General features: G+C 39.1%; 1 protein-coding gene, 2 non-coding genes and 1 pseudogene across 3 annotated transcripts; 2 read left to right on the top strand and 2 right to left on the bottom strand.

The window, feature by feature from the left end:
* Positions 1-6,781: 6,781 nt before the first annotated feature.
* On the bottom strand, positions 6,782-7,506 carry LOC148544383 (uncharacterized; annotated as a pseudogene).
* Positions 7,507-26,495: 18,989 nt separating this feature from the next.
* Positions 26,496-26,602, top strand: LOC148544382 (small nucleolar RNA R71). The gene has a single exon (XR_015901343.1). It is a non-coding gene; the product is annotated as a small nucleolar RNA R71 (small nucleolar RNA).
* A 4,800-nt stretch (positions 26,603-31,402) lies between these two features.
* On the top strand, positions 31,403-38,999 carry LOC148544381 (uncharacterized). Its single transcript, XM_088498928.1, has 2 exons — positions 31,403-31,423; positions 37,773-38,999. The coding sequence occupies exons 1-2, from the start codon at positions 31,403-31,405 to the stop codon at positions 38,997-38,999; spliced, it is 1,248 nt and encodes a 415-aa protein (XP_088355054.1).
* Positions 39,000-44,864: 5,865 nt separating this feature from the next.
* LOC148544380 (small nucleolar RNA R71) lies at positions 44,865-44,971 on the bottom strand. Its single transcript, XR_015900574.1, has one exon. It is a non-coding gene; the product is annotated as a small nucleolar RNA R71 (small nucleolar RNA).
* Positions 44,972-72,089: the final 27,118 nt, after the last annotated feature.

Genomic DNA, 72,089 nt, shown 5'->3' with positions numbered 1-72,089 from the left:
TCTTAAGCTCTGCTTTAAATCCACATGAAGAGAAAGCACTACTTCAAGTGCTAAGGACACACAAGACAGCTCTTGGGTGGTCCATAAGTGATCTTAAGGGCATCAGCCAGGTAAGATGCATGCACAAGATCCTATTGGAGGATGATGCTAAGCCAGTGGTTCAACCACAGAGGCGGCTAAATCCAGCCATGAAGGAGGTGGTGCAGAAAGAGGTCACCAAGTTACTGGAGGCTGGGATTATTTATCCTATTTCTGATAGCCCCTGGATGAGCCCTGTCCAAGTTGTCCCCAAGAAGGGAGGCATGACAGTGGTTCATAATGAAAAGAATGAACTGGTTCCTACAAGAACAGTTACAGGGTGGCGTATGTGTATTGACTACAGAAGGCTCAATACAGCCACCAAGAAGGATCACTTTCCTTTACCATTCGTTGACCAGATGCTAGGGAGACTAGCAGATCATGAATATTACTGCTTTTTGGATGGCTATTTAGTTACAACCAAATTGTAGTAGATCCTCAGGACCAAGAGAAAACAGCATTCACATGTCCTTCTGGAGTATCTGCCTACAGAAGGATGCCTTTTGGTCTGTGCAATGCACTTGCAACCTTTCAGAGGTGCATGCTCTTTATCTTCTCTGATATGGTAGAGAAATTTCTGGAAGACTTCATGAATGACTTCTCAGTATTTGGAGACTCATTCAGCTCCTGTCTTGACCATTTAGCACTTGTTCTGAAAAGGTGCTAAAAGACCAACCTAGTTTTAAACTGGAAAAAATGTCACTTTATGGTGACTGAAGGAATTGTTCTTGGGAATAAAATTTCAAACAAGGGAATAGAGGTGGATCAAGCTAAGGTAGAGGTGATTGAAAAATTACCACCACCCACCAATATTAAAGCAATCAGAAGCTTTCTGGGGCATGCAGGATTCTACAGGAGGTTTATAAAGGATTTTTCAAAAATCACAAAACCTCTGAGTAATCTGCTAGATGTTGACACACCATTTGTCTTTGACACAGGGTGTTTACAAGCCTTTGAGACTCTGAAGGCTAAGTTGGTCACAGCACCTGTCATTTCTGCACCAGACTGGACATTACCATTCGAATTAATGTGTGATGCCAGTGACCATGCTATTGGTGCAGTATTGGGACAGAGGCATGACAAGCTTCTGCACGTCATTTACTATGCTAGCCGTGTTTTAAATGATGCGCAGAAAAATTACACAACCACAGAAAAGGAATTGCTTGCAGTGGTTTATGCCATTGACAAGTTTAGATCTTACTTAGTAGGATCAAAAGTGATTGTGTACACTGACCATGTTGCTCTTAAATATCTCCTCACGAAGTAGGATTCAAAACCCAGACTCATAAGATGGGTGTTACTTCTGCAAGAGTTTGATATAGAAATAAGAGACAGAAAAGGGACACAGAATCAAGTAGCTGATCACCTATCCCGGATAGAACCAGTTGCAGAAGCGTCCCTCCCTCCTACTGAGATCTCTGAAACCTTTCTGGATGAGCAATTGTTTGCTATTCAGGAAGCTCCGTGATTTACAGACATTGCAAACTATAAGGCTCTGATTATCTGTGAGGCTCCATGAGAGCTCACTGTCAAGCTATTGATATTAAAGAAGCGCTTGTTGAGAGGCAACCCAATGTTATTTAATTATATCTATTTATTTTCCATTTTTATTTTATGTTTTCTTTAGGATGATGATCATGTGGAGTCACAAAAATCAAAGCAAAATAAAAAACAACATTAAAAACAGCTCACCATGGAGGAAGAGCTTATTGGCGTTTAAACGCCAGTAAGAAGCATCAGACTGGCATTTAACGCCAGAAAGAAGCATCAAGCTGGCGTTAAACGCCGGAAACAAGCTATAGTCTGGCGTTTAACGCTAGAAACAAGCACCAACTTGGCGTTAAACGCCAATAAAGGGAGAAAAGCTGGCGTTAAACGTCAGAAACAAGTAGCAACCTGGCGTTTAACGGCAGGATTGCATTCTATGGGCATTTTGCACGCCTAAATGGACTAGGGATGATAAGTCCTTGACCCCTCAGGATTTGTGGACCCCACAGGATCCCCACCTACCCCACCTTTCTCTCTCTCTCTCCCACATTTTCATAACACTCTTTCCCAAATACCCTTCACCAATCACCCCCTACCCCTATATAAACCCCTCACCACTCCTTCATTTTCACACATTACAACCACTACTTCTACCCCTTGGCCGAACCACATCTCCTTCCATCTTCTCTATTTTCTTCTTCTTCTACTACTTTCTTTCTTCTTTTGCTCGAGGATGAGCAAACCTTTTAAGTTTGGTATGGTAAAATCATTTCTTTTTGTTTTTCCATAACCATTAATGGCACCAAAGGCCGGAGAAACCTCTAGAAAGAGGAAAGGGAAGACAATTGCTTCCACATCCGAGTCATAGGAGATGGAGAGATTCATCTCACAAGCCCATCACTAAGAAAAAGATGGAGCAAACAAGAGAGCCCACTCATGGACCTCAACAAGAGCATGAGGAAATTCCTCATCATGAAATCCTTGAGATGCCTCAAGGGATTCACTTTCCTCCACAAAACTATTGGGAGCAAATTAATACCTCCCTAGGAGAATTGAGTTCCAACATGGGACAACTAAGGGTGGAGCAGCAAGAGCATTCTATCCTCCTCCATGAAATTCGAGAAGATCAAAGAGCTATGAGGGAGGAGCAACAAAGGCAAGGAAGAGACAGTGAGGAGCTAAAGCACTCCATATGATCTTCAAGAGGAAGAACTAGCCGCCATCACTAAGGTTGACCCGTTCTTTATTTTTCTGTTTTTTATTTACTATGCTCTATGTTTATTCATGTTTGTGTCTTTATTACATGATCATTAGTGTTCAAGTGTCTATGTCTTAAAGCTATGAATGTCCTATGAATCCATCACCTTTCTTAAATGAAAAATGCTTTAATTACAAAAGAACAAGAAGTACATGAATTTCGAATTCATCCTTGAGATTAGTTTAATTATTTTGATGTGGTGACAATACTTTCTACTTTCTGAATGAATGCTTGAACAGTGCATATGTCTTTTGAATTTGTTGTTTATGAATGTTAAAATTGTTGGCTCTTGAAAAAATAACAAAAAAGGAGAAATATTATTGATAATCTGAAAAATCATAAAATTGATTCTTGAAGCAAGAAAAAGCAGTGAAGAACAAAGCTTGCGAAAAAATAAAATAAAATAAAAGAAAGAAAAAGGAAAAGCAAGCAGAAAAAGCCAATAGCTCTTTAAACCAAAAGGCAAGAGCAAAAAGCCAGTAACCCTTTAAACCAAAAGGAAAAGGGGTAATAAAAAGGATCCAAGGCTTTGAGCATTAATGGATAGGAGAGCCCAAAGGAATAAAATCCCGGCCTAAGCGGCTAAACCAAGCTGTCCCTAACCATGTGCTTGTGGCTTGAAGGTGTCAAGTGAAAAGCTTGAGACTGAGCGGTTAAAGTCGTGATCCAAAGAAAAAAGAGTGTGCTTAAGAACCCTGGACACCTCTAATTGGGGACTCTAGCAAAGCTGAGTCACAATCTGAAAAGGTTCACCCAGTTATGTGTCTGTGGCATTTATGTATCCGGTGGTAATACTGGAAAACAAAGTGCTTAGGGCCACGGCCAAGACTCATAAAGTAGCTGTGTTCAAGAATCAACATACTGAACTAGGAGAATCAATAACACTATCTGAATTCTGAGTTCCTATAGATGCCAACCATTCTGAACTTCAAAGGATAAAGTGAGATGCCAAAACTGTTCAGAGGCAAAAAGCTACTAGTCCCGCTCATCTAATTGGAGCTAAGTTTCATTGATATTTTGGAATTTATAGTATATTCTCTTCTTTTTATCCTATTTGATTTTCAGTTGCTTGGGAACAAGCAACAATTTAAGTTTGGTGTTATGATGAGCGGATAATTTATACGCTTTTTGGCATTGTTTTTAGGTAGTTTTTAGTATGATTTAGTTAGTTTTTTCTATGTTTTTATTAGTTTTTATGCAAAATTCATATTTCTAGACTATACTATGAGTTTGTGTGTTTTTCTGTGATTTCAGGTATTTTCTGGCTAAAATTGAGGGACCTGAGCAAAAATCTGATTCAGAGGCTGAAAAAGGACTGCAGATGCTGTTGTATTCTGACCTCCTTGCACTCGAAATGGATTTTCTGGAGCTACAGAAACCCAATTGGCGCACTCTTAATTACGTTGGAAAGTAGATATCCAGGGCTTTCCATCAATATATAATAGTTCATACTTTGCCCGATTTTTAATGATGCAAACTGGCATTTAAACGTCAACTTCCTACCCTATTCTGAAGTTAAACGCCAGAAACAGGTTACAAACCTGAGTTAAACACCACAAACAGGCTGCAACCTGGCGTTTAACTCCAAGAGAAGCCTCTACACGTCTAAATCTCGATGCTCAGCCCAAGCACACACTAAGTGGGCCTCGGAAGTGGATTTCTGCACTATCTGTACTTAGTTACTTATTTTCTGTAACCCTAGCTACTAGTTTAGTATAAAAACAACTTTTAGAGACTTACTATGGACCTCATGACATTTCACATCTGAATTTTGTATTTCCTACGGCATGAGTCTCTAAACCCCATGGTTGGGGGTGAGGAGCTCTGCCGTGTCTCGATGGATTAATGCAATTACTACTATTTTCCATTCAATCACGCTTGTTTCTATTCTAAGATATTCACTCATACTTCAACATGATGAATGTGATGATCCGTGACACTTATCACCATTCTCAACCTATGAACGCGTTCTTGACAACCACCTCTGTTCTACCCTAGATTGAGTGTATATCTCTTTTGTTCCTGGTTCACGTGTTTGATTGCATCTCCTGACAATAGAGCATTCTAATCCGTGAGATCAGAGTCTTCGTGGTATAAGCTGGAATCAATTGGCAGCATTCTTGAGGTCCGGAAAGTCTAAACCTTGTCTGTGGTATTTTGAGTAGGATCCGGGATGGGATGACTGTGACGAGCTTCAAACTCGCGAGTGTTGGGCGTAGTGACAGACGCAAAAGGATCAATGGATCCTATTCCAACATGAGTGAGAACAGACAGATGATTAGCCGTGCGGTGACAGCGCATTTGGACCGTTTTCACTGAGAGGACGGATGGTAGCCATTGACAACGGTGATCCACCAACATATAGCTTGCCATGGAAGGAGCCTTGCGTGCGTGAAAAAGAAAATAATAGGAAAGCAGAGATTCAGAAGACAGAGTATCTCTAAAACCTCAACCTGTTCTCCATTACTGCATAACAAGTATTATTTAATCCATGTTCTTTTACTCATTCCAATTAAATCTGAGAATTATTATTGATATCCTGACTAAGAGTTACAAGATAACCATAGCTTGCTTCAAGTCGACAATCTCTATGGGATCGACCCTTACTCACGTAAGGTATTACTTGGACGACCCAGTGTCCTTGCTAGTTAGTGGTACGAGTTGTGAAAAGTGTGATTTACAATTTCGTGCACCAGCTACCAAGGTCATGGCATGCCTGTAATCTAAGAAGGTACTATAGTTAGAAAAGGAGGTCTTAGGTCAAGGTGCACTCTTTTTTTTTGAAAAGGTTTTTTAATGAGGCGCCAGGCTGAGATCTAAGAAACTGCCCGGCCTCTAAGGGTAAGCACTCATATGTACATATTTATATTTATATTTTTATCTCATTATTATTTGAATAAAAGTCACCAATTCCCTAAAAAGTTTCCTACCAAGACGTATTAATCTAAGCTTGAAAAATGCAAAGTTCATCGTCCGATTACAAAGAGGTCGGCAAGGTGAAGCGATAGGAGCAACTTAATGCAAGAAGTTATAAAAAGTAGACCATAAAAAGCGACCTAACGAGGTCTGACTAAAAATGGACTACTAAAAATAACTTAAGAAGGCCCGACAGAGAAGTTGGACCAATGAAAGGATCACTAAAAAGGGACGAAGACACCTCTCAAACGCCAAAGAAAGGTTAAAAAACCAAAGGCCAAAAGTGCTTCGCTGAAAGGTACAAGTCTTGTGAAAAAGACATTACTTAAAAAGCGAAAGCACAAGTCAAAACAGCGCTAAAAAGTCATCCAAACAAACTATAAAGAAAAGGTTCCTCAGCAGGAACACTACCTAAAAAGTTGTTGGAATATGACTAAAAAGCCAGGGTAAGGAGGTCGCACGGGTCGACGTCAAAGGGGCACAGGTACGACCTCAAGAAAAGAGAAAGCCAAAAATGTTGAGAAACACCTTAAGGCTAAAAAGTGCTTAAAAGGGATGCAACTCCACTCAAAAGAAAGCACGACCTCAGAATAGGGCTATAGAAAGGACATCTGAAACTAAAAAGGTTCTATTTAAGGAACACTAAAAAGTTGTCGGACGAATCGCTAAAAAGCTCACTCACGAAGCCACAAAGATAATATGGCCCGACTTGATACAAGGTCGACCAGCACCAAATCAAAGCAGGGCATGATCCCTAAAGACAAGGGTAGAAAACTCACTCAAAAGAGGTCAGACTGGGAAATACTTAAATAAAAATTCGAAGGGTTGCAAAAAGTAAAACCCCAAACATTTAGCAAAATGCATTTATCATAATAAAACATTAAAGACTCAAAAAGGCCACCTAAAATTCGAAGTGTTTTGTTTTGCAAAATAAAGTTGCTGGGAAGCAACCAAACGTCAAAGAAGTCAACCACAGGAAGATTTACAAAAAACAAGTTTAAAGTCCACAAGTCAGACTGTAACAGATACAACTTATAAAAGTTATAGGGGATCCAATTTCGCCCCAGTAGCAACATCCTTGGCAGGGGGAGGAAGAGGAATGGTCGAGATCGGGGTAGCATTGACAACCCCATCCGACCCATCCAGAAACTGCACATCTAGTTCGGGCTCTGGAGGGACGACCCCTGAAGGGACGGAAGAAGCTGAAGCTGCCAAGGCTTTCCCTAGTGGCATAAGAGGAGGACCCTCATCCTCATCATCAGGGACAGACATGATCTTGCCATCCACCACCACGTTATCCATACTAAACAAAGAGAGATCAGCCTCGGGAACAATAACTTGGACTTGAGCCTTCAGGATCTCAAACATATCAGCCATACTATTTACCATATGTCCCTGAAACTCGGCATAATCATCTTGGGCCAATTGAAGCCTCTCCTTAGCTTCCAGCAGCTCGCTGTAGGTCCGGGTATAGCTCTCCTTATACTTTTTCGCAGCCTCATCAGCTAAGTTAGCAGCTGCCTCCGCCCTAGTAGCCCGTTCCTTTTCTTTCTCCATATCAAGCTCCAACTTGGCAACCCGGGCGTCCAGCTCATCCTTCAGACCCTTTACCCTATCAAATTCAGCTCGGGCATCCTCCAGAAAGGCCTTCGTAGCACAGACATGGGACTCCTTAACAACTTGAGATAAGTCGCGCCGAGATTGGCCATCCGAATGCTATTGCTCATTATGAAATCAAGGTGATGAAGGATCGAGATGTCGTCCATAGGGACTTTACCATGTGGAGCAATCAATTCTGTAGTAAAGGAAATGCCATCAAACTCTTTATCATTCAAGTCATAGGTTCCAATAGTTTTTTGCTTCTTGAGAGCGGGACCGGTAGTAGGAGGAGAGGAAGTAGGGCCAGAAGTCGCCTAAGTTAGATCAGATGGAACTACCCGAACTCTAGGGGTCGGGATGAGATTTCTCGAGCCCTGAGAGTCAGAAGTCAGCTTCTTTGGGGACATTTGAGAAGACCCTTCCCCTGAGGTCTTCGCTAACATGTTTTGGGCAGCGGTCGCCTTTTTTGCCCTCCGGAAGGCCTTCATGGAATCTGAAGATTTCACCATTTCTAAAAAGGAAGTCAAGAAAACAGTTACAATCACAGATGAAGACAAAATCCCAAATCAATACAAAAGTAAACTTTGCACAAAAGAAGAGCTTGGGAACTACCTAGCTCGGCACTGAGGAGGGAAGGATCTCCTAGAAATCTCTTTGTGTCTAGATAAGGAGGCTCCCCCCAGTGTTCCTCTAAAACATTCACAAAAGCTTGTTCCACCTCATCTAAACTCTCCCAAGGATATTTAAGGACTACAGGATCTTTTTGCCACCATAAAGGAAAGGTGGGCTCATTATTTTCATCTAAAAAGAAAGGTCGAGCATCCTGAACAGCTTGGACCTTAAAGTAGTAGTTCTTAAAATCCCAGAAAGACTCATCAAACATCGAAAATACTTTCTTCCCCTGGGTAGCCCAGAAAGAAATCCAAGAAGCTTTCTTCTTGGCTACCCCGGGTTTTGTCAGAACAAAGAGATAAAGGAAAAGTTGAATGGTAGGTCGGACACTCAATTCTTGGCACAATAACTGAAAGATCTTTATAAAGGCCCATGAGTTTGGATGAAGCTGAGAAGGGGCCACAATACAGTTCCACAACAGTTCGGTCTCAAAAGTAGTAAAAGGAATAGTAATATTCAACAAGGAAAAGAAGTAATCATAAGCGTAGAAAAAGGGACGCTCGTCCCGACCTAAGGGAGGGAACCTAACCCTCTCCTTAGAGTCAGGCGACACCAGTTCATAATTCTTCTCATCCTCCCTATTACTACAAATCCTATGAAATCGCCTAAGTTTCTCACAGTACTCAGAGTCAGCTACGGTAACACACATCAGGACTATAGAGTCCAGCCAATCGGCCATACCAGCGGAGACTTTGATGGACATCTCAACAATATTCTTACGGGAAGACATACAGCAAACTATACCTACAGCAAATAAAATAGCAAGGGGGCACTACCAAAAACAACTCGGACTGAATTAGAAGAACAATTAACCAACAATTGGTACGACAAAAAAAGGGCACTCCAGGATCCACGAAGACAAGAAATCATCAGCAAAAACCCAAGGGCACCTTTTGGAGGCAACAGAACAAGAATACAGAAAGTATTGACCAAAAACATACAGCCACAGACTTCCTAAACAAAGAGTAAAACTCCTACGCTTCCCCTAAGCAAGACAGCAGAAGTAAAGCAATGACTACAACTTTGATCAAAACAAGGATACTCAATCTTCCAGAAAAGTGAAGTAATCTTGAGGAAAAGCAATAAAGATAAAAAATTTATGCGAAAAGACAAGCATGCAACAAAGAAAGCATATATAAAGATGACTATTACAAGACACAAGAAGAGAAGAGGAATACCAACCTCCGATGAAGGGGGAGTGACCGCAATGAATACACGAACAGAAACACAAGCAACCCACACCAACAAAACGCTGTGAAGAGAAAAGTAGGGAGCTTGGAAGCAGGAAGATGGAGGAGCAAGAGGCAAAAAAGAAGGAAACTGAAAAACCTCTTCTTTGATTTCAAAATAGAAGTTTTAAGGGGGAAAAAGAAACAGCAAAATAAAAGCCTAATCAATAGGCATTAAATACACGTGCATATTCCCAAGAAAGTAACCCCTTCGAAGAAACAAATACGGCAATAAAGGAGCGAGAGAAAAGAAACGCTTTACATTTTAACTCGTAAACAGATGGGACCAAAATGCTTGAGCACGACTTCCCCAAAGAAATCGAAGCTAAAAAAGCACGACCTCGTGAAAGGTCCGAACTCAAGCAGAGGCACTGTTCATACCCTGGGGCAAGCTACATGATCCGGATTAGATGAAGAAAGCGACTGACCTCTTGTAAAGGTTGGTCGTCACCGACTTCTTTCTAAAAAGAGGTCGGCCAAATTGTCATAAAGGCCCAAACAGGCCCAAACAGAAGGACGCAGCCCACTCTAAAGGCGGCTGGCCTAAAAGATAGGTGACCTCACCCTAAAGATAAGATAAGATAACTAACTTATCTCAAAGAAAGGTCACTCCCTACTACTATAAATACACTGGAGCACCCAGGTATAACTCATCATCTGATTCTACACAAAAAACCTGCTTAAAGCCCGTGCTAACTTAAGCATCGGAGTCTCTTGCAGGTACCACCACCCTCCGGTGATCAAAGATCTGCAACATCTCAAGACTCAGCAAGTCGGACACGACAGCTCCGGCCACAACAGCAGATCTCTGTCGAGATCGACCTTGAGTTTCAGATAACCCTCGGAACAAGCAGGTTGTTATGACAGCTAGTATTAGTCCACTATATCATTATATATTTATATATTTGTATTTCTCTGCTTTGTACATTAACACTTTACACAATAATAACAAATACTTTACAATCTCTATTCACATAAAAAATTTCTCTCTATAGTTTATCTCGTAATTGGATCTCCTAGTTGTAGAAAATCATGTTGAAAATTCGATGTTGTAGATGTTCATACCATAACATGAAAAGGTGTGTGATGGATATCAGTGGCTAAGAAAAAAGGGGGTTAAATCTTGGTCTCTTTTGATTTTTTCCTTCAAATTATGATTCTATTAAGACACATTGAGTAGAAAAATAGGAGATGCTTTGGATTTGTCTCTTGACGCAGTAGGAGCCAAAACAGAGTTTCAAACAAGGTATATAATAGTGAATTATAGCTGGATAGAAGAATCGGGAGATACTTTTGTTTTGTCTCCTAAAGTGTAAAACCAGAAACAGATAAGAGAGGAAGAAGTAATACAGCCATATATCCTGGTTCGGCTACTCAGTGCAATACAACCTATATCCAGTCTCCATCACAATAATGATGAAATTTTACTATCTTTCAACAGAATTACATTCACCAATTTTCCCTAGGATTCTAACCAATCCTATTTGGAACAAATCCAGTTTCTAACCCAATCCAGACTTGACTAGGAACTCACCCTAGCTTTCAATTGCAAACTGCTAACCTAACTTGCAAGGAAATCTCCCCAAGATCATGACAACAAAACAAAAAACTTATAAAGGATTTCTGAAATAAACATAGCCTTTTCTCCAAGTCTAACTGTCTTGCCTTTTTTCACTCAATGGCTTTTTCATACAAACATCACCTTTTACTATTGAAAACAAAGACAGACTAGACTCAAAAAATAAGATATTCAATGAGAACCATGACGAAGAAGAATGAATAGTTTAGTGAGCTATAGGAACCCAAACGTTGTGCTCTCACTCCTTGCTCCAATCTTTGGTCGTTCACCCCTTTAATAGAGGAGTAAATCTTTCATGGTTTGAAACTTACTTCAACACTTATTTGACTTCTTCTCCCAAAAATCAGAAGCAACAGCAGCGTGACAGAGGAGCGATAGGGTAGTAGTAGTGACCGAATCATACATGCATCTATACCTTCTATCCTCTCTTCCATCCTTTTTATCTTGCTTGTTGAATATGAACCCTTCATTCTTGCTTTGTCTCCAAGTCAGATTCTTGAACGTTGATTCACAACAGAGCTCCATGATCTTCAATATTTTCAACTTTCTACTTCTGTACTTGCAAAGAGAGGATTTCTTCATTGAGCTTCAATAAAGCACAAATCTGGAAACTCCTTTTTGTGATTTGCCTTCGGATGTGATCTTTCATTTTTCCCTAGTCTCTTTGACTTACTCTTCTTTTCTTGGATATATAAACTTGCTTTTTGTTCTTCGATTTTTCCCTAGCTCAGAGTTTCCCTTTTTCTTTCTCTTCTTCTAAGAAATCACATGGGGTTGGAAGAGAAAGAAGAGAGAGAAGATTGTTCAGATGTAAATGAAATTGAATTACTTAGTTAGCAACTAAGTGAATAGTTGGACTTGGATGTGGACCACCAATTTGGGCTTGTTTATAATCTTAGACGAATTGCTTTTTTTCTTCCCTGTTTTGGTTAGATTGCTTGCTTTGGTTTCTGATGGGAAAGATTTGTGATGGTAGTTGGTGCGGAATTTATAACCACAAACTAACCGCAAGTGCACTGGGTCGTACCAAGTAATACCTCAGGTGAGTAAGGGTCGATCCCACGAAGATTGTGGACTAAGCAACAATGGTTGATTAATTTACTTAGTTAGGCAAGCAGAAAATGGTGTTGAGAGTTTAATTGCATTAAACAGTAATTCAGATAATCAAAAAGCAAGCAGTAAACAAGTTGTGAATAATATATGGAGAAACAGTTAAGGCTTCAGAGATATCTATTTTTCAGATTGACTTTTCTTACTAACTATTTTAATCATGCAAGATTTAATTCATGGAAAACTATATCTGACTAAACCCTAATTCCTTAGACCTTTTTAGTCTCCTCTAACTCTCATCAACCACCAATTCCTTGGTCACTTAGTTCCAATTAGAGGGTGAAGTTCAATTCTAGTTATATGCCACAAAAAAACCTAATTACCCAAATATAAGAGGATTATATGTCACGTATCCCATTAAGTCCAGATAATTAGAAACTTAGGAGAATATGTTTTCAAGCTGTTGTTCAAGTAAAGAGCTTTTCCAAGTTATACAGGAACTCAATTAGAATATGGGTCATACTTCCATTCCACCCAAATTCAAAAGATAAAGAACGATCTTGAATTATAAATCAATACATGAATTAAAATAGAAAAGTAGTATTATCAATCCATACAATAGACAGAGCTCCTAACCTTAACAGTGGAGGTTTAGTTGCTCATGGTGTAGAGAGAAAACTAGGATTCGTAAAAACTGTCAACTGCGGAATGAGCTAGAAGAAGAGAAGAGAGTTTGAAGGGCTGATTCTTTTCCCTTTTATATCTAATCTTTATTAATGTAAAATATATTTTCTAAAAACTAAAATAATATCTTTTCCTAATTTTAATAATAAAAGTTGAATCAAAATTTGCAAAGCTCAATGTGTAATGCATCCTGGGACGAGTGGGGACCATTGGGCCATTAAGGTCCACGCTAAACTTGGAAATTCCCAAGTTCAACATGGAGGAGGTAGAGCAAATTCCCTTGGCGTTCTTTCAGTCCATGCCGAACTTGAATTAACCCAAGTTCAGCATGGAGGAGGCAGCATACATTCTTCACTCTCTCTATTCTCTAGCCTTGACTTAAACTCCTTGAAATTCGTCCAAAATGCTACTTGAAATAAACAAAATTGCACACAACTCAAAGTAGCATAGATAGTGGCTAAAATATATTAAATTTTGATTAAACTTAGCAATTCAAGTGCAAATTCACACGAAAAAGACAGAGAAGATGCTCACACTTTGACCAAGATATTCTCTACTAATCCATATGCAGGCTTTATAGACTTGTCTGCCATCTGTAATGTTATCCTTGTGGATTGTGCCTCTTGGATTTACAACTTATTCATCACAGACAAGGGCATTAAATTGATGCTTTCTCCCAGATCACATAACGCTTTCTCAAAGCTTGTGCTCCCAATGGTGCATGGAATTTGAAAGCTCCCTGGATCTGGCATTGATGAGCGGATATTTTATACGCTTTTTGGGGTTAATTTCATATAGTTTTGAGTATGTTCTCGTCAGTTTTTAGTCTATTTTCATTAGTTTTTAGGAAAAATTCATATTTCTGGACTTTACTATGAGTTGTGTGTTTTTCTGTAATTTCAGGTATTTTTCTGGCTGAAATTGAAGGAGCTGAGCAAAAATCTGATTCAGGCTGAAAAAGGATTGCTGATGCTGTTGGATTCTGACCTCCCTGCACTCAAAGTGGATTTTCCGGAGCTACAGAACTCGAAATGGCATGCTTCCAATTGCGTTGGAAAGTAGACATCTAGGGCTTTCCAGAAATATATAATAGTCCATACTTTGCACAAGGATAGACGACGTAAACTGGGGTTCAACGACAGTTCTCTGCCCAATTCTGGCGTCCAGCGCCAGAAAAGGATCAAAAACTGGAGTTGAACGCCCAAACTGGCACAAAAACTGGCGTTCAACTCCACAAATGGCCTCTGCACGTGAATTGCTTAAGTCTCAGCCCCAGCACACACCAAGTGGGCCCCAGAAGTGGATCTCTGCATCATCCATCATAGTCCACTCATATTTTGTAACCCTAGGCTACTAGTTTAGTATTTAAACAACTTTTAGAGACTTATTTTGTATCTCATGACATTTCAGATCAAAACTTTGTATTCTCTGACGGCATGAGTCTCTAAACCCCATTGTTGGGGGTGAGGAGCTCTGCTGTGTCTCGATGAATTAATGCAAGTATTTCTGTTTTCCATTCAACACGCTTGTTCCTATCTAAGATGTTCATTCGCGCTTAACTGTGATGGAGGTGATGAGCTGTGACACTCATCACCTTCCTCAAATCATGAACGTGTGCCTGACAACCACCTCCGTTCTATATACGATTGAATGAGTATCTCTTAGATTCCTTAATCAGAATCTCCATGGTATAAGCTAGAACTGATGGCAGCATTCATGAGAATCCAAAAAGTCTAAACCTTGTCTGTGGTATTCCGAGTAGGATTCAAGGATTGAATGACTGTGACAAGCTTCAAACTCCTGAAGGCTGGGCGTTAGTGACAGACGCAAAAGGATAGTAAATCCTATTCCAACCGGATCGAGAACCAACCGGTGATTAGTCGTATTGTGACAGAGCACGTGAGCGTAGTTTTCACTGGAAGGATGGAAGGTAGCCATTGACAACGGTGATCCACCAACACACAGCTTGCCATAGGAGGACGTGCGTGCGTGAATCAGAAGACAGAGGAAAGCAGAGATTCAGAAGACAAAGCATCTCCAAAACTCCAACATATTCTCCATCGCTGTACAACAAGTAACCTTTAATTTATGCTCTCTTGGTTATTCACAATTCAACTGATAAACATAATCGACTTCCTGACTAAGATTTACAAGATAACCATAGATTGCTTCAAACCAACAATCTCCGTGGGATTCGACCCTTACTCACGTAAGGTATTACTTGGACGACCCAGTGCACTTGCTGGTTAGTGGTACGAGTTGTGAAAAGTGTGATTCACAATTCGTGCACCAAGTTTTTGGCGCCGTTGCCGGGGAATTGTTCGTGTTTGAACAACTGACGGCTTATTTTGTTGCTTAGATTAGGAAAAATTTTCTCTTTTTGGTTTAGAGTCTTTTATTATTTATCCCTTGTTAAAACACTTTAAATTTATAGCTCAGTTAATTAGAACGTGGTGTTCATGTTCATGGTAATTGGCTATCATATTTTTTAAAACCTTTTTCAAAAATAATTTTTCTGTTAAATCCTGTGCCAAACTTTAAGTTTGGTGTTTTCAAAAATAATCTTTCTTAAAATTTTCGAAAATTCCATAACTCATTTGGCTAGAGCGTTAATCTGTGTTCTTGGTAATTGGGTTAGAATCTTTTATACTCTTTTCAAAACCTTCTTTTTCATAAATAATATTTTCTCTATTAAATTGTGTGCCAAACTTTAAGTTTGGTGTTTTCTCGTTGATTTCCCTTTGGTTTTCGAAAATTTTGGTTGGGTTTTCTAAAAATTTTAAGTTTGGTGTTCTTTCTTCATGTTCTTGTGTTCTTGTGAGTCTTCAAAGTGTTCTTGAGTTTTCCTCGTGTCTTGATCTTAAAATTTTTAAGTTTGGTGTTCCTTGGTGTTTTCCCTCCAAAATTTTCAAAAAACAAGGAGCATTAGATCTAAAAATTTTAAATCTTGTACTATCTTATTGTTTTTCTCTCTCCTCACTAAATTCAAAAATATCTTTTCAAAATATCTCTTCTAACTTCCTAACTTCTTATCTTCTCAAAATTTGTTTCAACTAACTAACTAACTTTTTGTTTGTTTCTTAACTTTTTCAAAACTATCTAACTAACTCCCTCTCTCTAATTTTCGAAAATATCTTCCCTCTTTTTCAAAAATTTCTTTTTTTTTTAACTAATTATTTTTAATTTTTTTTACGAAAAAAAAATTTTAATTTCAAAATTCAAATTCTTTTTAGTTATTTTATTTTATTTAAGTATTTACTTCTTATAAAATAAAATAAATAAAAAGATAAATCAGTCCAAGTTATATCCATATATCCATCATGGACATAAGTGGAAATGAACAGTCCAGGAGGACTCTGGGGTCATATTCTAACCCCTCTACTGCTTCATATGGGAGTAGCATATGCATACCCTCCATTGGAGTTAGTAGCTTTGAGTTGAATCCTCAGCTCATTATCATGGTGCAGCAAAGTTGCCAGTATTCCGGTCTTCCACAGGAAGAACCTACAGAGTTTCTGGCACAATTTTTACAAATTGCTGACACAGTACATGATAAGGAAATAGATCAGGATGTCTACAGACTATTACTGTTTCCATTTGCTGTAAAAGATCAAGCTAAGAGGTGGTTAAATAACCAACCTAAGGCCAGCATAAGAACATGGAAACAGCTGACAGAAAAATTCCTGAATCAGTATTTTCCCCCAAAAAGGATGACACAGCTAAGGCTGGACATCCAAGGCTTTAAACAAGGAGATAATGAATCCCTTTATGATGCCTGGGAGAGATACAGAGAGATGCAACGAAAATGCCCCTCTGAAATGTTTTCAGAGTGGGTTCAGTTAGACATCTTCTACTATGGGTTTACAGAAGGAGCTCAGATGTCTCTAGATTACTCAGCTGGTGGATCTATCCATATGAGAAAGACAATCGAAGAGGCTCAAGAGCTCATTGATACAGTTGCCAGGAATCAGCATCTGTATCTAAGCAGCAACCCTTCCATGAATGAAGAGGTTAAAACAGTAACTGCTGAATTCAGTACTGTAAAACAAGCTGCTGAATTCAATCAGCAATTGGATTTTCTAACAAAACAGCTAGCTGAATTCAAAGATAGGCTACAGGAGACAAGGATAGCTAATATACATATGGACGAACAGTTTAAGCAAACAAAGCAGCAGCTATCAAGGCAAATAGCAGAAGAATGCCAAGCAGTTCAATTAAGAAGTGGGAAAACATTAAATACCCCACCTTAAGGCATCAAAAATTCAAGAAATGAGCGACCCACCAAAGATTCACCTGAGGACAGTAAGAGCCCAGGGAAAAATGATTCTGGCACTAAAACGCCAGAAAATGGGTGGAAGGCTGGCGCTGAACGTCCAGACCATGCCCAAAACTGGCGTTCAGCGCCAGAAACAAGGCAGGATTGGCGTTCAACGCCAGAAATGGGCAAGAATCTGGCGTTGAACGCCCAAATGGGGCATAATCCAGCGTTGAACGCCCAAAATGGGCACATTTCTGGCGTTCAGGCGCCAGGAACAGACAGTGAGCTGGCGTCTAATGTCACTCCAGCTTCTGACTCTGGCACTCAATTGCCAGTGAGGGATCAGACACACACAAGTGCTGATAACAACCCCTCTAAAAAGGCTTCTTTAACCACTAAGGTTGAGGAATATAAAGCCAAGATACCTTATCCTCAAAAACTCCGGAAAGAGGAGCAGGATAAGCAATTTGCTCGCTTTGCAGATTATCTAAGGACTCTTGAAATAAAGATTCCATTTGCAGAGGCACTTGAGCAAATACCTTCTTATGCCAAGTTCATGAAAGAGATCTTGAGTCATAAAAAGGAGTGGAGAGAAACAGAAAGAGTTCTCCTCACTGAAGAATACAGTGCAGTCATTCTGAAAAGCTTTCCTGAAAAGCTTAAAGACCCTGGGAGTTTTCTGATACCATGCATATTAGAAGGTGATTGCACCAAGACAGCTTTATGCGATCTTGGGGCAAGCATCAACCTGATACCTGCATCCACTATCAGGAAGCTTGGCTTAACTGAAGAAGTTAAACCAACCCGGATATGTCTCCAACTTGCTGATGGTTCCACTAAATACCCATCAGGCGTGATTGAGGACATGATTGTCAGAGTTGGGCCATTTGCCTTTCCCACTGACTTTGTTGTGCTGGAAATGGAGGAGCACAAGAGTGCTACTCTCATTCTAGGAAGACCCTTCCTAGCAACTGGACGATCCCTCATTGATGTCCAACAGGGGGAAATAACCCTGAGAGTCAATGATGATGAGTTTAAGTTGAACGCTGTCAAAGCAATGCAGCATCCAGACACATCAACAGACTGCATGAAAGTTGATCTCATTGACTCTTTGGTAGAAGAGATCAACATGGCTGAGAGTCTCGAATCAGAGTTGGAAGACATCTTTAAAGATGTTCAGCCTGATTTGGAGGATTCAGAGGACATGAAAGAGCCTCTGAACTTTCTTCTGAAAGAGGAAAAACCTCCTAAACCCGAGCTCAAGCCACTACCACCATCCTTGAAATACTCATTTCTGGGAGAAGGTGACACTTTTCCAGTGATCATAAGCTCTGCTTTAAATTCACAGGAAGAGGAAGCACTTATTCAAGTGCTAAGGACACACAAGACAGCTCTTGGGTGGTCCATAGGTGACCTTAAGGGCATAAGCCCAGCTAGATGCATGCACAAAATCCTATTGGAGGATAATGCCAAACCAGTGGTTCAACCACAGAGGCGGCTAAATCCAGCCATGAAGGAAGTGGTGCAGAAAGAGGTCACCAAATTACTAGAGGCTGGGATTATTTATCCCATTTCTGATAGCCCCTGGGTGAGCCCTGTTCAAGTCGTCCCAAAAAAGGGAGGCATGACAGTGATTCATAATGAAAAAAATGAACTGGTTCCTACAAGAACAGTTACAGGGTGGCGCATGTGTATTGACTACAGAAGGCTCAATACAGCCACCAGAAATGATCATTTTCCTTTACCATTCATAGACCAGATGCTAGAGAGACTAGCAGGTCATGATTATTACTACTTTTTGGATGGCTACTCAGGCTATAACCAGATTGCAGTAGATCCCTAGAATCAAGAGAAAACAACATTCACATGTCCATCCGGAGTGTTTGCTTATAGAAGGATGCCCTTTGGGCTATGCAATGCACCTGCAACCTTCCAGAGATGCATGCTTTCTATTTTCTCTGATATGGTGGAAAAATTTCTGGAAGTCTTCATGGATGACTTCTCAGTATATGGAGACTCATTCAGCTCCTGTCTTGATCACCTAAAACTTGTTCTGAAAAGATGCCAAGAAACCAACCTAGTTTTAAACTGGGAAAAGTGTCACTTCATGGTGACTGAAGGAATTGTTCTTGGGCATAAAATCTCAAACAAGGGAATAGAGGTGGATCAAGCAAAAATAGAGGTAATTGAAAAATTACCACCACCTGCCAATGTTAAGGCAATCAGAAGCTTTCTGGGGCATGCAGGATTCTATAGGAGGTTTATAAAGGATTTTTCAAAAATCGCAAAACCTCTAAGCAATCTGCTAGCTGCTGACACGCCATTTGTGTTTGACACAGAGTGCCTGCAGGCGTTTGAAACGCTGAAAGCTAAGCTGGTCACAGCACCAGTCATTTCTGCACCAGACTGGACATTACCATTTGAGCTAATGTGTGATGCCAGTGATCATGCCATTGGTGTAGTATTGGGACAGAGGCATGACAAGCTTCTGCATGTCATTTATTATGCCAGTCGCGTTTTAAATGATGCCCAGAAAAATTACACAACCACAAAAAAGGAATTACTTGCAGTGGTTTACGCCATTGACAAGTTCAGATCCTACTTAGTAGGATCAAAGGTGATTGTGTACACTGACCATGCTGCTCTTAAGTATCTACTCACAAAGCAGGATTCAAAACCCAGGCTCATCAGATGGGTATTGCTTCTGCAAGAGTTTGATATAGAAATAAGAGACAGAAAAGGGACAGAGAACCAAGTAGCTGATCATCTGTCCCGGATAGAGCCAGTGGAAGGGACGTCCCTCCCCTTCCTTGAGATCTCTGAGACGTTCCCTGATGAGCATCTATTTGCCATTCAGGAAGCACCATGGTTTGCCGATATTGCAAACTATAAAGCTGCAAGGTTCATACCCAAGGAGTACAATAGAATACAAAAAAAGAAACTAATTACTGATGCAAAGTACTACTTGTGGGATGAGCCCTATCTCTTTAAGAGATGTGCAGACGGAATTATCCGTAGGTGTGTCCCCAGAGAGGAAGCACAGAGAATCCTATGGCATTGCCATGGATCTCAATATGGAGGCCATTTCGGAGGTGAGCGAACAGCCACCAAGGTCCTCCAATGTGGCTTCTATTGGCCCACACTCTATAAAGATTCCCGAGAGTTTGTACGTAATTGTGACAGTTGCCAAAGAGCTGGTAATCTGCCTCATGGTTATGCCATGCCTCAACAAGGAATCTTGGAAATAGAGTTGTTTGATGTATGGGGAATTGACTTCATGGGACCTTTCCCACCATCATACTCAAACACTTATATTCTGGTGGCAGTTGACTATGTATCAAAATGGGTTGAGGCTATTGCCACACCCACCAATGATACTAAAACAGTGCTGAAGTTCCTCCAGAAACATATCTTTAGCAGGTTTGGTGTCCCTAGAGTGTTAATCAGTGATGGGGGCACTCACTTCTGCAATAAACAGCTTTACTCTGCCATGGTTCGGTATGGAATTCGCCACAAAGTGGCCACTCCATATCATCCACAAACCAACGGGCAAGCTGAAGTCTCTAACAGAGAATTAAAGAGAATCCTGGAACGGACAGTAAATACCCGTAGAAAGGATTGGGCAAGGAGCTTGGATGATGCTCTGTGGGCTTACAGAATAGCATTCAAGACCCCTATAGGGACCTCTCTATACCAACTCGTGTATGGTAAGGCATGCCACTTGCCCGTGGAACTGGAACATAAGGCCTACTGGGCAACTAGATTCCTAAACTTAGATGCCAAATTAGCAGGAGAAAAACGATTGCTCCAGCTAAATGAGCTAGAGGAATTCAGATTCACAGCTTTCGAAAATGCCAAGCTTTATAAAGAAAAATAAAAAAAATGGCATGACAGAAAGCTGTCATCTAGAATCTTTGAACCAGGATAGAAGGTCCTGTTGTTTAACTCTAGACTCAGGCTATTCCCCGGGAAACTGAAATCCCGGTGGAGGGGACTATACGTGATTACAAGTGTGTCACCATATGGTTACGTGGAGCTTCAAGATATTGATTCTGATAAGAAGTTCATTGTCAATGGACAAAGAATCAAGCATTATCTTGAAGGCAACATTGAGCAAGAATGCTCAAGGCTGAAGCTAGATTAAAAGCTCAGCAAGGTCCAGCTAAACACAATAAAGAAGCGCTTTCTGGGAGGCAACCCAGCCATGGGGCATTAATCCTCTAAGCATTTTGCCCTATTTTTCTTTTTTATTTGTTTATATAAAGTTTACTGACACTAAGGTAAAGGATCAATTGCATAAGTTTACAGGGTTACAGAAGGAATTTGCACACAAAACAGAGATTGGAAGCTCAATGGCAAGAAAACGCCAGTAAAGGGGCATTTTGGGCGTTCAGCGCCCAAAATGGGCATCCACTGGGCGCTGAACGCCAGTAATGGCAGCAATTGGGCGTTCAACGCCAGAAATGGCCACCCACTGGGCGTTGAACGCCAGGAATGGCAGCAACTGGGCGCTGAACGCCCAGGAGATCAGCATTTGGGCGCTGAACGCCCAAAACAGGCAGTGTTTGGGCGTTCAAACGCCAGGAGGACAGGGAGGAGCCAAATCCAGTAATCCCACACGTATTTCCATTTTAATTTCAAATTTTATGCTTCAATGCATGATTTTTACATGAACATATCAAGAACCCTGATTTCTAAAATCCTTAATTTCTAAAAATCCATCTTTCCAAATTCAATCCAACTCTTTTCAAAATCTTTTCTGAAAACAAATCTATCTTTTTCACTCAAAAATCTTTTCAACTAATCCATATCTTTTTCAAATATCCATATTATCTTTTTCAAAATTCAGAGTTATCTTTTTCAAAAATCTATCATATCTTTTTAAAATTAAACTCTATCTTCTATCTTATCTTTTTCAACTCAATCTTTTTATCTTATCTCTTCCAATTTTTCGAAAACCCACCCCCCACCCCTTTAAATTGGGTTCGGCCCCCCCTCCTTCATCAACAAGTGCTACTCAATCTCCGTCTATCCCTCTCCTTTCTTTTCTTTTGCTTGAGGACAAGCAAACCTCTAAGTTTGGTGTGTTTATCCGAGATCACTACTAAGATTATGGCTCTCAAAGGAAAATAATCCACTCCAAGAGGCAAGAAAGAGAGCGTTCCAAAATCACTTTGGAATCAAGGAAAGTTCTTATCTAAAGAACATTCAGACCATTATCTTAAAGTAATGAGTCTGAGATCAGTGATCCCGGAAGTGAGATTCGATCTGAAAGAAGATGAATATCCGGAGATCCAGGATCAAACCAGGAACTGGGAAGTCTTAGCTAATCCTGAAACGAAAGTAGGAAGGAACATGGTCCAGGAGTTCTATGCTAATATGTGGCAGACTGACAAGCAAAGACTATCTGGAACAGCCTGCTACGAATTTCGGACCATGGTCAGGGGAAAGATTGTTCATACCACCCCTGACAAGATCAGAGAGATATTAAAGCTACCTCAGCTAAAGGATGATCCAGACTCCTTCAACAGGAGGATGATGAGAGTAGACATTGGCCTGGATAAGATTCTAGAGGACATATGCATCCCTGGAGCCAGGTGGACCACCAACACAAAGGGCGTCCCAAATCAACTCAAGAGAGAGGATCTCAAACCAGTTGCCAAAGGATGGCTGGACTTCATTGGGCGTTCTCTGTTGCCCACTAGCAACCGTTCTGAAGTCACAGTTAAAAGAGCAGTGATGATTCATTGCATCATGATGGGAAAAGAAGTGGAGGTTCATCAGCTGATTTCAACTGAGCTCTATAAGATTGCTAACAAAAATTCAAAAGAGGCCAGGTTGGCTTATCCAAGCGTGATTTCTCTGCTCTGCAAGGATGCTGGAGTCAAGATGGGAATAACTGAATATATCCTAATTGAAAAGTCAATCACCAAAGCATCAATGGAGAGACAACAAGCACAGGAGGATCTTATCAAGAAGAGAGCACAGGAATTCCTCCCAGAGATTCCTCAAGCGGAATATTGGGAATATCTTGAGACGTCTGTCACCAAGATACAGGAAGCTATGGAGCAAATAATTAAACAACAGAAGGAACACAGTCAAATGCTGACCCAGATGTTTAAAGAACAAGAGGAGCAGGGACGTGACTTAAGGGAACTGAAGCGCCAAAAGTCTTCTGTAATACCAAGCCTCCCAAGGATCAGAGGAACCCCCATACCCCCAGAATAAAGGTTGTTAATTTCCAATTTCTGCCTTAACTCTGTGACAGTGTCCTTATAAAAAGTTTACCTTAGAAGTCATATAATAGTAATTAGTATCTATTTGATTTTATCTCCAATTAAGCTGTAGTTTATTTTTCTCATCATCATTAAACATGAATAAAATAGTAGATCTTTTGAATAAGAAGCAATAAAATTTCGAGTTTAATAAAAGAAATTCTAATTGGTTAAATGTGGTGACAATGCTTTCTGTCTTCTGAATGAATGCTTGAACAGTGCATATGTCTTTTCAATTTGTTGTTTAAGACTGTTAAATATGTTGGCTCTTGAAAGAATGATGAACATGAGACATGTTATTGATAATCTGAAAATCATAAAAATGATTCTTGAAGCAAGAAAAAGCAGCAAAGAATAAAGCTTGCAAAAAAAAAAAGGGAGAGAAGCAAGCAGAAAAAGCCAAAAGCTCTTAAAACCAAAAGGCAAGGGCAAATAAAAAGGATCCCAAGGCTTTGAGCATCAGTGGATAGGAGGGCCTAAAGGAATAAAATCCTGGTCTAAGCGGCTAAACCAAGCTGTCCCTAACCATGTGCTTGTGGCGTGAAGGTGTCAAGTGAAAACTTGAGACTGAGCGGTTAAAGTCAAGGTCCAAGTGAAAAAAAAAAAAAGAGTGTGCTTAAGAACTCTGGACACCTCTAATTGGGGACTTTAGCAAAGCTGAGTCACAATCTGAAAAGGTTCACCCAGTTATGTGTCTGTGGCATTTATGTATCCGGTGGTAATACTGGAAAACAAAGTGCTTAGGGCCACGGCCAAGACTCATAAAGAAGCTGTGTTCAAGAATCATCACACTGAACTAAGAGAATCAATAACACTATCTGAATTCTGAGTTCCTATAGATGCCAATCACTCTGAGCTTCAATGGATAAAGTGAGATGCCAAAACTGTTCAGAAGCAAAAAGCTACTAGTCCCGCTCATCTAATTAGAATCTGAGCTTCATTCAAAAACTCTGAGATATTATTGCTTCTCAACCTATTAGTCTTCTATTTTATTTGTCTAGTTGCTTGAGGACAAGCAACATTTTAAGTTTGGTGTTGTGATGAGCGGATATTTTATACGCTTTTTGGGGTTAATTTCATATAGTTTTGAGTATGTTCTCGTCAGTTTTTAGTCTATTTTCATTAGTTTTTAGGAAAAATTCATATTTCTAGACTTTACTATGAGTTGTATGTTTTTCTGTAATTTCAGGTATTTTTCTAGCTGAAATTGAAGGAGCTGAGCAAAAATCTGATTCAGGCTGAAAAAGGACTGCTGATGCTGTTGGATTCTGACCTCCCTGCACTCAAAGTGGATTTTCTGGAGCTACAGAACTCGAAATGGCATGCTTCCAATTGCGTTGGAAAGTAGACATCCAGGACTTTCCAGCAATATATAATAGTCCATACTTTGCACAAGGATAGATGATGTAAACTGGCGTTCAACGCCAGTTCTCTGCCCAATTCTGGCGTCCAGCGCCAGAAAAGGATCAAAAACTGGAGTTGAACGCCCAAACTGGCACAAAAACTGGCGTTCAACTCCACAAATGGCCTCTGCACGTGAATTGCTTAAGTCTCAGCCCCAGCACACACCAAGTGGGCCCCAGAAGTGGATCTCTGCATCATCCATGAGAATCCGGAAAGTCTAAACCTTGTCTGTGGTATTCCGAGTAGGATTCAAGGATTGGATGACTGTGACAAGCTTCAAACTCCTGAAGGCTGGGCGTTAGTGACAGACGCAAAAGGATAGTAAATCCTATTCCAACCGGATCGAGAACCAACCGGTGATTAGCCGTGCTGTGACAGAGCACGTGAGCGTAGTTTTCACTGGAAGGATGGAAGGTAGCCATTGACAACGGTGATCCACCAACACACAGCTTGCCATAGGAGGACGTGCGTGCGTGAATCAGAAGACAGAGGAAAGCAGAGATTCAGAAGACAAAGCATCTCCAAAACTCCAACATATTCTCCATCACTGCACAACAAGTAACCTTTAATTTATGCTCTCTTGGTTATTCACAATTCAACTGATAAACATAATCGACTTCCTGACTAAGATTTACAAGATAACCATAGATTGCTTCAAACCAACAATCTCCGTGGGATTCGACCCTTACTCACGTAAGGTATTACTTGGACGACCCAGTGCACTTGCTGGTTAGTGGTACGAGTTGTGAAAAGTGTGATTCACAATTCGTGCACCAGGCATCATCCTTGGCAAGTTACTCTGAATTATGGCACTGCATTCCTTAGTCAGGACCACTGTCTCATCTCCCTTTAAAGGCTTTTTCTTTGACAATAGCTCCTTCATGAACTTGACATAGAGAGGCATTTGCTCCAAAACCTCAGCAAAAGGAATATTGATTTGCAACTTTCTGAAGACTTCCAAGAACTTTGAAAACTGCTTGTCCTTAGTCTCCTTTTGAAGTCTCCGAGGATATGGCATTTTAGGCTTGTACTCAGGAGCCTTTGGCAATGTAGTATAAGTGTCAAGAGAGTTTGGGAATGGGTTGTCTGCACGCTTTGGAGGGGCGTGCTCTACTTTTTCCTTCTTCTCCTCTAGAGCTTCTTTTTCAACTGGCTCCTCATTAACTTGTGCTTCCGTACTTGTCACTTGTCAACTTATCAAGGTGATAGCCTTGTATTCCTCTCTCAGATTTGGAATTGTGTTACCAGGAAGGCTATTAGTGGTCCTCTAATCTATTTCATTAACTTTTGTGACTAACTGACCCATCTGAACATCCAAGTTCTTGATTGAGACTCTGGTTTCCTGTATAAAACTCGCCATTAATGCTTCCAAATCAGTAGTCTTCTGAGACTGAGGAGTTGCTTACTGAGATGACTGAAACTGGTGGTCATTAAAATTATTCTATTGAAAGCCGCCTTGAAAATTATTGTTGAAATTATGAGACCTCTGAGGTTGGTCACTCCACCCAAGATTTGGGTGATTTCTCCACCCCTGATTGTAGATCTTAGAATATGGATCATTACTGAGATTTCTAGGAGCACTCCCCATGTAATTGACCTATTCAGAAGAATATTGAGCATAATTATAATTCTCATTTTGCATAAAATTACCTGTCATGTCATAGGGAACCTCTTGAGGTGCTTTTTGGGTGTTGACAGCTAAAACTTGCATTCCACTCAATTATTGAGTAATTAGATTTATTTGCTGAGACAAAAGCTTGTTATGAGCAAGAAGAGCATCAACAGCTTCCACTTCCAACATGCCTCTCTTCTGAGGAGTCTCAAAGTTCACAAGATTCCTATTAGATGAGTATAAATATTGGTTGCTAGCAACCAAAAAATAAGCTCAATAGTTTCCTCCGATGTCTTCTTCATGTGCAATGAACCACCTGCAGAATTATCTAAGCACATCTTGGACATTTCACCCAAGCCTTCATAAAAGATGTCTAGTTGGGTCCATTTAGAGAATATGTCCAGAGGGCATTGCCTGGTCAGTAGCTTGTATCTCTCCCAAGCTTCATAAAGGGTCTCACCATTCTTCTGCCTGAAGGTCTGAACCTCCACCCTAAGCTTAGTCAGCTTTTTAGGTGGGAAAAATTTAGTCAGAAATTTAATGACAACTTTATCCCAAGTGTCTAGACTTTCCTTGGGTTGAGAATCTAACCACAGCTTTGCTCTATCCCTCAAAGCAAATGGGAAGAGCACGAGTTCGTAAACTTCAGGGTTCACCCCATTCGTCTTCATAGTATCACAAATCTGCAGAAAATTAGAAATAAACTGATTTGGATCTTCCTGAGGGAGTCCATGATACTGACAATTTTATTGCACAAGAGTGACTAGCTGTGGCTTTAGCTCAAAGTTGTTTACAGCTATAGGAGGCACCACAATGCTTTTTTCATAAAGATCTGCATTGGGAGCAGTGTTTGAGCCAAGAACTCTTCTGGGTTGTTCATTCTCAACTGGATTGGCCACATTGGCATTAGCAGCATTATTATGATCCATAGTGGAGTCTGCAGCCTTGTAAAGTCTTGCTTGTTGCAAACGCCACCTGAAAGTCTTTTCAGGTTCAGGATAAAAGTCTAACAGAGGTTATTTGTCCCTGTTTCTGCTCATAAACAGACAGAAGGCAAGAAAAGATGGGACTCTCTATGTCAGAGTGTAGAGAATTCCCTGTGAGGTAACCTGTGTAAAGAAATAAAATAAAAATATTAAATAAATAAATAAAAAAGAAAAATTTCAAAAATGATGACTGAAATTTAGAGGGGAAAATTCAAAAATAGACAGTGAAATTAAACAGAAAAATTAAAATAAAATTAACTAGGTAACACCAAACTTAATTTCAGAAATTAAGGAAAAATAAAGCTAAGGAAATTTGAAAATTCGAATGAAAAAATTAAATAAATTTAAAACTAAAACGCTTAATCTAAGCAATCAAACGACTCATAGTTGTTAATCACTATCAATCCCCGGCAACGGCGCCAAAAACTTGGTGCAGAATTTATAACCACAAACTAACCGGCAAGTGCACCGGGTCGTACCAAGTAATACCTCAGGTGAGTGAGGGTCAATCCCACGAGAATTGATGGACTAAGCAACAATGGTTGATTAATTTACTTAGTTAGGCAAGCAGAAAATGGTGTTGAGAGTTCAATTGCATTAAACAGTAATTCAGAGAATCAAAAAACAAGCAGTAAACAAGTTGTGAATAATATATGGAGAAACAGTTAAGGCTTCAAAGATATCTATTTTCTGGATTGACTATTCTTACTAACTATTTTAATCATGCAAGATTTAATTCATGGCAAACTATATGTGACTAAACCCTAATTTCTTAGACCTTTGTAGTCTCCTCTAACTCTCATCAACTGCCAATTCCTTGGTCACTTAATTCCAATTAGAGGGTGAAGTTCAATTCTAGTTATATGCCACAAAAAAACCTAATTACCCAAATATAAGAGGATTATATATCACGTATCCCGTTAAGTCTATATAATTAGAAATTTAGGAGAATATATTTTCAAGTTGTTGTTCAAGTAAAGAGTTTTTCCAAGTTATACAGGAACTCAATTAGAACATGGGTCAAACTTCCGTTCCACCCAAATTCATAAGATAAAGAATGAAAATAATTCTTGAATTATAAATCAGTACATGAATTAAAATAGAAAAGTAGTATTATCAATCCATACAATAGACAGAGCTCCTAACCTTAACAGTGGAGGTTTAGTTGCTCATGGTGTAGAGAGAAAACTGGGATTCGTAAAAACTATCAACTGCGGAATGAGCTAGAAGAAGAGAAGAGAGTTTGAAGGGCTGATTCTTTTCCTTTTTATATCTAATCCTTATTAATGTAAAATATATTTTCTAAAAACTAAAATAATATCTTTTCCTATTTTTTAATAATAAAAGTTGAATCAAAATTTGCAAAGCTCAATGTGTAATACATCCTGGGACGAGTGGGGACTATTGGGCTCATTAAGGTCCACGCCGAACTTGGAAATTCCCAAGTTCAATGTGGAGGAGGCAGAGCAGATTCCCTTGGCGTTCTTTGAGTCCACGCCGAACTTGGATTAACCCAAGTTCAGCGTGGAGTGGTGTGCGTAACTTCCTTAGGTGCGTTGAGCTGGCGCCAAACTTGACCATTGTCAAGTTCAGCGTGGAGGAGGCATCACGCTTCCTTTGGAACTTCTTCATGCTGGCGTTGAACTTGACCATTGTCAAGTTCAGCGTGGAGGTCACGCGTGTATTCCCTGGGAGGTGTTGATGCTGGTGCTGAACTTGAATAACTTCAAGTTCAGCGTGGAGGAGGCAACATACATTCTTCACTCTCTCCATTCTCTAAACTTGACTTAAACTCCATGAAATTCGTCCAAAATGCTACTTGAAATAAATAGAATTGCACACAACTCAAAGTAGCATTTATAGTGGCTAAAATATATTAAATTTTGATTAAACTTAGCAATTCAAGTGCAAATTCACACAGAAAAGATAGAGAAGATGCTCACGCATCAGTAGCAAATAAATCTTGGGCCATGATTGTGTGTGTGTGGGGGCCAGATGCCATTTGGGCTTGTTTTATTACTTCTTAGGCCATTTTCAATTAAATTTATTTTTTGCACACCAAACAAAATAATCAAGCACATAACTGGTATTTAGTCCAATAATAATGTTTAGTCATCATCTATAATATGTTAGTAGTTTTTCAAACTCAACAATCTCTTCCTTGATGACAAATATTATAAAATGAACTGAAAAGAAATGAGAGGAATTTTATTCACCTCCCTTTGATGTTTCCTTTTGATTTGAGTCTCCCCCTTTCTTTTGATCACTAAGCTCCCCCTGAATGTTGGCATCTCTTCAACCTGATAACAATATTTACATAAAAATAATGCCAAACATCCATGAATTTTCAAATAGTTTTATATCTTTAGGGAACCTGTTTGATTATTATAAAAAATTTACAAGGCTTTTTATCTCTTAAAAAATCATCATAAAAAATAGCCTTAAACCAAACATCAAACAAAGCTACTTAGTCAATCAATCAGATACCAAACAAGCTTCGATAAGCAAGTATAATCAATATTCACAACCAGAGCTGCAAATAATGATTTAAAATAGAAAACTGCAGCTAGCCTCAAGCATCACAATAGTTTCAACAGTTTCAACATAACTGTTTCAATTTATTTTCACAAAATACTTACTCCCCCTTTTGTTATCAAAGAGGATAAACCTGCAAAAAAATAGTTCAATATGCAAACTACAGATACAAAATAGGTAATAGTGTTAGTGTCAAAGTTAAGTTCCTATGACTATTACAGTCATCCAACAGTAAACAGTGTTCAAACCAAAAATCCAAAAACCAGAAATTGTTTCATCAGACGACAAATTTTAAGAGACAGTAGCATCAAACACGAAGTAGACATTAGATCCCTCATCCTCGATTCCAAGATGGTCTTCTTCTTGCTTGGACAATTCTTGATCATCTTTCAAGTAATCTATGTATTTGACCAGCACTTCAACTCGGCTTTGAGACTTCCTAAAGGAATTCTCATTTTGAATTGCTAGTTTCCTAACTTATTGGCTTGAGTTGATAATTTTTTTAGTGAGATTCACAAATTCTTGTAAGACATCCTTGACAATGCCATTCACTAGGTACTTGTGAGAAAATGATGTCCCTACAGCAGAAGGAGGAGGAATACTTTCTTCCTCTTCTTCTTCCAAAACCGGGTCCTTAGCTACCTTTGTGCCCTTTCCCTTTGATTGTTTACTGCACCACCACCCTTGAGATATAAAATTTTGTATTCTAGCGTCTCATTGCTTAGATCAACACCAAAATACTCAAAGATACAAATTAAAAACATTTCATATGGAAGATAAATATTTTTATCGCTTTTGATACAGTCATACATATAGCGCATCATCAAGTAAGCAAATGAAATTTCAGTTTTATTGAGTATTGCATAAAGGACCAAGGTATCACAGAGAATTACTCTTTAGAATGAACCACTTTAGGGCATGAGTATGTGAGTGATGAGGCGGTGAAGCTGCGCTTTGGCTAGATCTAAGCCTCTATGATTGGAGGTAACACCATCCATGAGGGATATATTTTCACATATGTTAGCCAATACATCTTTGTGTGAGATACCCAGATTATTATCCCATTTTTTGAAAATGTCGGCATTAACGCCAGCATCATAATAATCAAGGGCTCCACCAATAATTTTTTTGTTCAAATAAATTTGGTGGTCTTTAACATATGAGTGAACAGATTCCTTACTACAGTATATGTTTGCATAAAACACTCTTACCAAATCAGGATAAACAGGCTTTCTAATCTCAAAGTTATTCCGATCCAAGTAAATAAAATTTTTAACAAATTCTATTCCTTTTTCGACCAAAATTTTTAGGTCAGCAACATAAGATGAACACAAAGGTCTTTTAGAAACAATTTCTCTATGGAATTCAAAGTTTATACTTGAAGAAAAATGGAGAGGATCATAATAAGAGTGAGGATGATTACCAAAATGAGATTTGAAGGCAACTGGATCATGATTAGCAGGTTCCTTCACTGAAGTAAAGAAAGGCCTTTTGTTACCTTTAGAGAGACGACTAGAAGGGGCTGAACGTCCTTGAGGACGAGAGGTTGAACGAAAAGGAGGAGATGTTAGTGGTTCTTCATCAGTTATGGGTCTCTTCCCTTTCGTCATATTTACCCTAGAAGTGCCTTCCTTCTGAGGTGCCGAAGAGGATCTCCGAGAGGTGGTTTTTGTCCTTGCCATAGGTTTGGGTAGTTGGGAGGAATAAGAGGAAGAGTGTGAATGTATGTGAATGTGAGTATGGGCTTGTTGTTTTTGTGGAGGGTTACATGGAGGACGAATGGTACCGGTGCCTCTGCGGGTAGCAACCTTCTTTCTCATCTTAAAGAGAGTTTGATGGAAGAGAAAGTGGAAGTAGTGGAGAAGATGAGAAGTTATAACATAATAACTACTTTAATGCTTAGAAATCCTTTGAAAACATAAAAGGAATTAAATGAAAACATGATTCAAAGAATTTTGAATTTAAAATCAATGCAAGTAGTTTTGAAATGACAAGTCAAATAAAGTCTTTTGAAATACTATAACTGATTAAACTTGAATGAGAATCCTAAAAGCAAATACTCTTTTGATGTGAATGATCAAATCAAACAAGAAAGACCCACTTCATAAAATAGAATTTCTTTCTCTTAAGCCCAATGGTGGTTTTAAGGAAACACAATGGACCACGAAGATTTAATCTTGTCCCATATTAATTTATTTATGCAACACTTAGTCTGAAATTTATGAAACCTAGAAAGAGTCATCATCTGTCTAGTTTTATATCTTGTTGAGCTGAGAGACAAAAACTACCAGAAAACAATTTTATCACATTTAGTTCAAAAACTCAGCATCAACAATCCCTAAAGCAATTCTCAATTTGTAAAATCTATCTTCATTCACAGAGATTTTGTAAAAATATCAATCAATTAATCATCAAATTTCACAAATTGTATTTCAATTGTACCCTATTGCACATGTTCTCTAATGGAGTGATATCTCCCTTCAACATGCTTTGTTCTTGAGTGTAAAATAGGATTTTTGAAAATATTAATTGCACTTAAGTTATCACAAAACAAAGGGATATCGTTGACTTGCAATTTATAATCTGCAAGTTGTGTTTTAAGCCAAATCAATTGAGAACAATTAGAAGAAGCGACTATATATTCAACTTCAGCCATGGATAGAGCGATAAACCCATATTTTATGATATATTTTATGCTTAATCTGAGTGATTTATTCAATCCTTCACCCACTTATTCATATTAATTGCATGGTTTTACTTTCCCTTCTTTATTATGTGATGTATGTAAAAAATATGTTTCCTATGCTTTAAAATTAATTATTTTAATTACCTTTATTTTCATTCGATGTCGTGATTAGTGTGTTGAGTAGTTTCAGATCTTCTAAGGCAGGAATGACTCAAAGGATGGAAATGAAACATACAAAAATGGAAGGAAAGCATAAAATGGAGTTTGTGAAGAAACTGGCAGCCACGCGATCGCATGGACGACGCGGCCGCATGCCAGCGCGAAAAGGCATTGACGCGGCTGCATGACTGACGCGACCGTGCGCCTTAAGCAGAACACATATGACGCGGTCGCATGACTGACGCGACCGCGTGACAAGGAAAAACTTCCAATGACGCGGCCGCGTGACCCACGCGGACGCGTGACAGAGGCCACGCACCAGAAATTGCAGAAAATGCTCATAGCGAATTCTGAAGCCCTTTTTGGCCCAAATCCAAGTCCAGAAGGCATAGACCAGAGGTTATGAAGTGGGAGAATGCATCCATTCAGAAGAGAGTCTCCACTTTTAGTTAGTTTTCATGATTTAGATTTAGTTTAGAGAGTGGTTCTCTCCTCTCTCTTCTCTCTTTTAGGATTAGGATTTAGAATTAGGATTTTATGCGCTTTCAGGATTATCTCTTTATCAGGTTCAATATTCCTTTTTATTATTTTCTCAATTTAATTATGAATTCTTTCATGTTATAGATTACTCTTTTGAATTAATGTTATTTGAGGTATTTCAGTTTAATATTGCTTTCTTTTATTTACATTATTGTTATTCCCATCTGAAGGCATTTTTATTCCAGTAGATTTATTTTTCTCCTTTTGGTCTTGGTTAGGAAATCAGTAACTCAGGAGTTATCAAACTCAAACATGATTGATAATTGTTATCTTTGTTAATTAAATTGAACTTCAATAATCCCAATCTTTTCTTAGGAAATAAATAGGATCCGAAGATCAAACCAATTAATCCCTTGACCTTCCTTTACCTTAGTAAAGGTTAACAAAGTGGAATTAAGATTCAATTCTCATCATCATTGATAAGGATAACTAGGATAGGACCTCCAATTTCTCATACCTTGCCAAAAGTTTATTTATAGTCATTTATTTATTTTACTTGCCATTCAAATTGCTTGTTCTTCATTTACTTTATTTGCTAATTAAACTATTCACTCCTCATTCTCAAAACCCCAATTTACAATCTCCATAACCAATAATAAGAACATACTTCCCTGCAGTTCCTTGAGAAGACGACCCGAGGTTTGAATACTTCGGTTATCAATTTATTTAGGGGTTTGTTACTTGTGACAACCAAAACGTTTGTAAGAAAGGACTTTTGTTGGTTTAGAAGCTATACCTGCAACGAGGATTTATCTGCAAATTTCTAGACCACGCAAAAGTTCTCTCTTCAAAATGGCGCCGTTGCCGGGGAACTGCAATCGTGTGCCTTGTTATTGGTTATTGTAAATATTTTTCTTTTACTTGTTTATTTGTCTTTATTTTCCCCTTTTTATTTTTATTAGCTACTATGAATTCTCACCCCTCTCGCTTTGAGTTTGGTTCTAATATCGTTGAAAGGAATGAAAGTTATAACAGGAACATGCATCAATGTCAGAGCAATCAAAGATGGATGGAGCCAAGAGGATCTGATCAACCCTTTAGGCAACAACACCCTCCCAGATATCATGGACAAAGACCATTCTACAATGCATACCAAGCACATAGACGTGGTGGACAACCTTGTGATTACCAACAAGCCCCACCCTGTGCTTATAGACCATCTTCTCAACATAACTCCGAACCACCACACTCACAAGCTCCTTTTCACCATTCACCACCGTATGATCCTCATTTACCCCGATTCCAATCAAATTACTCCCAAACGTCACCACTTCCCCATGTACCATATCCAAATCTATCACCCCGAGAATCAGAGGTTCGCCTCAAGGAAACAGTAGATCAACTTCAAACAACCCTTCATCAACTGGAGCAAGTAGTAAGGCAATTAGCTTCTAGACGTTCGAACATTCAAGGGCCTCCCAGAGCCCCATGTGGAAAATCTAATGAAGAGCATAGCATGAAGGAGATATTAGAAACTCCAGTGGACAAGACAGAGCATGACTTCGTACAAGAACAAGTAGAGGAAGCTATCATTATACAAGAAGAAGAGTTGGTTGAAGACTTAGGAGACGCTGAACCTCCATGGGAACCCAGAGTTGTGGAGAATTCTGTTACGGACGTTACAACTGATGCTAAGGAGGATAGTACACAATCCCCAAAGCAAGTCTCTTATGAAGAACTAGATGGAATAATCCAAGAAGCAAGTTTCCTTCATGATGATAGTCACAAGTCAAGTTCTTCTAGTAATGAACTTGCATCCGCAAGTGAATTCTCTGAGATCGAAGAATCTTCCCCAAGCGAGTACGAAGATGATACGGAGGTAGATTTCTCTCAACCTCCAGTTTATGACTTAAGTGATGAGGAAGACATAGATGGCTTTGATCAGGACATGGATACATTTTAAGAATCTTGCAAAGAAGTGGAGAATTTCACAGAAGAGCACAAGGGAGTAGAACTCACAGAACCACTGGAACCACCTATCCCAGGGCCATTACCACCCAATACAAGCTTCAAGTGGGTACAATCCTTAACCTTTAGCTTTATTTTTCCACTTGAATATGGTTTGCTTGAAACAGATGGCCAGCTTAGAGCTCTCTGTGGCTTTAAGAGTAAAAGGGAAATGGCTCGTACTCAGAGCTAGTGCACAAAGTTCAATAAGGTTCCACGCTTCAACTTAAAGTGCACGGATTGGCATCATAATCAATCGAATGGATCTCGGAAAACGTTTGGTTATTCTGGTGAGAATCTAATTTCTAAACTGCCCAGATGGAAAAGTATAGATCAAGACGAAGGCGGATTTAAAAGCAAAGTTTGGGATCCTGGAATCTATGCTGACATTCGTCACCCCGGGAGCCTGATAATCTGTTTGAAGCTGCTCAGAAACTTCACATGCCTAGTTTGGGACCCCGGAGGCTATCGGCATTCCAAGCATTGGTGGAGATTCTGGATGAGTTCAAGCACAAGCCACCATAACAAGGAGCTCATCTAATGTCCAACTTAAGGACTTTAACTAAAAGTGCTAGGTGGGAGACAACCCACCATGGTATGATCGTTCCTTTTTCAATTTTAATTTTATTTCATTTTGTTTATTTTTGAGTTTTATTTTATTTTACTTCATTGAACCTGGAATCATGCATAACATTCATATTAGCATTGCATTCTGCATTTTGCATAAAAAAAAGGGTGTGCGACACGACCGCATCACTCATGCGATCGCGTCAAGTTGCGAAAAACACTTCCCACGCGACTGCGTCATTCACGCGGCCGCGTGATCGGGAAATCGGCGTAAAGATCCAACGTCCAGAAAGTTAGGCTGGAATCGTGCGGCCATTGTGTGTTTTGCACAAAATGCCCACGCGATCGCGTCCTTGACGCGATCACGTCACTTGCACAACATCAATCCCACGCAATAGCGTGAGCGACGCGATCGCGTCGCATGGATTACACAACACCCCTGAAGGAGACAGAGAGTTGCGCTGAAACGATGCTGGATTCGTGCGTTTAGCACAAATTCCAGCAATGTGATCGCATGCCCCAGGCAATCGCGTCATTCACTCTTTTAGCTATCCTATGCGATCGCACCACTCACGCGATCGCGTCGACCCCCATTTCACTCCAGCCACGCGACCGTGTGCCCCACGCGATCGCGTGGATTCAAATTTATAACCCCCCCAGTCACGTGAACCCTAACATTCGCGCCCTCCCCCCCCCCCAAATCCCTCTCCTCCCTCTCCTCTGCTCCAATCACACCACCACCACCCAGCCACCATCACCCACCGACTGCCACCCCGCCGCCACCAACCCCCCTTCCTTTCCCCCCCCTCTTTCTTCTTCTTCCTTCTTCTTCCTCCCTCCACCGCCGCTGCCCTCCTCCGCGTCCACCAGCCACCGCGCCGTCGTCACCGCCCAGCGCCAGCCACGCCCCCCTTCCTTCCCCTAACCCTTCCCTACACCCATTACCATTCCCTTTCCCTCCCTGCCCCCGAACAGCAGCCACCGCCGCCGCGCCACCCTCCTCCGCCGCGCCAGACACCACTGCCACCATCCCCAGCCACCTCTCTACCTCACTCTCTTTAATTCGCCTACCAGGTTCCGACGAATGCCACCCTTCTATCCATTCGTAGTTAATTCATATTTTTCTGTTTATGTTCATATTTAGGCTAGTTAGATATGCATGTTGTAGTGGATTCTAGGTTGTTAGGTAGCCTAGGATGTGGTTAGTGGATTTAGGTCTGTTTAATTGCGCTGTTCGTGTTTCTTGCTTTACAATTTTTGCAATTCTGCTGTTGCTATATGTTAGTAATGTTCATATACTGCTTTTCAAGTTCATGCTGCTATGCTCTTTCTTATTCATACTATTTAATTGCAGCTTTAATTTTGATTCATATGAACTATTCTGTTGCTGTTTATTTTCCAGGACAATCCAATTTTAGCCGGAATGCTGTCCAAATTTCTGTAAAATGTTTCCATTCATGTCTTGGTTTTGGCATTTTCAACTGTGCTTTCCTTAGCTTTAACCAAACCAATTCATGAATGCCAGGGCAAGCCTTCTTATTCTTTTTTATTTTCTGGTTCATAAATTGCATTTTTTATGTTTAGATTCCAATTTTTGCTATTTCTATATCTATCTGAATCATCATCAACATATTTTCCTTGTTTGGTTATGAGTTACCTGTAGCCTTTAATTATGAATGCTTGTTACTTAGAAACTTATCATTATGCCACTTACATTAACCCACTTTTTACTAACTCACTAATTTTAACTTCTTAAACTCTTTTTCAATTCTAACCAACCTAACCTTTCATACTCTCTCTTCTTGGTTTTTCACTTTCTTTTAACCTTCTAACCATGGCATACTGATAATTTTTCCTAGTTAACATGCCTTCTATTACATTTTGGATTGTGAATTCTTCCTTTAAGACTTTTAACTCCTATACAATCCTTAATGCACATTTACTTAACTTATTTTCCTTACCCTATTGCTCCTTTGTCACTTTGTGTTTCTTTTGATTATTTGCCTATTTGTTTTCCTGTTTTTATTATATCCTGATTTTCTGTCTTTCAGGATGTCTGCCAGCCAAAGAAAGGGAAAAGCAAAGGCAACTACTGGCAAACGTAAAAGAGGAGAATCCGCTATGTCCATCATGGATATCATGCACGATGACTTCTGGCGGGAGAAAAACTTCACCCCGCAGGAGAAGGCTGACCAGCTACTTTCTGCTAGTGATCCAGTAAAGTTTGCAAACCGATACTGTGAGCTGAAGTATCCGGTATTTGCAACCTCCAACAACCTGTACCTGGAGAGGACTTTGAAAATTCCAGAAGAACTCCAGCAATACACCTCTGAGCAAATCAAACAAAGAGGCTGGTTCTTCCTGGAGAGACCTCTGACTGAGGTCAATGCATCTTGGGTACGGGAATTCTATTGCAATTACTTCAAGATTTCCCTAGATGCCATGAACCTAAGAGGAAAGCAGATTTTGGTCACTGAAGAGGCCATTGAAGATGTTCTAAAGCTTCTGCCTAAAACTGATAAGCTGGATGGTTATCAGAAAGCTGAGGAAGATATGCGCTTCATGAAGTTTGATTGGGATGCAGTCAAGGCCAGGATAGCCCTTGACCCGACCGTTCCTTGGATTATGGGTCAGAAAACTACCATGCCAAAGGGAATCAAGCGGATTTACTTGAATGATGAGGCTCGGCTATGGCATCAGATACTTAGCAACTTCATTATGCCGAGTACTCACGAGACTGAGATACCAGCCGCTATGATCACCCTCCTATGGTGTGTGATGGAGGGTAAGGACCTGTACCTACCACGCTTTATCCGGTACTATATGGCCAGGGTCCACATCCGAGGCACTCTTCCCTTTCCCTATTTGATTACACAGCTAGGCCGTCGAGCTGACGTGCCTTGGGAGGATGCTGATGAAAAGCCACCTGCTGCAGAATGCAAGAAGATTATCCCTCACAGCAGGAACTTTCTGGCTTTAGGCTACATACCTCCTTTCCTCACTGCTACTGCTGCCATAGCCACACCATCTGCTGGCCCCTCTTCTTCCACAGCTACCCCAGCTACCCCTGCCACCACCACTGCACCTCCACCTGCCCCAGAGCCCGTCTATCATCTAGTGCACCGCCTGTTTCGACGGCTTGACCAGATGGAGCGTCGCAACAAGCGACGCTATGAGCACCTGAAGCTGATGATACGATCTGGCGACATTCCCTCCGAGCCTGACACGCCATCCGATGCATCTGAGGAGGAGGCGGATGATCACGAGGCAGAGACCCATCCACAGAGCGAGGCTGTGCAGGCAGGCACAGAGCAGGCTGCATCACATCAGGAGACTCCGCCTCAGATTCAGGCTGTAGACCCCGAGATCCCTATCCAGTCAGCACCCCCTCTGCAGCAGGCAGATCTTCAGACCACCACCACAGAGACTCCAGCTACCCACCCTTCCAGTGATGACACCCCTTCACACCCTGCTTGAGTGAGCATCAGGGACGATGCTACATTTTAAGTGTGGAGAGGTCGCCATCTCTGGCGTATTTTTTGGTAAACCACTACATACTCTTTTTATTTATTTTGCTACTTTTCTGTATTTTTATTTTTATTTTTATTTTTATTTTCTCAGTACTTATATATATTACTATTTTTATGTATTTATTCTATGTTGCACTTTAGTTCATATTTTAGCCATTTAGTTTTAGTTACAATTTTAACTTATTAGTTATAGAAATTGTGGATTAATTAGTATAGTTTACCCTTTTTAGCATAAGATAGCTTAGTTTAAATTGAAAAATATAAAAATGAAGTAAACTAGGAACTTGAACATAATAGAAACAATCCACACACCTTGTATATATAGCATTACATGTTAGTTAGTTAACAACATTTCATCAAGGAGAAACACTAGAACTTTAAAGCCACCTTAAGTTTTACATTGAGAATAATGGGAATTTTTAACTAAAACTGCATGACATACATAACTGATATATGATTTTTGAGTTAGAGAACACACAGCCTGTGAGTTTTGAGCTTAATTGTATGGTTACATTCAAACCATAATATTTTATTCCTGTGTGTTCCACCCTTCTTTTTTATTCTGATGTTCTTTACTTTGTTTTAATCTATATGTCCGATTATAGAATATAACTACATACCAAGAGAGTGATTGAGGCCATTGTTTTTAGCTCACTTATCCCAAATTAGCCTACCCTTTACATCACCCTTGTAAGCCCCCTTGAGCCTTTAAATCCCCTCTTATTCTATAAGCCACAATACTAGCCTTAAGCAGAAAAACAAAATAAAAATCCCAAGTTGAATTCTTGGTTAGCTTAAGATAGAAAGTGTGTAATTGTTTAAGTGTGGAAAACCTATTGGGAACATGGATGATAAAAACAAAAGGTAGAAAAGTTGAAAAGAATAAAATAATTCAAATAAAAATTTTGGGAAGCATGCTCATGTGAAATCAAAATAATTGAATTACCATGTGTATTAAAAAAAATAATAATAATAAAAATATAATGTTATTTTTCAGTATTTGAATAAAGGGGACACAAAAGGATTTCCCAAATGCAAAATAAGGCAATGCACATGGGATAAAAAAAATAAACATTAAGGCATGAGCATGTAACATCAAAAGTGGGAAAATATGGGAAAATAGGTAAAGAAGCTTTTCTTTAGAAAGTATGTATGTTAGGTGAGATCTTAGACTAATTAAGGATTCACTTATTAGCTCACTTAGCCTTATACATATACCCTTACCTTTACCTTGGCCCCATTACAACCTTAATTAAAGACCTCATGACTTTTATATGTCTATATTCTATAATTGTTGATTGGTTAGATGAAGAACAAAGTTGTAGAAAGAAAGGATAAAAAGAAGAATAGAGTGATTAACCCAATAAATACTGAGTGATTAGAGAGTAAACACAAAATCCAGTGAGGGTTCAATAGCTCATTAACATATATCTCTGCTTAAATTATTAATTGTCTTGCAAGTTTATAAAATATTTTTCTCTCCCATCTCAATTGTAAAGGCACTTTATGACTATCTAAGGCTTGGCTATATATATATATATATATATATAAATATATATATATATATATATATATATATATATATATATATATATATATATATATATATATATATATATATATATATATATATATATATGACTCCTTGAGAATGTGAATTAATTCAACTACATGCAAGCTTTATATTCAAGTGAATAAAAAATTAGAATTGCATGATGCATCATTCATTTAGGTAGTTGCATTTAGATTAGATTGCATTGCATGGCATTCCACCACTTTAACCTAACATTAATCTTGGACTTAGCATGAGGACATGCTATTGTTTAAGTGTGGGGAGGTTGATAAACCCATATTTTATGATATATTTTGTGCTTAATCTGAGTGATTTATTCAATCCTTCACCCACTTATTCATATTAATTGCATGGTTTTACTTTCCCTTCCTTATTATGTGATGTATGTGAAAAACATGTTTCCTATGCTTTAAAATTAATTATTTTAATTACCTTTATTTCCATTCGATGTCGTGATTAGTGTGTTGAGTAGTTTCAGATCTTCTAAGGTAGGAATGACTCAAAGGATGGAAAGAAAACATACGAAAATGGAAGGAAAGCATAAAACGGAGTTTGTGAAGAAACTGGCAGCCACGCGATCGCATGGACGACGCGGTCGCATGACTGACGTGACCGCGTGACAAGGAAAAACTCCCAATGACGCGACCGCGTGACCCACGCAGACGCGTGACAGAGGCCACGCACCAGAAATTGCAGAAAACGCTCATAGCGAATTCTGAAGCCCTTTTTGGCCCAAATCCAAGTCCAAAAGGCATAGACCAGAGGTTATGAAGTGGGGGAATGCATCCATTCAGAAGAGAGTCTCCACTTTTAGTTAGTTTTCATGATTTAGATTTAGTTTAGAGAGTGGTTCTCTCCTCTCTCTTCTCTCTTTTAGGATTAGGATTTAGAATTAGGATTTTATGCGCTTTCAGGATTATCTCTTTATCAGGTTCAATATTCCTTTTTATTATTTTCTCAATTTAATTATGAATTCTTCCATGTTACAGATTACTGATGCCAGGGTATTTTGGCCAGTTTCACTGACCTTTTCTTTACTGTTTTTAGGGTAGTTTCATGTATTTTCTTAGAAAATAAGCTAGTTTTGGGTAGATATTCACTTACATCTTGATTCAAGCATACATTGTGCACTTTACATGATTTCATGAGGAATTTGCATGAATTTAAGGACAAAATTGGATGTTGCATTTCCCATGACTTGGACTAGAACTTTGATGCATGTTATTGCTTGATTTCAGGACAAAGGAAGCAAAGAAGAACCACATTAGTGGCTACGTTAGTTACACTAACGTTAACACTAACATGGAATGGGAGTAACTTGTAAAGTTAATGAGAAAAGTGATTGCCAATAACACTCTCGAAGCCATCATTGCCCACGTTAACTAAGTTAACGTGAACTCTAACGTGGAAGTAAAGAAATGGAGCCAACGTTAGTGACACTTAACATTATCACTAACGTTGGACCAAGATCATGAGTGGCCACGTTAGAGTCCACGTTAACTTAGTTAACGTGGCCTCTAACGTTAAGAAGAAAGGGGGGGAGCCAACGTTAGTGACACTCACCATTGTCACTAACGTTGGCCAAAGCACATTAAGCCACGTTAACTCCCACGTTAACCTAGTTAACGTGGAAGCTAACGTGAAGGAACAAAGTGGTCAACAACGTTAGTGACACTCAACATTGTCACTAATGTTGGAAGAACACAAGCCCCCAATGAGCCACGTTGACTCCCACGTTAACCTAGTTAACGTGGAAGCTAACGTGAAGAAAGAAGGTGATCACCAACGTTAGTGACACCCAACATTGTCACTAACGTTGGAAGGAGCCACACATGCTACCATGAGCCACGTTAACTCCCACGTTAACTTAGTTAACGTGGAAGCTAACGTGGATAAGGGAAAGATGAGCCAACGTTAGTGACACTTAACTTTGTCACTAACGTTGGAGATGGCTAGCAAGGCCACGTTAGAAGCCACTTTAACCTAGTTAACGTGGACTCTAACGTGGAAAATAGGGGCAATTTGGAACGTTAGTGACAATGGTAAGTGTCACTAACGTTCTCGAAGGATGGCAAGCCTACGTTAAAAGAGCCACGTTAACTAAGTTAACGTGGACTCTAACGTAGGGAAGGGGGAGGCTTCTCAACATTATTGGGAAAGTTGAGTCCTAATAACGTGTGCGAAGGACATAGTAGAAACGTTAGTGGCAACGTTTGTGCCACTAACGTTGAGGTTAACGTGGCTTTTAACTTTGGTGAGGAACGTTAGTGAAAAAGGTGATTGTCACTAACGTTCTCGAACCCATATTTTCACTGAACGTTAACACCACTAACTTCCTGAGCCAAAGACCCTGCCCACTTCATACTTTCTCTCTGCAAGTAAAAGTTAAGCCCAATGAAGAAGAGAACTGCTTCAAACTCAAGACCCAAAGGCCCAAGACTTGAAGAATCAACTAGAAGAACAGAAGAGTAGTATATATAGGAGTAGCTTTGAAATATTTTAGAGAGTTGGAAATTATAGGGAGACTCTTAGCATAGAACTACTCTCTGTATTTACTTTCTCTGTACTCTAAGTTTTTATCATGTATTCTCCATCTTTGTTTTCATTTTTCATATCTATGAACAACTAAACCCTTGTCATTGGGTTAGGGAGCTCTGTTGTAATTTGATGGATCAATACTAGTTTTCATTATTCTTCTTCTATCTTTTCTCTTGATTTTACTTGAAAGCTTTCGATCTTCATCCAATTGAGTAGTTATCTTGGAAAAGAAGCTATTCATACTTGGATCTCTTCTAAACCTTTTAAAGAAGAATGAAGAGATCAAGCTAGAAATGCTTTCTCATACTGGACCAAATTGGGTTTGGATGGATATGTGACTATAATCCTCTCAACACTTGGTTTGGGAAATGCATGTGGTATAATCAGTGACCATACTTCATCTCTTCTCATGAGCAATTGACCAAGGAATTGGCTATTGATCAAGATTTGAGAGATTGAATTACAAGAAATTATAATTCAATCACTTAAGATTGCCAAGGAGATCAATGAGTGCATTGATTGAGGAAGAGATGAAAATGAAATTGATCCGGAGAATGCAACATCTCCTAAGCCCAATGAACTCCCCATTTCTGATCTTACCCATTCTCTTTAATTTCTGTCATTTACATTTATGAGCAATTCCCCCATTCCCATTTAAGATTCTGCAATTTACTTTCTGCCATTTACTTTCCCGCCATTTAATTTTCTGTACTTCTCAACTAAATTTCTGGATTTGCTCAACTAGAACATTCCTCTAATTAAAGTTGCTTGATCAATCAATCCTTGTGGGATTCGACCTCACTCTATTGTGAGTTTTTACTTGACGACAAATTCGGTACACTTGCCGAAGGAAATTTGTTGTGAGACAAGTTTTCCGTGCATCAAGTTTATGGCGCCGTTGCCGGGGATTGATTGTGCATCAACAATGATTAGATTGGAGGATAACTAGATTGAGCATTTTATTTTTGTTTGATTTAAATTTCTGTTTGAGTCATTTACTTTCTGTTTTAGATAACTTCTTCCCTTCCCCCTTACTTTTTCTTTGTTATTTACTATTCATCTCACTAACCCACTAACTGTTTGATATATTGCATCACTCACACTAACAGTAATTCTGACAGATATACTTTCTGCACCTATTCTCTTTGCTTGTACTTGTTGGTTGTATGATAGGGAGAAGAAGCGGGGCTTCAACTTGCTTTGATTCTGAACCTGAGAGAACCTTCCTTAGACTAAGGAGGGAGGCAAGAGAAAAACGTGTAGTTGGTGCTGAAGAAGAGGAGGAACACTTTGAGGAATACTTTGAACCAAACATGGAAGAAAACATGGAAAACCATCATGAAGAAGAGGCTCACAACCATAGCAGAGGAGGTCGAGCAAAGCATGCTGGGGAGGATAGAAGAGTTTTAGGCTCTTATATCAATCCAAACCCAGGAAACTGTGGAAGTAGCATTCAAAAGCCAACCATCCATGCCAACAATTTTGAACTGAAGCCATAGCTCATCACCCTTGTTCAGAACAACTGTTCGTTCGGAGGGGGTGTCTAAGAGGACCCCAATCAACATCTAACCACCTTCCTGAGAATACGTGACACAGTGAAATCTAATGGTGTTCATCCTGACGCCTATAGACTGCTCTTATTTCCATTCTCACTCAGGGATAAGGCAGCCAAGTGGCTGGAATCTTTCCCAAGGGATCAATAGGCTGAGAGCTGAGGTCCAAACTTTCAGGCAACAAGATGGTGAGACTCTATATGAAGCATGGGAGAGGTTTAAAGACTTAACAAGGAGGTGCCCACCAGATATGTTCAACGAATGGGTGCAGCTGCACATTTTCTATGAAGGGCTCTCTTATGAGTCAAAGAAGGTCGTAGACCATTCATCCGGAGGATCTTTGAACAAGAAGAAGACTATTGAGGAAGCCATAGATGTCATTGAAACAGTAGCAGAGAACGACTACTTCTATGCTTCCGAAAGAGGGAACACAAGAGGAGTAATGGAGCTAAACAATGTAGATGCTCTGCTGGCCCAAAACAAGCTCATTACGCAGCAGCTGGCTGACCTCACCAAGAAGATGGAGAGGAACCAAGTAGCAGCAGTCTCCACTTCATCAACAACCCAAGAAGGAGTGAATGAAGAAGCAGAGGGTAGTCAGGAGTAAGCCAACTACATTGGGAATTCACCTAGGCATAACCATGATCCATACTCCAAGACCTACAACCCTGGATGGAGGAATCACCCAAACTTTGGGTGGAGAAATCAACAAGACCAAAGCCTTGATCAAAGACGCCCAAATCCAAACAATGCAGCCACCTAACACTTCACATCTAGACCATATCAACACCCCCATAACAACAACTCCCCACATTCATATCAAGGCCAGAATAACCCTACTCAGCCTGACCTGTCATCATTTGATGAAAGAATCTCAAGGATTGAGAATCTATTTGAAGGCCTAAGCAAGGAGATTCAAGACAACAAGGTCTTCAAGGAGGAAGTGCGAGCCAGTTTCAAGAACCAGGGAGACACAATCAAGAGGTTGGAATCTCAAGTAGGATATCTCTCTAAGCAAATTCCCAAACCCACAGATGGATTCCCAAGTGACACAGAGAAGAATCCGAGAGGTGAAACAAAGAAGGTAAGATGGGAAGATTGCAAGATGGTCACTATAAGTGATAAGGAGATAGAGGAAACAAGCATTGAGGCACCACCAACATATCTGAGAACCCCACTGAATGATGAACAAGGAAAACAGCAATCGTCACAGCTCAAGGAGAAGCTGGAGGAACCTAAACCACCAGAGGCATGTGAAGACAACAACAAAATTCACTTAAAAGAAGAAGTCGCCAAGAGCAGGGAAGCATCAAAAGGGACAAAGAAGAAGGTACCAAGGGGGTGGAGGAACAAGAAGATCCCTACGGAAGGCCTCTCTCCAGGAGATAAAGTGATTTCAGCTTACTTCCCAGATATCCCCCCTAATCTCCCCACTGTACCATCCCAGTTACCTAAGGTCTTCACTATCAACAGAGTTCTTTCCTTGGAACATGTAGAGATCATTGATACAACCAATGGATATAAGTCCAAGGCAAGAGGGGAGGACTTGAAGCATTATCAACCACCCTGATGAAGGAGAAATGTCAAGCTAGTGACGCTAAAGAAGCACTTCATGGGAGGTAACCCATGTTTTATTAGCTTTTACTAGTGAATAAGTCAATATTCATAAATTCCAACCCAAACTTGGTGAAGTCCTTATATTGCAGTATATAGTGAAGAATAAGTTTGGTGTTCAAAGCGTACCAAGAAAGCATGAATGCAACAGAGAGCATTCTAGTCTTGGAGCTTTGAATAGAACTTTTCATCACAATGCTTCAAACTAAGTTTGGTGTCACCCCATGGTGCCACCAAAATGCATAAAGGGATACACAGTTAGTTAGTTAGTTGGAGTCCATGAATAAACAATCTAATCTTTTCTTCTCTTTATTATTTTAGCCGTAAAAATCTAAATTGATTTTTTTATGATATTTCTTACTTTTCTTGTTTGATCTTTATAGGGAAAGGAAAGGAGCATTGAAAGAGATTGATTGGACAATTTAATGGGAAAGGTTCGGCCACTTCATGAAGAGGGCACTACACACGTGCCTCAAGGGGGAATACATTGGGAATGGTTGTCATGCAACATTGGAGGAAGAACAAACTTGGAAAGCGAACCAACTCCATCATAAAGTTGAGAATCCTCGTGCTTACTCCATATAAAACCCCATCCGTTCATCATACACCAATCCCATCAATCCACACCTTTCATCTCTTCATCACTTCTCTATATAAGTGAATCAAATCCACACCATCTCCACATTCGAAATTCATACCCCTTGCACTTCACTTTCCAGCAACCAATTCTTCAACTTCCCACTCTCTAAATCCCACATCTCTTCCCTTCACTACACCCTTTTGCTTTAACTTCATTCATGGCATCATCAAGCTCCAAGAGGCAGAAGAGGAAGGAACCGATGGAGAACATTCCCTTCGACAAGAAGAGATTCAAGAGTGCCTTCCATGAACGAGAATTTGAGCGGATAAAGCTCAAAAAGATACTGCCCGAGTTAATCTTCCAAATCAATGAAGACGAATGCCCACAGATTCGGGAGAAGATTGAAGAAAGAGGGTGGCAATTGCTAACCAATCCAGAGGGGAAGATCAACACAAACCTCATCAAAGAGTTCTACGCAAATGTGGTCAGAGAAGACAAAACCAGAGCCCCAACCTTCAAAAGCTATGTAAGGGGAAAGGAGGTAGACTTCAGCCCAAATGCTATAATAAGAACTCTTCACCTGAAATCACCACACTTTGATGAGCCTAGCTATCATGCAAGGATAAGTAAAAGCCAAGACAATGATGAGCTCACCGAGATAGTGACTGACATCTGTGTTATAGCAGCTGACTGGGAGAGGTATGGAGATGGGAGACCTCGGTTCATCAAGAGGGGAGACCTTAGCCCAGAAGCCAAGGGGTGGTTTGAACTCGTGAGGAGGTCTATTCTCCCAGCTGCAAATAATTCAGAGGTAAATATTAATCGAGCAACTATGGTACATTGCCTAGTACAAGGTAGAGAAATCAACGTGCATGAACTTATAGCTGAGGGAATTCAAGATTCAGCTGAGAAGCTTGAATCAGGTGCCAGGCTTTGGTACCCCAGCACCATTCTCCGATTGTGCACAAAGGCCAAGGTGGTCTTTGAAGATAGTAATCCAGACTGGGTTAACCCAGGGAGGCTAATGACAACCCAGCGTATGGCCTATACTACACCTGCTCAGCAACAAAGAAGGCCACAAATAGGGAAACTAAAAGCAAAGGAAGGAGCTCACCAAGAGGAGTCTCATCAGGAAGAATATCAACAGGGAGAGCATCCTTACCCAGCAGATTTGAATATGAATCACCTTCTAAGAGCTATCGAAGATTTGGGGATGAGACATATGGAAGGACAAGAGCAAATATTGAACTGGATGAGCCAACAAGAAGAGTGGAAGAAACAACAAATAGAGCAGTAACAGGAACAATACTCCCAGCTCACTCAAACCATCCACCAAGTTACTGAGAGGCAAGAACGTCAAGATAAGCATTTGCAGGAACTCAATCAGCGACAAATAGCCCAGATGAAAGCATTCAATGAGTTCACTGTACTTAATGAAGGACGGCAACTACATCGGGAGGAGTTCAATGTCAACACTCAAGCCAAGTTGAACTACATGTCCAGTAATATGCATCATCTACACTATGCCATCCCTACATATGATGAGGTCCAAAAAGATTTTGTAGAACAAGAAGAGAGAAAAGTGAAACAGCAAAAGGAAACACTCAAGAAGAAGATGGAAGATGGTGGTTTCTGGAAGAAGCTGCTTGGAAAAGGCAAGGGAAGTGGGAGCACAAGCAATCAAGAAGGAGAGCATGGACATCCACAAGAGTAAAAGGTGGTGGAGTTCCTTCTTTGGTCCATCTTTCTCTATGTTTTAAATAAGGAAGATCTTGTATGAAATAGAACTTGTTTCCATTTCAGTTTAAACATTTCTAAATTCTTTCTTTTAAGTTTTTGTTGAAAAGGTTTATGATATCTAGTCTTTATGTTACTGCATCATTTCTTTACTTACTTGTATGCTTGTCCCTTTTGAATCAAATGAAAAGAGAATGATTGTTTTCAAAAGACCAGAGTGGAGTTCATACTAGGGAGTAAGTCCATGAGTTTGTGGTGTGGTCATAAGTTAGCTAAGTTGGTTCAACCATAAGGTGGGAAGACAACTATCTGTCATGAATACTATGCTTGAGACACACCATATGAGATTAGATAAATAAGAAGATCCTAATAAGAAAAAGGGAAAGAACAATCAAAGTTGAGGAATAAAAGAAAAATAGTAAGCAATAAGGCTAGGCACCAATGGTTTTAATCTTGAAGCATGTGTCTGTGGTGCTCCTGTGTGAGGGATCTACTTGGATGAATAAGCTCTTAGGGGTGCCTTATCACTTGGTAACTTGGGTTAACTAACTCGGGATTATCAGCTGAAAGTCCACTATCAAGAGTAACCCTCACCACAGAGCATTTAGTAACCCAAAGAGGTGCTGGACACCAAGGTCTCAAGAAAAGAAAATAAATAAACTATGTGCCTGTGGTGTGTATGTATGGGGGAGAGACTTGAGCAAGTAAGTCCTTAGGGGTGCTTCAACACCTAGCACCTTGAACCAACTAGTTCGGGAGTGTTGGCTGAAAGCTTCTTTTAAAGAGTTGTCCCCTTACAGAGCACTTAGCTTAAGAACAAAAATAAGCCCTCAAATAATAACAAAAGGATCAATGAATAAAAGTTTCATGGGATGCAATAACAAGTGAGTATTCTAGGACATGATAAAGGTCTGAAAGCCAGAAATGAGCCTAAGTTGCTATGCATGAAACCACCATAAAACCAGGGACATGACTTCCACAAGAATGACTCATTTCTCTTGGCATTCCATTCATCATTCTCTTGTTCCAGTACTTGCTTAGGGACAAGCAAGCTTTAAGTTTGGTGTTGTGATGCCAGGGCATTTTGGCCAGTTTCACTGACCTTTTCTTTACTGTTTTTAGGGTAGTTTCATGCATTTCCTTAGGAAATAAGCTAGTTTTGGGTAGATATTCACTTACATCTTGATTCAAGCATACATTGTGCACTTTACATGATTTCATGAGGATTTTGCATGAATTTAATGATAAAATTGGATGTTGCATTTCCCATGACTTGGACTAGAACTTTGATGCACGTTATTGCTTGATTTCAGGACAAAGGAAGCAAAGAAGAACCACATTAGTGGCTACGTTAGTTACACTAACGTTAACACTAACGTGGAATGGGAGTAACTTGCAAAGTTAATGAGAAAAGTGATTGCCAATAACACTCTCGAAGCCATCATTGCCCACGTTAAGAGTCACGTTAACTAAGTTAACGTGAACTCTAACGTGGAAGTAAAGAAATGGAGCCAACGTTAGTGACACTTAACATTATCACTAACGTTGGACCAAGATCATGAGTGGCCACGTTAGAGTCCACGTTAACTTAGTTAACGTGGCCTCTAACATTAAGAAGAAAGGGGGGAGCCAACATTAGTGACACTCAACATTGTCACTAACGTTGGCCAAAGCACATTAAGTCACGTTAACTCCCACGTTAACCTAGTTAACGTGGAAGCTAACGTGAAGGAACAAAGTGGTCGACAACGTTAGTGACACTCAACATTGTCACTAACGTTGGAAGAACACAAGCCCCCAATGAGCCACGTTGACTCCCACGTTAACCTAGTTAACGTGGAAGCTAACGTGAAGAAAGAAGGTGATCACCAACGTTAGTGACACCCAACATTGTCACTAACGTTGGAAGGAGCCACACATGTCACCTTGAGCCACGTTAACTCCCATGTTAACTTAGTTAACGTGGAAGCTAACGTGGATAAGGGAAAGATGAGCCAACGTTAGTGACACTCAACTTTGTCACTAACGTTGGAGATGGCTAGCAAGGCCACGTTAGAAGCCACATTAACCTAGTTAACGTGGACTCTAACGTGGAAAATAGGGGCAATTTGGAACGTTAGTGACAATGGTAAGTGTCACTAACGTTCTCGAAGGATGGCAAGCCTACGTTAAAAGAGCCACGTTAACTAAGTTAACATGGACTCTAACGTAGGGAAGGGGGAGGCTTCTCAACGTTATTGGGAAAGTTGAGTCCCAATAACGTGTGCGAAGGACATAGTGGAAATGTTTGTGCCACTAATGTTGAGGTTAACGTGGCTTTTAACTTTGGTGAGGAACGTTAGCAAAAAAGGTGATTGTCACTAACGTTCTCGAACCCATATTTTCACTGAACATTAACACCACTAACTTCCTGAGCCAAAGCCCCTGCCCACTTCATACTTTCTCTCTGCAAGTAAAAGCTAAGCCCAATGAAGAAGAGAACTGCTTCAAACTCAAGACTCAAAGGCCCAAGACTTGAAGAATCAACTAGAAGAACAGAAGAGTAGTATATATAGGAGTAGCTTTGAAATATTTTAGAGAGTTGGAAATTATAGGGAGACTCTTAGCATAGAACTACTCTCTGTATTTACTTTCTCTGCACTCTAAGTTTTCATCATGTATTCTCCATCTTTGTTTTCATTTTTCAGAGCTATGAACAACTAAACCCTTGTCATTGGGTTAGGGAGCTCTGTTGTAATTTGATGGATCAATACTAGTTTTCATTATTCTTCTTCTATCTTTTCTCTTGATTTTACTTGAAAGCTTTCGATCTTCATCCAATTGAGTAGTTATCTTGAAAAAGAAGCTATTCATACTTGGATCTCTTCTGAACCTTGAAAGAGGAATGAAGAGATCAAGCTAGAAATGCTTTCTCATGCTGGACCGAATTGGGTTTGGATGGATATGTGACTAAAATCCTCTCAACACTTGGTTTGGGAAATGCATGTGGTATAATCAGTGACCATACTTCATCTCTTCTCATGAGCAATTGACCAAGGAATTGGCTATTGATCAAGATTTGAGAGATTGAATTACAAGAAATTGTAATTCAATCACTTAAGATTGCCAAAGAGATCAATGAGTGCATTGATTGAGGAAGAGATGAAAATGAAATTGATCCGGAGAATGCAACATCTCCTAAGCCCAATGAACTCCCCATTTCTGATCTTACCCATTCTCTTTAATTTCTGTCATTTACATTTATGAGCAATTCCCCCATTCCCATTTAAGATTCTGCAATTTACTTTCTGTCATTTACTTTCCCGCCATTTAATTTTCTGCACTTCTCAACTAAATTTCTGGATTCGCTCAACTAGAACATTCCTCTAATTAAAGTTGCTTGATCAATCAATCCTTGTGGGATTCGACCTCACTCTATTGTGAGTTTTTACTTGACGACAAATTCGGTACACTTGCCGAAGGAAATTTGTTGTGAGACAAGTTTTCCGTGCATCAATTACTCTTTTGAATTAATGTTATTTGAGGTATTTCAGTTTAATATTGCTTTCTTTTATTTACATTATTGTTATTCCCATCTGAAGGCATTTTTATTCCAGTAGATTTATTTTTCTCCTTTTGGTCTTGGTTAGGAAATCAGTAACTCAGGAGTTATGAAACTCAAACATGATTGATAATTGTTATCTTTGTTAATTAAATTGAACTTCAATAATCCCAATCTTTTCTTAGGAAATAAATAGGATCCGAAGATCAAACCAATTAATCCATTGACCTTCCTTTACCTTAGTAAAGGTTAACAAAGTGGAATTAAGATTCAATTCTCATTATCATTGATAAGGATAACTAGGATAGGACCTCCAATTTCTCATACCTTGCCAAAAGTTTATTTACAGTCATTTATTTATTTTACTTGCCATTCAAATTGCTTGTTCTTCATTTACTTTATTTGCTAATTAAACTATTCACTCCTCATTCTCAAAACTCCAATTTACAATCTCCATAACCAATAATAAGAACATACTTCCCGCAGTTCCTTGAGAAGATGACCCGAGGTTTGAATACTTCGGTTATCAATTTATTTAGGGGTTTGTTACTTGTGACAACCAAAACGTTTGTAAGAAAGGACTTTTGTTGGTTTAGAAGCTATACCTGCAACAAGGATTTATCTGCAAATTTCTAGACCACGCAATAGTTCTCTCTTCATAGAGCAACAGTAGCTTACTTCTTACTTGACCACAGATTCAAGGACTGTCCAAGAAAGCAATAAATTCCTGAAGTACTTCTTCTATCAACACGGTCTCTGACAAAATCTGAATCATAATAACCAACTACACAAAACTCATCAGATTTGGGATACCAAAGACCAAAATCAATAATGGCATTGATGTATCTAATGATCCTTTTTACAGCGAAAAGATATGATTCTTTTGGATGAGATTGAAATCTAGAACACATACCAACACTATAAATAATATCTGGTCTAGAGGATGTTAGATACATTAGTGATCCTATCATATCTCTATACCTTATTTCATCCATATTTTTCTCTTTTTCATCTTTCTCAAGTTTGGAATTTGGATGCATAGGTGTACTCATTGGTTTGAAGTTTTCTAAACCAAATTTCTTTACTAACTCCTTGGCATATTTACCTTCTTGCACAAAAATTTCACTGGGAGTTTGTTTGATTTGGAGTCCTAGGAAGAAGGTGAGTTCTCTCATCATACTCATATCGAACTCACTAGTTATTAAGTTTCCAAAATCAGCACACAAGGCTTCATTAGCTGATCCAAACACAATGTCATCTACATAAACTTGAACAAGTATGAAATGATCATTAGATTCTTTAATAAAAAAGAAGTAGTGTCCGTAGTACCCCTTTGAAAATCATTTTTCAACAAGAAAGAGTTAAGTCTTTCATACCAAGTTCTTGGATCTTGTCTCAAACCATAAAGTGCTTTAGAGAGTTTAAAAATATGGTTTGAAAAATTTTTATTTTCAAAACCAGGGGATTGTGCTACGTATACTTCCCTATCAATAAATCCATTCAAAAAGGCACATTTAACATCCATTTGAAAAACTTTAAACCCTTTGTGGGCTGCATATTCAAGCAATAATCTTATTGCTTCCATTCTTGCAATCGGAGCAAATGACTCATCAAAGTCAATGCCCTCCTCTTGGTCATACCATTGAGCTACTAATCTAGCTTTATTTCTAACAACACTACCATTCTCACCCATTTTATTTCTAAAGATCCATTTGGTACCTGTTACCTTCTTACCATTTGGATTAGGCACCAAAGTCCAAACCTCATTCTTTTTAAATTGGACCAATTCTTCTTCCATTGCCTTGATCCAAGAAGGATCATCAAGGACTTCCTTCACATTTTGGGGTTTCACTTGTGATATGAGAGAAAGATTATTGAGTTTGACCTCTTTTCTACTTGAGGATCTTGTGGCAACTCCATGAGGTGAATCTCCAATAATAAACTCATGTGGATAGTTCTTCAAGAACTTCCATTCTCTGGATTTTGGTGAACTGATCTTAGGTTGGGTATGATTGAGTTCTGCATTGTTGAGATTTCCAGAGTTCTCTGCTTCAGTAGGAGACAAAACAGAATTGTCTCCTACATTTTGTTCTGCAGAATCAGGAACACCATTTTGCAATGTGGGTTCTGATGTGTTTTTATTTTGATTTTTTCAGGGCTTAATTCAGTTTTAATTCCTGCATCATTCTCCTCAATAACACTTGAAATGGAGTTAGAAACACAAAATGTAACATGTATGGACTTCTCTATGATTCTATGTTCCTTGAGGTAAACTCTATATCCTTTACTAGTGGTTGAATAACCAACAAAAGTCCCTTCATAAGGTTTTGGATCAAACTTTTCAAGATTGCTTTAGTATTTAAACAAAGCATCTACATCCAAAAACATGAAAATACTTAAGGTTCGGTGGTATTTCTTTCCAAAGCTCTTATGGTGTTTTTTTTAAGACTTTTCGAATGATAGTTCGGTTCAAAATATAACATGCAGTGTTTACTGCTTCAGCCCATAAAAATTTTGGAATATCATTTTTACAAAGCATTGCCCTATCCATTTTCATAAAGGCTTCTATTTCTCCTTTCAACAATCCTATTTTGTTGAGGTGTTCTAGGACATAAAAAATTATGAGTAATTCCAAATTTATCACAAAAAAATTCGAACTCTTGGTTTCAAAATTCTTTTCCATGGTCACTTCTTATGGAAATAATTTTTGAATCTTTTTCATTTTAAATCTTTTTGCATAAAGTTGAAAAAGCAAAGAAAGCATTATTCTTATGAGCTAAGAAAAGAACTCATCTAAACCTAGTATAGTCAACAACCACCACTAAACCATAATATTTACCACTTAGGCTTTAATTCCTAGTAGGACCAAAAAGATCAATATGTAGCATTTTCAATGGCCTTTTAGTTGAGATGTCATCCTTGGGCTTAAAAGAATTTTTAGTTTGTTTTTCCAATTGACAAGTATCACAAGTGATGTCTTTGTTAAATTTAATTTTTGGAAGACTTCTAACGAAATTCTTTTTCAAAAATTTAGAAATTTAAAACATGCTAGCATGTCCCAATTTCTTATGCCATAACCATTTTTGTTTCAATGGAAGTAAAACAAGGTACATTTTGTTCTTTTAGTTCCTCCAAGGTGAGTCCATACACATTATTGTATCTTTTAGCTACAAATAAAATTTCACTAGAATTTTCACATACAACTAAGTATTCTAACATTTTGAAAATAACCAAATAACCTAAATCACATAATTGGCTAATGCTTAGAAGATTATGTTTCAATCCATCAACAAAGAAAACATTATTAATGAAGGTGGAGAAACTCTTACTAACTTTACCTATCACCACAATCTTTCCCTTTCTATTATCATCGAAAGTCACAAAGCCTCCATCGTATTTGTCAAGCTTGATGAAGAATGTGGACTTTTTGGTCATGTGCCTAGAGCATCCATTATCCAAGTACCACATGTCATTCTTCTTCTTAGATGCTAGGCAAAACTCATTATTGTGACTGTGGTCGGTGATGAGCGAATATTTTATACGCTTTTTGACATCATTTTCATATAGTTTTTAGTAGTTTTTATTAAGTTTTTATAAGTTTTAGTGTTAAATTCACATTTTTGGATTCCACTATGAATTTTTGTGTTTTTGGGCAATTTCAGGTATATTTTGGTTGAAATTGAGGAGCTGGACAGAAGTCTGATTCAGAGACAGAGAAAGCACTGCAGATGCTGTCGGGATCTAACATACCTGCATTCAGAAAAGCTTCTCTGGAGCTAAAGAAGTCCAAAATCGAGTGCTCTCAATGGCTATGGAAAGCTGATGTCCAGAGCTTTCCAGAAATATATAATTATCCATACTTTGCTTCGGATTAGAAGGCCCAAAACTGGCATGCAACTCCAGCCTCCTGCCCCCTTCCAGGCGTCCAGCGCCCAAAAGTAGAGACCAGCATCCAAACGCCCAAAGAAGACCCCTAGTTGGCATTCCACGCCCAAGGAGTCTCATAGCACGTGGATCTCATCAAAACTCAGCCCAAACACTCACTAAGTGGGCCTTAGAAGTGGATTTTAGCACTAAATAGACTATTTTATCCTTACTAGTCATCCGTTTAGTATTTAAGGGATTTTATTCCTGTAATTTAGGAGATTTTGGAACCTTTTACACCTCTCACTGAGGGAGGTCTACCATATTTTCGTTTACTTTATGTTTTTACTTTCAGTATGAGTTTCTAAACCTCCTAAGTTGAGGGGAGTAGCCCTGCTGAGTCTTATGAATTAATAAAAGTATTATTATTTCTTCTTCGATCCGTGTTTGATCTATCTCTAAGATGTATATCTCGATCTTCATCGTGGTGAATAGGATGATCTAACCAATTAGCTCTGTTCATCACATTAAGATGAACGTGCCTGACAAACACTCACATCTACTTGGGTTCGTGTGAATACTCGAAAGGAAAAGCACGAGCCAATAGCTATGTTTATACATCTCTCAGACGGTTAATCCATGACTTCGTTGGGGACTTCTCGAGACACCAGTTCAGCCAATTTTCGGGGAGATTAGGGTCTCAATTGTATAGGCTAGAATCCAAAGAAGCAGCGTTCTCTAATCCAGAATATTCGACCTTGTCTGTGACATTTTGAGTAGGATCGCAAAAAGAATGGACTGCTATGCGCTTCACCCTTCATCAGATTGAGTAACCACGGCCGATGGCCATGGCCATGTTCATTCTGTAGCAGAGGAGATCAATGACCACGGGCAATGACTTTGATCACTTACAGCCTACCATAGAAGAAGATTACTCATAAGCAAAGAAGACAGTAGTACCAGAGTTACTTCAGAAAGACAAAGCAACTCCGACTCTCAACTCTATTCTCATCATATAATTCCTAATATCTAACTTCTAATCCAACAAATTCCTTCTGATTCCACCTGACTAAGAGCTACAAGACAACCATAGCTTGCTTCAAGCCACAATCCTCGTGGGATCGACCCTGACTCGCTCAGGTATTACTTGGACAACCCAGTGCACTTGCTGGTACTGCCTGCCGTACGGAAACTGTGGGGGTTGCGTATGCACGCACCAAATTTTTGGCACCGTTACCGGAGATTGTTGAGTTTGGACAAACTGCGGGATTGTCTTGCTCCCTAAATCAGGTAATTTTTATTTTTCAGTTCTTTAATTTTTCGTTTTCTTCTTCTTATTTTTTCAAAAAATTCTAAAAAGTTTTTCAAAAATATTTTTCTTTTCTTTGTTCAATGCTTGTTCTTGGTTTGAGTCCTACAGGTTCATGCTTTTCAATTACAAAAAAATTTTAAAACTTTTAAAAACCTTTTTCATATAGTTTATTTTTGGCATCCTCAGAATTGTCTGAGTCCTTCTTTCTAAAATTTTTCAAAAATAATTTTTCTTTGTTTAAATCTTGTTTCAATTTTTAAGTTTGGTGTTTTCATATTTATTTTCTTGTGTTTTTTGAAAATTTTGTCTTCGTTTTCTAAAAATTTTAAGTTTGGTGTTCTTTTTATATTCTTGTGTTCTTTGATTCATAAAATTTTGTTCTTGGTGTTCTTGTGTTTCTTCAAAGTGTTCTTGCGTCTTGTATGTATTTTGATTTTAAAATTTTTAAGTTTGGTGTCCCTTGGTATTTTTCTCCAAAAATTTTCAAAAAACAAGGGTGCTAGATCAAAAAATTTTAAGTTTTGTTTTTTATGTGTTTTTCTCTTTCATCAATAAATTCAAAAAAATAAAAAAAAATATCTTTTCTAACTAATTTCTAACCAAATTTTCGAAAATTTAAAATAAAAATTCAGATTTCAATTTTAAAATTTTATCTTATCATATCTTAGTTGTCAAGTTTCAAAAATCAAATCCTTTCAAAAATAAAAATCATACATTTTTCAAAATCTTATCTTTTTCAAAATTTTATCATATCCTTTTCAAAATTTAAAAATCTTATCTTATCTTTTTCAAAATTTTAAATTTTAAAATTAAAATTTCACTTTTTAAAAAATTAAATCTTTTTCAAAATCAAATTTCAAAATCTTATCTTTTTAAAATCTTTTTTAAATCTTTTTAGTTTCTTATCTTATCTTTTCTAACTTCCAATTTTAAAATCATATCTTTTTCAAATCTTTTAAATTTCTATCTTATCTTTTTCTAATTTCAAATTTTAATTTCAAAATCTTCTCTTATCTTATCTTCTATTTTAAATTAATATCTTTTCTTAATTAATATCTTATCTTCTCTCTCATCTTTTTCAAAACCTCCTAACTAACTCTTCTATTCTTAATTTTCGAAAATATCTCTCTTCTTCTCTCTCATGTTTTTCAAAACTTCTTAACTAACTCTTCTCTTCCTTAATTTTTGAAAACTATTTCTCTTCTTCTATTTCTTCTTTTTCAAAACTACCTAACTACCTCTCATCTCTCTTAATTTTCGAAAATTTCTTCTTCTCTTCCCTCCTCTATTTTCGAAAATTTAACAATTAAAATTCAAATCTTTTTAAATTAATTTAAATTAATTTTTGAAAACTAATTAATTAATTAAAAAAAATTTTAATTGTTGTTTACTTTTTCTATTTATACTTCTTCTCTTCTCATCTCTATTTATTCAACTCTACTTCTCTCTTCGTCTACCTCAACTTCTTTCCTTTCTTCTTCACATCTAACTGGAAGCTCTTTGATCCAAGTGGCACAAAAAGCTTTCTTCTTTTCTCTTCTTCTCTTTTCTATTCTGACTTTAAGGAGGAGCTTCTTGCCAATTGGCACACAGAGCTTTCTTCTTTTCCATCTTTCTTCTTCTTTTATCTTCTCTTATTTACTCTTATCTACTATCTCCAAGTTATTTTTTTTCTTTTACTTCTTTTAATTCTTTTCTTTTTTTTTTCTTCTTCTTCCTTCTACTCTGACTCTAAGGAGGAGTTTCTTGCCTATTGGCGTAGTCTCTTCTTTCTTTCTTTTCTTCTTGTTTATGACCAGGAACAGGAATAAAGAACCCCTCTTGACTCCTGATCCTGAACCTGAAAAGACTCTGAGGAGGCGTTTACAACAAGCTAAAGCACAATACTCCGAAAGAGACCTCTCAGAAAGTTTTAAACAAGAAACAGAGGATATGGCCGAACCACAAGAGGAGTCTAGACAGGTCCTTGGTGACTTTACCATGCCTACATCTGCCTTTTATGGCAGAAGCATTGCTGTACCTGCCATTGGAGCTAACAATTTTGAGCTTAAGCCTCAGTTAGTCTATCTTCTGCAGCAGAACTGCAAATTTCATGGACTTTCACTGGAAGATCCACATCAGTTCATGGCAGAATTTTTATAGATCTGTGATACTGTAAAGACTAATGGAGTTAATCCTGAAGTCTACAAGCTGATGCTCTTTCCCTTTGCTTTAAGAGACAGAGCTAAGTTCTGGTTGGATGCCCAACCTAGAGAGAGTCTTGACTCTTGGAAAAAGTTAGTTAATACTTTTCTTGTTAAGTTATTTCCTCCTCAAAAGATGAGCAAGATTAGAGTGGAAGTTCAAACCTTCAGACAAAGAGAAGGTGAATCCCTCTATGACGCTTGCGAAAGATACAAGCAACTGATCAAGAGATGTCCTCCTGACATGCTCTCAGAGTGGTCTATCATAGGCGTGTTCTATGATGGTTTGTCTGAGATGTCCAAAATTTCATTGGACAGCTCTGCAAGTGGATCTCTCCACTTGAAGAAAACGCCTACAGAAGCAAGAGAGCTCATTGAGATGGTTGCAAATAACCAATTCATATACACCTCTGAGAGGAATCCTGTAAATCATGGTACCTCTCAGAAGAAAAGAGTTCATGAAGTTGAGACTCTGAATGCTATCTTGGCTCAGAATAAGATCTTGACCTAACAAGTCAACATGATTTTTCAATATCTCACTGGGATGCAAACTGCAGCTGGCAGTAATCAGGAAGCTTCTCTTGAAGAAGAAGCTTATGATCCTGATCAACCCACCATGGAGGAGGTGAATTACATGGGAGAACCCTATGGAAACACTTACAATCCTTCATGGAGGAATCATCCTAACCTTTCTTGGAAGGATCAACAGAAACCTCAGCAAGGTTTCAATCAAGGTGGTAGGAACCAGAATAGGTTCAACAACAGACCATCATTCCTATCTTCTCAAAGGAATATGGAAACCTCTAAACAGAGCCTTTCTGACTTAGCCACTCTAGTTTCCAGCCTCACTAAGACCACTCATAGTTTCATTAATGAAACAAGGTCCTCCATTAGAAACTTGGAGGTACAGGTTGGTCAACTGAGCAAGAGGATCCCTGAGATCCTTCTGACACTCTTTCTAGTAATACTGAGGTTAATCCTAGAGAAGAATGCAAGGCCATAACCATGGAGGTTGAGGTCGAATTGGAGAAGAATGAGAAGACATTGAACGCCAGTGAAGAACCCCTCACTGGACATTCAACGCCCACCAGCCCAGCAAAGCTGGCATTGAACGCCAGCAAGGACATCCCTGCTGGGCGTTCCATGCTAGAGGGACTGGAGTTTAACGCCAGTCAGGGTGGACAGCAAGGGCGTTCAACGCCCAATAAGCTGACAGAACTAGCGTTGAATGCTAGTGAAAGCATACCCTTAAGAGCTTAAAGCCCACTCAAGAACCCTCTAGCTCAGAACCAAAGGAAACCATAAAGACAATAGAGGTTCCTTTTAATGCACTCCTACAGTGCATAAGTTCTAATGACTACTCATCCTCAAGTGAGGACACTAGGAAAGAGCAAGCTACTCGATACCTAGGAGCTCTTATGAGACTGAATGCCAAGATATTTGGTACAAAGCCTCTGGAAGAAGAACCTTAACTGCTTACCAAAGAACTCCATGCTTTAGTTCAGCAAGAGCTACCTCAGAAGCTTCCAAACCCTGGACGCTTTCTGATTCCTTGCATTATAGGCACCATGACCTTTAAAGAGGCTCTATGTGACCTAGGGTCAAGCATTAACCTCATGCCACTCTCTGTAATAGAGAAGCTGGGCATTCTTGAGGTACAAGCTGCACATGTCTCTTTAGAGATGGCAGACAAGACCATGAAGAAGCCATATGGCTTAGTGGAGGATGTCTTGGTTAAAGTTGAAAATCACTACATTCCTGCAAACTTCATAGTCTTGGACATAGGGAAGGATGAGGATGACTGTGCCATCCTTGGAAGACCTTTCCTAGCCACAGCTAATGCTATCATTCATGTGGCTAAGGTAGAATTAACCCTAAAGTAAGGGGAGGACTACATCTTATTCAAGATGCCTCATCCTAGCTCTCCCTTTAAAAAAGAGATAACAGTGCAACACCTAGTGTGCCAACCCTCTCTTTCTGTACAGAGCATTACAGAGTCCCCAAACATCAATTCTAAGTTTGGTGTTGGGCAGCCCTCAACAAGCTCTAAGCACAAAGGTACTAAAAAGAAAGTACCTAAAGGCTAGAAGGACAAGAGAGTCCCAACTGAAGGCCTCTCACTTGGCATGAGAGTTGTCTTCACTAAGAAGCCAGCCTTACCACATACAGTGAGTCGTGTCCTATCTCTAGAGCATGTAGAGCTTATTCATGAGAGGACAGGCAGAAGGTTCACTGTTAGGGGCAAAAATCTGAGCCCTTACTCACCTCCATAAGGAGACTAAAGGTCAAGCTAGTGATTTTAAAAGAACGCTTGTTGGGAGGCAACCCAACTTTACTCAACCATCTTTATTTTATTTTGTTTTTTTTCTTTCAGTTGTTAGAGTCATGATCATGTGTATCAGTCAAGAGACTGAATTCACAGCAGTAAAAACAGAACACTCCGGAAAGAGTGTTGAAGTTGAACGCCAGTGAGGAAGCCCTCATTGGGCATCCAACTCCCCAAGAGGGGAACATTGCAGGCATTGAACGCCAGCCAAGGAGCAGCCCCTGGGTGTTCAAACGCCAGTGCAGAGGAGCAGGGAATCTGGAATTCCCTAGCCTCTCAGGACCAAGAGGTCCCACAGAAGCTCCACCTACCCCACCTTCTCCTTCCCCATTGATCATATTTGCTCAAGGACGAGCAAAACTCTTAAGTTTGGTGTTGCAAAAGCTTTGCTTTGTGACTTCTACCACTCTTAAGTATAGAAGAAGAGGATGGAGCAAACTAGAAAGCATGCACATGAGCCTGTGCAGCCCCCATCAACAAAGACAAAGGAGTGACATAGAAGAGACCAAGCATCACATTGGATCCTCAAGGAGGAGCATTAGCCACCATCATTCAGGTGGATTCGTTCTCTTTTACACCCCTTTCCTGTTATTTCTCTATTTTCTATCTGTTTATTTGTTCTCTTGTTTTAGTTGCATGAACATTTGCATTTGATGTCTTTAAGTTGTAAAATGTTCCATATATCTCTCACTATGCTTAAATAAAATTTTTATTGAAAAGAATTGAGAGATGCATGAATTTCTAGTTTTAAAATTAGATTAGTTTGATGTGGTGTCATTTGCTTTTGTTTTCTGAATGTATGAAATAAACAGTGCATATTTGAAGTTGAAATTTATGAATGTTGGCTCTTAAAAGAATAAGGAAAAAGGAAAAGTATTATTGGTGATCTGAAAAATCCAAAAATTGATTCTTGAAGCAAGAAAAAGCAGCAAAAAAAAAAAAGCAAAAGCTTGCATGCGAAAAAAAAAAGTGGCGAAAAATAAAAATAAAAAGCAAGCAGAAAAAGCCAATAACCCTTTAAACCAAAAGGAAAGGGTAAAAGGGCCCAAGACTTTGAGTATCAGTGGTTAGGAGGGCCCAAAGGAATAAAATCCTGGCCTAAGCGACTAAACCAAGCTGTCCCTAACCATGTGCTTGTGGCGTGAAGGTGTCAAGTGAAAAGCTTGAGACTGAGCGGTTAAAGTCGTGGTCCAAAGCAAAAAGAGTGTGCTTAAGAACTCTGGACACTCTATCTGGGGACTCTAGCAAAGCTGAGTCACAATCTGAAAAGGTTCACCCAGTTAAAGTGTCTGTGGCATGAATTTATCCGGTGGTAATACTGAAAAACAGAATGCTTAGGGTCACGGCCAAGACTCTAAAAGCTGTGTTCAAGAATCAAAATAAGCTTAAATAGGAAAGTCAATAATATCATCTGGATTCTAAGTTCCTAAGGATGCCAACATCTTTGAGTTTCAATGGATAATGAGATGCCAAAACTATTCAGAAGCAAAAAGCTACTAAGTCCCGCTCATTTGATTTTAACTAAGCTTCGTTTGAAACTTAGAAATTTATTCTTAATTTTCTTTTTTATCCTACTATATTTTTAGTTGCTTGGGGACAAGCAACGGTTTAAGTTTGGTGTTGTCATGAGCAGATATTTTATACGCTTTTTGACATCATTTTCATATAATTTTTAGTAGTTTTTATTTAGTTTTTATAGGTTTTAGTGTTAAAGTTACATTTTTGGATTCTACTATAAGCTTTTGTGTTTTTGGGCAATTTCAGGTATTTTCTGGCTGAAATTGAAGAGCTGGAGTAGAAGTCTGATTCAGAGACAGAGAAAGCACTGCAGATGCTATCCAGATCTGACTTGCCTGCATTCGGAAGAGCTTTTCTAGAGTTACAGAAGTCCAAATGGAGCGCTCTCAATAGCTATGGAAAGCTGACTTCCAAAGCTTTCCAGAAATGTATAATAGTCCATACTTTGCTTCAGAGGCCCAAAACTGGCGTCCAACGCCAGCCTCCTGTGCGCTTCCAGGCATCCAGCGCCCAAAAGCAGAGACCAGCGTCTAAACCCCCAAAGAAAACACCCTAACTGGAGTTCCACGCCCAAGGAGCCTCATAGCACGTAGATCTCATTAAAGCTCAGCCCAATCACTCACTAAGTGGGCCCCAGAAATGGATTTTAGCACTAAATAGACTATTTTACCCTTACTAGTCATTTGTTTAGTATTTAAAGGATTTTATTCATGTAATTTAGGAGATTTTGGAACCTTTTACACCTCTCACTAAGGGAGGTCTGCCATATTTTCATTTACTTTGTGTTTTTACTTTCAGTAAGAGTTTCTAAACCTCCTAGGTTGAGGGGAGGAGCCCTGCTAAGTCCTATGAATTAATAAAAGTATTACTGTTTCTTCTTCGATCCGTGTTTGATCTATCGCTAGGATGTATATCCCGATCTTCATCGTGGTGAATAGGATGATCTAACCAATTAGCTCTGTTCATCATATTAAGATGAACGTGCCTGACAAACACCCACATCTACTTGAGTTCGTGTGAATACTCGAAAGGAAAAGCACGAGCCAACAACTATGTTTATACATCTCTCAGACGGTTAATCCACAACTTCGTTGGGGACTTCTCGAGACACCAGTTCAGCCGATGTTTGGGGAGATTAAGGTCTCTGTAGTATAGGCTAGAATCTAAAGAAGCAGCGTTCTTTGATCCGGAATATTCGACCATATCTGTGGCGTTTTGAGTAGGATCGCCAAAAGAATGGACTGCTATGCGCTTCACCCTTCGTCAGATTGAGTAACCACGGCCGATGGCCACGGCCGTGTTCATTCTGTAGCAGAGGAGATCAATGACCATGGGCAATGGCTTTGATCACTTACAGCCTGCTGGTGCACGAAATTGTGATCATCAACAATGGCGCCAAAGACTTGGAGCTCTCAAACGTGAATCACACTTTGTCACAATTCCGCACAACTAACCAGCAACTGCACTGGGTTGTCCAAGTAATACCTTACGTGAGTAAGGGTCGATCCCACAGAGACTGTCGGCTTGAAGCAAGCTATGGTCATCTTGTAAATCTCAGTCAGGCAGATTCAAATGGTTATGGAGGATTGATAATTAAAGATAAATAAAATATAAAATAAAGATAGAGATAGAGATACTTATGTAACTCATTGGTAAGAATTTCAGATAAGTGTATGAAGATGCTTTGTTCCTCCTGAACCTCTGCTTTTCTATTGCCTTCTTCCAATCATTCATACTCCTTTCCATGGCAAGCTTTATGTTGGGCATCACCGTTGTCAATGGCTACTTCCTGTCCTCTCAGTGAAAATGTTCTACGCACGCTGTCACCGCACGGCTAATCATCTATCGGTTCTCGATCATGTTGGAATAGAATCCATTAATCCTTTTGCGTCTGTCACACGCCCAACACTCGCGAGTTTGAAGCTCGTCACAGTCATCCCTTCTCAGATCTACTCAGAATACCACAGACAAGGTTTAGACATTCCGGATCTCAGGAATGGCCGCCAATAATTCTAGCCTATACCACGAAGGTTCTAATCTTAGATTAGAAACCCAAGAGATACACATTCAAGCTTGTTTGCATGTAGAACGGAAGTGGTTGTCAGGCACGCGTTCATAGGTGAGAATGGTGATGAGTGTCACATAATCATCACATTCATCATGTTCTTGGGTGCGAATGAATATCTTGGAGAAGAAATAGACTTGAGTTGAATAGAAAAATAATAGTACTTTGCATTAATTCATGAAGAATAGCAGAGCTCCACACCTTAATCTATGGTGTGTAGAAACTCCACCGTTGAAAATACATAAGAACAAAAGAGTCTAGGAATGGCCGTGAGGCTAGTCCCCAAACGTGAAAAGGTCTATCAAAGTCTTTTTTGTAAAAGTCTGATCAAGTGTGAAAATACAATAGCAAAAGGTCCTATTTATAGAAAACTAGTAGCCTAGGGTTACAGAAATAGGTAATTAATGCAGAAATCTTTTTCCAGGCCCACTTGATATGTGCTTGGGCTGATCATTGAAGCTTTCATGTGTAGAGACTTTTCTTGGAGTTAAACGCCAGCTTTTGTGCCAGTTTGGGCGTTTAACTCCAGCTTTTATGCCAGTTCTGGCGTTTTGACGCCAGAATTTTTGTGCTGACTTGGAACGCCGGTTTGGGCCTTCAAATCTCGGGAAAAGTATAAACTATTATATATTTCTGAAAAGCCCAGGATGTCTACTTTCCAACGCAATTGAGAACGCGCCAATTGGGCTTCTATAGCTCCAGAAAATCCACTTCGAGTGCAGGGAGGTCAGAATCCAACAGCATCTGCAGTCCTTTTTCAGCCTCTGAATCAGATTTTTGCTCAGGTCCCTCAATTTCAGCCAGAAAATACCTGAAATCACAGAAAAACACACAAACTCATAGTAAAGTCCCGAAATGTGATTTTTATTTAAAAACTAATAAAAATATAATAAAAACTAACTAAAATATACTAAAAACATACTAAAAACAATGCCAAAAAGCGTATAAATTATCTGCTCATCACCTGCCATAAAAGAAGACCATTCACAAGCAAAGAAGACAGTAGTACCAGAATTACTTCAGAAAGACAAAGCAACTCCGACTCTCAACTCTATTCCCATCATATAATTCCTAATAGCTAACTTCTAATCCAACAACTTCCTTCTGATTCTACTTGACTAAGACCTACAAGACAACCATAGCTTTCTTCAAGCCACAATCCTCATGAGATCGACCTGACTCACTCAGGTATTACTTGGACGACCCAGTGCACTTGCTGGTACTGCCTGCCGTACAGAAAGTGTGGGGGTTGCGTACGCACACACCAGTCGGCCATTAAGCATGCTTGAGAATTGTTGTCAGACTCTGATGAATTGCCTAAAGTGGGTTAGGAATTTTTCTCAAAATAGAATTGGCGTTGCAAGTATAGTCCCAACCCAACAATCAACCAAGATCAAAGTTTAATTTTCCAAATTCAAATTATAACCGAGAGTAATGTCGTTCTCCCTTGGGATGTAATTGAAGTGTCACCCTTTCGGTTATGAGGAAAAAGGATTTTGAATTCAAATAACAAAAGATTAAAGGAACTAAGGAATAAAAGAACTAAGAAATGATCAAAATTGAAATTAATACAAGTCAAAAAGGGAATAAGATCAAAACTAGTGAAAATACTACTAATGCGTAAAAAGCCTTGACTTAGGAATAAGAATCCAAGGAATCCTATCATCGCCATAACCACAATTATGGTAATTATGATGAGTCAATCTCACTTCATCTACTCTAACATCGAGGAATAAGTCAAGCAAGCATAATTGACCTTAATCCATAAGTCCTAGCTAACTTACCAAATTAATTGGTAAAAAGCTAGCGTCAATGGAAACAAGAGTCAACTAACTACCCAAAAATTACCACTAAATGTCGGACATTATGACTCTAGTATCCTAGGACTCATTTCCCAAGCCAAGGTGTGAAAATCTACTCAAGATCCATAATTGGCATTTTCACAAACACCTTGTGGGAATAAAACCAAAACATGAGAAATTGTAAAGGAAAATGAAAACTTTATCCAAACTATTCACAAAACCAACTATAAACAAGCAATCAAGCATATATAAGGCATAAAACATGAAATTCATCAATCAAAACTGCAAGAACATAAAATTGCAAATATTAACAAAGTACTTGAACCAAAGAAAAATGAGAGTAAAGATGATGTAATTAAAGAGAAAATTGAGAGTACTTACAATAAAGATGAGTAAAAATCCAAAACCAAAGCTTGCTATAAAATGCTACAATAGAAATTTAGGAAACCCTAAGAAAGAATTTTCTATCTACAATACTCCTACTCCTATGGAAGCCTCCTACTACTAATGAAAAACTAACTAAAACTTAATAAAAGCCTAATAATAACTAATGCCTTCATATGTGGTCATTTCTCCTTCATATAACACTCCCATTCAATATCAAGCCTTCCAAAATTGGGCCAAAAGTCCCAAAAATCGTGGATCACATGTTTTATTAATGAATCCACATGCAGGGACCTGTGCATACGCACAGATGTGTACGCATGCACACTTCGCTGAATTTTCACTTGTGTGTGCGCACAGAGGGTTGTGCGTACGCACGCATGTTGATTTCCTTCTTGTGCGTACGCACCAGATGTTCTGCATACGCATACATGGCTGTATGCTTCTCCTTTATTTTCTTCATGTGTTCTCCCTTTGTACATGCTTCCTTCCACTTTTGCCTTGTCAATCTTGCCTCTAGGACCTAAAATCACTTAACAAATATGTCATGGTATCGAATGGCATAAAAGTGGGATTAAAATCACTAATTTAAGCACAAAAATGTATGTTTTCACATTTAGGATCAATTTAGGGATGAAACACAAAAGTATGCTATTTTGGTGGTTAAGTGTGAGTTTATGTGATGAAATCCATTCAAATCAAGCCAAAAATTATCATCAATGGACTCATCAGACTCTTCATCCTCTTCACTGTCGTTCTCTAGATCTTTCCAAGAAGCCATAAGGCTCTTCTTCTTGTCCTTCCAAGACTTCTCTTCTCTCTGCATCTTGGGACAGTCATATTTGTAATGTCCATCTTCTCTGCAGTTGTGGTAAATGACCTTACTGATGTCCTTCTTTGGATCCTTTGAGCTGACTTATTTGCTTTTTTCTTTCAGTCTCATCATCCTTCTAAGTTTCCTAGCAAAAAACACAATCTCGTCATCTGATAAACAGTCACTGGATTCATCATCCAATGATTCAGTACAAGATTTGAGAGTCACTCCTTTTTTTTGTATCATTTTTTATGTGAGTGATTTTATATGCTAGCAATTTTTCTCTTAGCTCATCATAGGTCATTTGGCTTAGCTTATTACTTTCTGAGATAACAGTAGTCTTAGTTTCTCACTCTTTTGTTAGGCTTCTTAGGACTTTCTTACCAGCAGTTGTTCGGAATGAGCAATCCCCATAGCATCCAAGCTATTAATGATGGTAGAGAACCTCTCAAATATGTCATCAATTGATTCTCATTCCTTCATATAAAATATTTTATACTCTTTGCGCAGCATGTCAATCCTCGTTTTCTTTACTTGTGCGGTGCCCTCATGTGTAACATGGAGCTTATCCTATATTTTTTTTTGCTGTTTTGCATCTTGAAACCTTCTGGTATTCCTGGAAACTGATTGCATAGTCCATCATGTTGACAGTTTTGGCATTCAGTTCCACCTTTTTTTTGTCATCGTCATTCTACTCTACTTTAACTTTGGGAGTAACTACGCCTTCGGTTCTTGTTTTGGTTAGAATATGGGGACCATTCATAATTATCTTCCAGAGGTTGTAATCTATGGATTGAACAAAGATCTTCATTCTTTTCTTCTAGTAGTTGTAGTTTTTACCGTTGAAAAATGGAGGTCTATTGTTTGATTGCCCTTCAATCAGTGTATAAGCCACTATGTTGGATCCCATGTTGTTTGCCGTCTGGATCTTTTCTCCAAGCTGTGAAGCTTGATCTCTTTGAGATTAAACTCTGATACCAATTGATGGATATCAGTGACTAAGAGAAAGGGGGGTTGAATCTTGGCCTCTTTTGATTTTTGCTTTCAAACTGGGATTCTGTTAAGACACTCTGAGTAAAAAAATAGGAGAACTCTCTGAATTTGTCTCTTGACGCGGTAAGAGTCAAAACAGAGTTTTGAACAAGGTGTATTGTAGTGAATTATAACTGGATACAGAATCAGGAGATACTTTTATTTTGTCTCTTAAAGTGCAGAACCAGAAACAGAGAAGAGAGGAAGAAGTAATATGGCCATATATCCTGGTTCGGCTACTAAGTGCAATGCAGCCTACATCTAGTCTCCATCACAACAATGATAGAATTTCACTATCTTTCAATAGAATTACATTCACCAATTCTCCCTAGGATTTTAACCAATCCTATCTGGGACAAATCCAATTTCTAACCCAAACTAGACTTGACTAGGAACTCCCCCTAGCTTTCAACAACAAAGTGCTAACCCAACTTGTAAGAGAATTCTCTCAAAATTATAACAACAAAACAAAAAAACTTGCAAAGGATTTCTGAAATAAACATAGGCTTTTCTCTAAGTCTAACTTTCTTGCCTTTTTTCACTCAATGACTTTTTCATACAAACCTCACTGTTATGCCTTTTACCATTGAAAACAAAGACAGACTAAAATGAGAAAATAAGATATTCAATGAGAACCATGAAGGAGAAGAATGAATAGCTTAGTGAGTTATGGGAACCTAAACGTTGTGCTCTCACTCCTTACTCCAATCATTGGCCGTTCACCCCTTTAACAGAGGAGTGAAGCTTCCAAGGCTTGAAACTTGCTTCAGCACATGTTTGACTTCTTCTCCCAAAAATCAGAAGCAACGACAGTGTGATAGAGGAGAGATAGGGTAGAAGCAGTGACCGAATCATACATGCATCCATACCTTCTATCTTCTCTTCAACCTTTTTCATCTTACTTGTTGAATCTGAACCCTTCATTCTTGCTTTGTCTCCAAGTCAGATTCTTGAACTTTGATTCACAGCAAAGCTCCGTGATCTTCAATATTTTCAATTTTCTACTTCTGTGCTTGCAAAGAGAGTATTTCTTCATCAAGCTTCAATGAAGCACAAATCTTGAAACTCCTTTTTGTGATTTCTCTTCGGATGTGATCTTTCCTTTTGTCCTAACCTCTTTGACTTATTGATGCCAGGGCATTTTGGCCAGTTTCACTGACCTTTTCTTTATTGTTTTAGGGTAGTTTCATGTACTTTCTTAGGAAATAAGCAAGTTTTGGGTAAATAATCACTTACATCTTGATTCAAGAAAACATTGTGAATTTTATATGATTTTATAAGAATTATGCATGGATTGAATGATAAAATGAATGATGCATGATCTCATGGGTAAGAACCTAGCTTTGATGCACTTTATTTGCTTGATTTTAGGACAAAGAAAGCAAGGAAGAGCCACGTTAGTAGACCACTAACGTGGAATGGGAGCTAGCTTGCAACGTTAATGAGAAAAGTGATCGCCAATAACGCCTTCGTGAGCTATCATAGCACACGTTATTTGCCACGTTAACTACGTTAACGTGGAGCTAACGTGGAAGAGAAGTAAAGCTCCAACATTAGTGGTAAAAGTGAATGCCACTAACGTTGGAAAAAGGGGCACACCTAGCCACGTTAAGAGTCACGTTAAGTACATTAACGTGAGCTCTAACGTAGAAGGAACAAAGAAGTGCCAACGTTAGTGACACTCACCTTTGTCACTAACGTTGGACTAAGCCACTATTAGCCACGTTAGTTGCCACGTTAATTGCATTAACGTGAAAGCTAACGTGGAGGAAAGGAATGATGAGCCAACGTTAGTGACACTCACCTTTGTCACTAACGTTGGAGATGGCTGTCACTACCACGTTAGAAGTCACATTAACCTAAGTAACGTGAACTCTAACGTGGGAAGAAGGGGTGATTGGAGCGTTAGTGACAAAGGTAAGTGTCACTAACGCTCTCGAGGCTAAGGCATGCCCACGTTAAGAGCCACGTTAGTTATACTAACGCGGACTCTAACGTGAGAAAAGGGGGCTAAGAGCAACGTTATTGAAAAAGGTAAACCCCAATAACGTTCGCGAAGGATCAAGAGGCAACGTTAGGGGTCACGTTAGTGCCACTAACGTTGAAGTTAACGTGAACCATCTTGGGCTAGAAACGTTAGTGAAAAAGGTGATTGTCACTAACGATTCTCAAACCCACATTTTTCACTTAAACATTAACACCACTAACGTCCTAGCTAAAATCCATGCCTACTTCACACTTTCTCTGCAAGTAAAGCTGAGCCCACTGAAGACTCCAAACTGCTTCAACTCAAGATCCAAAGGCCCATATCCAAGACTTGAAGAGCCAACTAGAAGAGCAGAAGAGTAGTATATATAGGAGTAATTTTGAACTAGAGGGGAGCTTTTGGATTGGGAGAACCACTCTCTGCATAATTTTACTTTCTCTGCAACTTCTAGTTTTATTTTCAGAATGCATTCTCCATCTTTGTTTTCCATTCCCAGAGCTATGAACAACTAAACCCCTTTCATTGGGTTAGGGAGCTCTGTTGTAATTTGATGGATCAATAATAGTTTTCATTATTCTTCTTCTTTCTTTTCTCTTGATTTTACTATAAAGCTT

This window comes from Arachis ipaensis, chromosome B9 (genome assembly GCF_059453495.1).
Source record: "Arachis ipaensis isolate K30076 ecotype BB chromosome B9, ASM5945349v1, whole genome shotgun sequence".
Lineage (NCBI taxonomy): Eukaryota > Viridiplantae > Streptophyta > Magnoliopsida > Fabales > Fabaceae > Arachis > Arachis ipaensis.
This window is presented reverse-complemented; position numbering and strand designations above follow the sequence as displayed.

What these genes read in the sequence shown, in the direction of transcription:
- LOC148544381 (XM_088498928.1), top strand. Translation starts at nt 31,403, where the DNA reads ATGGTACCGGTGCCTCTGCGG. An exon ending in TGGTACCGGTGCCTCTGCGG is followed by an intron (nt 31,424 to 37,772) that starts GTAGCAACCTTC and finishes TGTGAGCTGAAG; the next exon opens with TATCCGGTATTTGCAACCTC.